The sequence below is a fragment of the Pyxicephalus adspersus genome, chromosome 10 (assembly GCF_032062135.1).
Source record: "Pyxicephalus adspersus chromosome 10, UCB_Pads_2.0, whole genome shotgun sequence".
Classification (NCBI taxonomy): Eukaryota; Metazoa; Chordata; class Amphibia; order Anura; family Pyxicephalidae; genus Pyxicephalus; species Pyxicephalus adspersus.
The window spans coordinates 20,354,149-20,426,237 of NC_092867.1; the positions used below are offsets into that span (position 1 = coordinate 20,354,149).

Genomic DNA, 72,089 nt, shown 5'->3' on the forward strand with positions numbered 1-72,089 from the left:
AAGACCCTGCTAGCGGGCACACCGGCCAGAGTTGCGGATCATTTCCCCCTTACGCAGGCTAAGGGCGGTGGGCAGGTTGGGACACATCCTGCCCACTCTCCCATCGCAGGTCCGAGCTGGTGAGTGAGCGGGTTCTGGCATCATGACATCACTCTGGGGGAAGTTTCCTCCCCTTTGAGTGGCACATGGCTCTCCCCGCATGCACGGTCCAGAATCTGTAAATTTATTGGTCGGTGAGGTTCAAAAGGTTGGCGACCACTTTATGACAAGCTACCTCTTATGAAAAGCTGAAAGAACTTATGTCATAACTATTTTGATCCTTTCAGCCAATCACAGGTGGCAGCTGATGACAGCTTGTCCTAAAGTGACCTGGCTGAACAAAACTGATAGGGAGATGTGCAGCCAGGTAGGATCGCCCAAGAAACTTAGCAATGTGCACAGTGCGGCAAGAGACAGCGAAAACAGTGATGAAGACACAGGAGGGACAGTTTACACATCACTGGATGCTGCATACATAAATATTAGTAAAGAAAAGATCAAAAAAGATATTCTTCTAAATCTCATTGGTGCTTTAGTGCCCCTGTACTCCGATATCTGGGGACACGTCACTAAAGGGGTTTCCAAATTCCATAGAACCCCCACCCACAGACAACAACTCACTTACAACAATCACTTACAAAATTGTGGGGAAGAGGCCCTCCCATCCATAGCTGGGACTTACCACTACAGGGAGCAGGCAGGTAGGTCGTTTTTTTAGCATCTGGAGGGTGGCTACACACATTTGGCTCCCTTCACTTTTGGGAAAAACAGATTTCAGAGGACAATTTATTGATAGGAGAGGGTGCATTTGCTTTCTGCCTGTTTTTCTATCAAGAATGGTCCCCTACCTATTTAAGGGTCAAGTTTTTTTTTAAATTAAGGGAGACCCCACCCTTTTTTTAATAAGCCACCCAAGAGCCCTAGATTACTAATAATGTGTTTTGTCCTTTTACCTAAAAAAAAGTATTGAACTAATGCACAGTACACAATGGGAAAGTATTAAAGTAACAACTGTCCTGATTCCACCTGAAATCTGCTTAAAATGATACAAAAAAAACATATTAATGAGAAAAATATACTTGTTCAACAATGCAAAAAAAAAATGTATAGCTACTGGAAATATCTACAGGCACAGGTCACCTCAGCACAGGTAACACAGTTCAGACTAATTACTTATTTGTATAAAATCTTCTATTAGTTTATATTAGCGAAGAAGAGAAATCTGCATGCGACACAGCTGATGCCTATACAGTATGCTATCATATTATCATTTGGATACTCATTTATGAATAGCTGTGTATGCAAGGCTTGTCGGTAAGATTGCATGCTAATGAATCAGACAGGCAAACATTTCAGCTGCCGATCTTACACGCATTTTTTTGTAAATCATCCCCAGTGAAGCACAGAAAGGACCTGTATTAAATGCCCATTTAAAGTAATTTATTGTTAATAAAATGATGTAATTTACCAAAAAAATGTTACTGTTGTAACCATGAGTACAAAATAACACGTGTGCATGTGCTCATTACTATGTACAGATTGCATTTTAAACCCAACTCTATCTTTTTGCTAAATTTAGTATTGTAACCCAGAACATGAAAACAATCAGTTTGTGATAAAATACTTATTATCTGTCTTGTTGCTTTATGCCTGTGTAATGTCTTGAAAGGTTCATTGTTGGGAAACGTGAAGTGTTTACATTTAGGTCTCACGGAACAACTTTATTTTACCCTTTTATAACAGTTTGTTGGCAAGAATTTACCAAAAGCATTAAACTGTTCCTGCTATTGTCTGCTCCCAAAATAGCCTACATTGTAATGGCCCCATCATAGTCAGTCCCAAGCTAGGGCTAGTAAAGGTAGAAGATAATTACCTACTACTGATAAGGGCAGACACCCAAGGCGGACAAGGGTGACAAAGGCATACCTGGTATAAGAGATACCTACATTCCGTCTTCATTGGTGGTCAATGAGTGTCCTATCATACAGGACATGAAGTTACACATATAGTCTGCGAAATTTATGTCTCACTGTAGGTCAATGTAGTGCCTCTGTATTATTATTAGTTAATGTAGTTACCTGGTTGCTGTCCTTGAAACAACTTTCGGTCTTCAGTGAGCCTCTGCTATAGGTATTGTATTCAGAGGTCACCGGTCATTAGCACAGTGGTTAGTATGAGGAATGTCTCTTACTTTGCTGATCCTTACATATAGCCAAAAACATCTTTGGTATTACTTAAACTGACCATAGAGACACACGTAGCTCATTGTTCAATGAACCTCATTGTTTCACAGGACCTGGTTGAGAAACACTGCACTAGAGGTTGGTATAGTGACCCAGTAATGTGTGTAGTGCCCTTCTCACCCTATCGGTTAATATTGTGCTCTTATATCACACTGGTAGCCCATGTAGTGCCTCTGTTTACCTTTGTGGTCAGTAAATTACCTTCCATTTTAATGGTGGCCAGTATTGTGTATGTAGTGCCCCCTGTTACATTGCCAGTCAGTTTTTCTCTGTTACAAAGACAGCTGGTGTGGCGTTCCCAGTTATACTGTCAGTCTAAACAGTGAATCTTGTAACACTGGTGGTTATTGGTGCCTCCCTTTAATTTGGCAGTCAGTGTAATGCTTCCCTCCAATGGGTGGTCAGTGCAAAGCCTCCCCTCAAATGGGTGGTTAGTGTATTGCCTCCCCTCCAATTGGCAGTCAGTGTAGTGTCTCCCCTCCAGTTGGCGGTCAGTGTAATGCCTCCCCTCCAATCGGTGGTCAGTGCAGTGCCTCCTCTCCAATTGACAGTCAATTTAGTGCCTCCCCTCCATTTTGCAGTCAATTTAGTGCCTCCCCCCATTTGGCGGTTAGTGTAGTGCCTCCCCTCCAATTAGCGGTCAGTGTAATGCCTCCCCTCCAATCGGTGGTCAGTGTAGTGCCTCCCCTCCATTTAGCGGTTAGTGTAGTGCCCCCCCTCCATTTGCCAGTTAGTGTATTGCCTCCCCTCCAGTTGGCAGTCAGTGTAACGCCTCCCCTACATTCGGCGGTTAGTGTTTTGCCTCACCTCCAACCGATGGTCAGTGCAGTGCCTCCCCTCCAATTGGCGGTTAGTGTAATGCCTCCCCTCCAATCGGTGGCCAGTGCAGTGCCTCCCCTCCAATTGGTGGTCAGTGTAATGACTCCCCTCCAATTGGTGGTCAGTGTAATCCCTCCCCTCCAATCGGTGGTCAGTGCAGTGCCTCCCCTCCAATCGGTGGTCAGTGCAGTGCCTCCCCTCCAATTTGCGGTTAGTGTAATGCCTCCCCTGCAATCAGTGGTCAGTGCAGTGCCTCCCCTCCAATTTGCGGTTAGTGTAATGCCTCCCCTGCAATATGCAGTCAGTGTAGTGCCTCCCCTCCATTTGGTGGTAAGTGCAGTGCCTCCCCTCAAATCGGTGGTCAGTGCAGTGCCTCCCCTCCAATCGGTGGTCAGTGCAGTGCCTCCCCTCCAATATGCAGTCAGTGTAGTGCCTCCCCTCCATTTGGTGGTCAGTGCAGTGCCTCCCCTCCATTTGGTGGTCAGTGCAGTGCCTCCCCTACAATCGGTGGTCAGTGCAGTGCCTCCCCTCCAATCGGTGGTCAGTGCAGTGCCTCCTCTCCAACTGGCGGTCAGTTAATGCCTTCCCTCCAATTGGCGGTCAGTGTAGTGCCTCCCCTTCAATTGGTGGTCAGTGCAGTGCCTCCATTTACATATAGCGGTCAGTGTAGTGCACACAAGTCTATTATCAGTTCATGTGGTGCCATTCAGTGCATTGGCATTCATTGTAGTGACTTTGTTACAGAGGGTGGTTAGTGTGCTGTTACAAGTGGCAGGCAGCGTAGTTCTGGTTTTGGGATACTACTCAGTGGTTTAGTGCCCCAAACCCTAGTAGTCAGTGGAAGCTGAGTGAATCATTGCTGTCAGAGGGTTGTTTACCTGAAAAGTTTTATTCCATACTACTGGCTTTAGCTTTGGTGGCAAAGCTGCCACAATGCCTTCATTACACCACTAAACGGCAAAAATCCAAACTCAGTAGATGGTATACTTGGTCTAAACTGAACCTGTGCATGCCTCCTTTTTTCATTGTAGATAATTGCAGGCTGGAAGGATACACTGCAAGCAAACTACTAGTAAAATGTTGGCATTATTTAAGTATAATCCTAAATGTCTGCCTGGGGTTGTTGGAAGGAGAAAGAAAATGAATTGTTGGATAGTGGATAATGTCATGCTCCATTAACTTCCATAAACAAAAGCTAGTTGTTGTAGAAAAACTAAATGGTCCAGTGTTTCTTAGAACAATCCTGACATCAGTTGGATCCATGTGGAACTGGAAATTATCACCAGGCTTTGATAGTATGACAGACCCTTTTCACATATTTATTATGCCACTTCAAGATAATGAAACGTTACGCAAACATTTTGCTACTTTTCAGTATTTTCTGGCTCCACCACAAACTTATTTTGTGAATGTATAATTTTCTCAGTAGAGAGCTTTCGGAAAAAGTTTTTTCATTTAATAACACTTTGTACGGCCAAGCAATCTGTGGAACACCGGCTCATAGAAAGGCATACAAGAATCGATTCAGTTTAAACATGTTATTTTTTTTCTGCAGAGACCTAGTACAGTGCAATGCAAATGCAAAACACACAGGAAAACAATGGTGAAAATGTTGTGATATAAAAGGAATGATCAAAAACAAAACTAAAAATAGAATATAGATCCTTACTTTCAAAAAAGTGAATTTTTTTTTTAATCTGCTAAATTCATTAAAATTTAAGAATTCAAGCCACATGACTGAAAAAAAATATCTTTATGTATAAGTTAAATATTTCAGTGATTGGATTTACATAAAACGTATATATTTAGCAAGCCGGTTTAAAGCTGAACTCCAACCCAAATTTTTTTTTTCTCTTGCAGTGGTCCCTGCAACCCGCTACAAGGGTTCTTGCTTGCTCTGTCTGCGGAGGGTTTTTTGGAGTAAAGCCTTACCTTATCCCTATCACATGCAGCTGTTGGGGCTCTTGGAATAATCCCACACAGCGAAAGGCTCATAGACTTGCTTCAGGGAGATTGGCATCAGCAGTCAGACTGACAGGGCATCCGGGCTTCTGCCATGGCTACATGGGATCTGTCTATCAGAGTGATGAATAAAGAGAATTTTACACTGAAAGCATCATCATGTAGACAAAACCACCTATTAACCCTTTCTGACTGGAACCTGCCGCAATGTAAATTAATAATTTTGACTTTATATTACATTTCAAGAGTTGGAGGCAAAAAAGAGGCTTCCACCCCCTTCCCCTGGTGCCCTAAGCACATGCTTATTTATTATACATATATTTTCGGAACTTGTTAAATGTTAAAAAGATTAATGGTAAAAAAATCAATAATTTCATATCTTTAGCTTTAATTATAGCAATACCTGGTGATTATACAATAAAAGTCATTGTCCAGGCACTTCCTGATATAGGGTAACAATGCTATCACCATGGCCCTGATTTATTAAAGTTCTCCAAGGCTGGAGGGAATACACTTTCATCAGCAAACCTGGAAGAGATCTGGTCCAGGATTGAAAACATTTGCTATCAAATAGCTAATGACTTTTAGGAAATCCATTCCAGGTTTGCTGTATTACCCAGCTTCATTGATGAAAGCGTATTCTCTCCAGCCTTAGAGAGCTTTAACAAATCAGGGACAATATCTCTGTTGTATACTTTATGAAGAATTGGGCATGCTTTTCTGCCAGCACCAGGAGCCAATCTTTTGACTACAGAGCTATGTATCTGTCTGGGAGTCTTGCCCCATTTTTTTCTGACATCTGACCCTGTCTACTTGACCTGTACAGTGTCTGCCCAGTCCAAATAGTGACAATTGGCTGTTGTCATTATCAGTACCCCTATCCTGAAAATTGAGGTGTAGCAGTTGCTGGAGTATAAAAAAGTATGGAAAATTTGTGAAAACAAATTATATTTACAAAATGACATATCTTTATGATAACGTCCTTTAAAGAACTAAATTCCATTTAGCTTTAAAGTTTTTTTTTTTTAACTAAAGTGAGCTCTGTCTGCAAACAGGTTTATTTACTATGGCAAAATGAATCATTATAGTGATGGAATTGAAATAAATCTTTCAAATAAAACAAGATGAAATGTACACTGATCAGGTTTTAGTATTTCATTGGGCTGGTTACATTCTGCTTTTTATTCCCTGTGCTGCCTGCACCATAGAATTCAGTGTGCGGATTAAGCTTAGTCTGGTGTTTTACACTATTGTATCATGTGAGACTACTCTTGTCATTCGCTGGCACTTTCCTAGCCGGAGCAGTTAAGAAAACTCAGTCTCAGTTAATCCCCTCCCTTCGCTGAAGAAGGCAGGGTCCCTTAACTCCTTTTCTACATTCTGTCAGGGAGGGATCCTAGTGTTGTGCTCTCCTACAAAACAGGAATATCTAGTGATGTTTTCAGCACTGCTGCTTGGAGTGTGATAGCCTACTAGGGAATGCTTCAAAAGCTCTTGGACATACAGGCATGCATGGATCAATGGCACATGCACTTGTATATATAGCAGAGTGCATGAAACACAAATTTCCCTGGAGTTTATTGATCCTGCTTATGACAATATTGTTCTGCACTCCGTCTGCATTTCTTAACTGACAATTTAAAAGCAAAAATGACTGGCAAGTTAACACTTAGAGGGCGAAAGATGAGCTTTAGCTGAAGCCGGTCAAAACCAAGTTTCCTAGCTTTTTCCTCTCTAAAAGGACTTTATCAAGAAGTTCATACGGTCAAGATGCCAACGAATGACTCCCTCCAGGCAAGCCCAGAGACCTCTACAGAGTGGAGTCCATTTCGAGGTCCCTTGAAATCCGTCGAGCCTTGGAACTTTCAACTTTTGACAGCGCTCATGTTCCTGATCACGACTTTTTCCATTGTTGAGAACTTCATTGTCATAATTGTCACCGTCAAGTTTAAACAGCTAAGACAGCCTTTAAACTATATCATTGTCAACTTGTCTGTGGCCGACTTCTTGGTGTCCATTGTTGGTGGCACAATCAGCATCGCCACTAATAGTAAAGGCTACTTTTACTTGGGACCTTGGGCTTGTGTTGTTGAAGGGTTTGCGGTGACCTTTTTTGGTAAGGTTTGGGATTTTTAATCACACCATTTCATTGACCTGTTCTGGGTCATTTTCAGAGTTTTGATAAAATATTAATACACCTGTCATAGAAAATTATGTAGGCTGCCATTGCTTCCCAAAATGTTTATGTTATCGCTCCCTTTGGCTTTAATACTTTGAGTTGCTTCCAAAAACAACCATACAGGTAAGGAATTCTGAAACGTATAATTTGCATGACCCAAGTTTGCAACTCTTAGGTATTAAAGCCAGACAACTGCAATTTCAGGAACAGGATGGCATTGGCAGACTCTATACATCTCTCATGATATGTCTACTTGTAACCTTTTAAAAAACTAAAAGGGGTTGAATTAAGGAAAGGAGTAAAGAATGTCACTTTATAAAGTGTTTAGAAATGTTCACTTATAGAATAAAGTAAAGCTGAGTTCACTTTTCATACCAAGTTATGTTTTTTTTTTGTTTGAATACACGTCAGTGAATAATTAAAGTAAATGCAGTTCATTTAGTAAAGTTAAAACTCACTTTGCAGAGTAAATGTTTTCTACTCTCTTATTCAACGCCCCCTTATTGTAACCAATCAGATATCTGTATTCTGCAATTTAGCACGTGGAAAAAATGCCCTTAGCTTGTAAAGTTAGGATTGTGAGTGATATTATTCTGAAAGCTACATTTCTTTTTTTTAACAGTGGTAGATGCTACTTATTGCTGTTTGCTATTTAAACTCAAAGTAAAATGATATTCATGTCTGCTGAAATGACACAATACATTGAAAGTGTTCAGTTGTAGATTGGGATCTCTACACACCCGAACACCCGAGTAATCTGCAATATCCCCTTCATATTAAAGATTTGCTAGGGCTTCCTTCTCAGGTCAGTTTAAGTAATACCAAAGATGTTTTTGGCTATATGTAAGGATCAGCAATGTAAGAGACATTCATCATACTGACCATTGTGCTGATATGCTGTGACCTCTGAATACAATATCTATAGCAGGGGCTCCCTAAAGATTGAAAGTTGTTTCAAGGGTAAAAAACTCTAGAGCAACCATTTGTGGTTTCATATATGAAAGATAGAAATGAGACAAAATATGAGACACCTTCATTGACAATACAGTTACTTCCAGATCTTTACTTTAAATACTGGCCAATAATAATACATACCAAACAAAAAAGTGTATTCATTGCCATTATTGCCAAACCACCACTTGGGTATTTATTCTATCAATCTGTCAATCATCCATTTGTGGAATTTACAGATAGCAGTTCAAGTATTTCTACAAACAATCTCCTCCTTGAATATTACCTCTAAAGGGTAACTCTGGCACTTTTCTGGCAAACTTGTTTTTTGAGACCACTGCAGCCAAATGATGAGCTGTGTAATGATTTCCATTGCTGTTTAGTTCTATTCCTCATGAAATGTTCCCTGTGATCAGTTCTTAGATTTTCATTGTAGCATTGTAGGAACTGTTGAAAAGGTATAATTTTTGATTTCATAGTTACATAATAATTGCAGGCTCTCATGATATCAATAAAATATTTTGTAGAGTTTGGAGGATACTTCAAAAGCCTGCCTGGCATTGCTGATATAAATTACATCTAAAAGTTTATTGCACTGCATGAATTGTATCACCAATGTAGTAACAATTTATTGTATTTATTTTTATTATTATAAATATAACATAATATATTTATTTTTGTTTATAAATGTAAATACTTTCTAAACTTTAACACATGGATAGTGTTGGGACATGTGTAGATGGTCACCTTTAGTTGCTTTCAGGTGCATTCAGATTGTATTTGAGATCACTTAAGGCTCTATTTATAAAACAGGGAATCTAACATTCCCTAGTGGGAATCACTTACTGCCATTGAAAGACATGGACCTGGAAGTTTCCCACCAGAGAATGTCAGAATGCCTGCTTTATAAATGGAGCCATTAGAGATACTTCTGGGATCCTCCAGTTGTGCTTAGGGGAACTTCTGATCTGCTTGTAGACTGTTTTTCTATTAACTTTGACTTTTACGAAATCACAAAAAAACAAAGTCTGTGTTCCCCTTACTGACCTTACTGACTGGCTACATGAAACGAATATCTCTTACTCTTCTTATTAGTAAAGGTTTGTTTGGCTTAAAGGGAAACTCTGAATTATTAGGAGGTATAGAGAGGGTACAGAGTTGTACCCAGCCTTTCTTGACCTTTTTAACACGAGGGGACTCTCAAAATGACTTTCAGGTCTAAGGGAACCCCTGCTACAATAAGTATATCCACAGCTCACAGGGGTCTGTGGAAGAATGTCTCTTACATTGCTGACCAGTGGGAAAAAAGTCAACCTTACAATACATTGGAGTCAGGTAAACTGAACTGAGAGACACAAATTGCTTCTTGTTTAAGGAACCTCCAGAAACCTCTACAGCAGTGTTTCCCAAACTTTTGTGGGAACCCTTAAAAAAAACTTTCAGGTCTTTAGGGAACCCCTGGTATAATTACTATATCTACCGCGCATATTATGATAGTGTGGTGGTCTGTGGGAATAATTCCCCTTACATTGCTGCCCAGTGGGAAGAATTTCACCCTTACAGATAGCCAAAAATGTTAGTTATCTGGCTGCAATGCTGACTTGCTGTAGTACTTTCCTGATCAAGAAGGCTGGAAAGTCAGCAATCCTCATCTCCATACTGTTGGGTCAGTGACTGAAGGCTTTGAATTCAGAGGACCAGCATGACAGCCATGCAACCAGCATTTCAGATTAATTCACCATTAATCACCTCCATGACCATTCCTAACAAATTATTGAGGGTTAGTACTTGTATGATTTCAGCTGCATGGCCAAAATTATTCCCAAATCAGAGAATTGATGACATTCTTTACTGCACATTATTGGTAAAACCAAAGAGGGGATATGTAGACACTTCTATCTGCAGTCATGGCATAACAAATCAAGAAATTCCTATTAAATACATTGGACACTTCAAGATCTCCAACACATTTAAAGAAACAAGTCATATAATATTATAAATAAGAATCCTTGTGCCATTATATCTCAGCAATTTCCTACATTACAAGACCAAGTATGCCCCAAACCTAAGGCCAACTTTTATTAATTTAAACTTGGTAAATGTTTGTAGGTTTTTACAAAAATAATTGTAGCATTGGCATTAGGTTTACACATTTTTCTTCACCTCTTTTATTGAATTAGAATGTTGAATTTTTAATGTTTTTACAAAAATCAATAACCCAAAGCCTAATATGAAGATTAAGTCAATAATTGATTGTGACTTCCCATAATATTTAGAAATCTTGTTTTTTTTCTCTTTCATTTCTAAGGCATTGTGGCTCTTTGGTCTTTGTCTATTCTGGCATTTGAGAGGTACGTAGTGATTTGCAGGCCGCTGGGAAATCTACGTCTGCGGGGGAAACATTCCGCTATTGGTATTCTGTTTGTCTGGGTTTTCTCTTTTATATGGACAATTCCTCCTACTATGGGATGGAGCAGTTACACAACAAGTAAGATTGGAACCACCTGTGAACCAAACTGGTAAGGCTTGGCTAAGATTTGCTGTATTCTTTAATAATCATGATAATCATCTCTAAATCTTGATAAACATATCATAATCATGTGTACTTGTTTCCAAGTTTGAGTCTGGGTTAGAAAGCTGAAAAGTTATATAGCGGGTCATATAGGGATGTTAACGTATAAATGTAGATTAGATAGAACTGTCCACCAAAAAAGCAACTTGCTAATTTATCATAACTTTGCCAAAGCAAAAGTAATGTTTTTTTTGCTAAACTGAACTTTTAATATAGGAATGGCCCGTCTTTTTAATTTGGATGTTAATTTGAGACATTCGAGGTGACATTAGAGGCTATGTGAGCACCCAGGTCCAACCCCATCAACCATTTAATACATATCCAGCTATACAAGGCTATGCAAGGTAAGTTTTTAGTATTTGTGAAGTTCAGATCAGGTAGAGAATATGTGAGAGAGATCAAAGTTTGGATTTGTATATAGGCAATAGGAACAATTGCTATAATTTTAGAAAAATAGTGGCTGTGTTGCAGTTTACTTCCATGTGGTTTCTGCTAGGCTTTTGTATCTAACTTTTACAAAGTCAGTTGTTCATCTTTTTTATTTTGGTTATTTGCATATTTTGTTTTACTTTCTTTTATTATAATTACTATGTCATGTTTTCTGGGACTCAATCATCAATAATTAATAAACTTTTCTCTTGGGTGTTCTTCCATGAGATATCTTCACACCTTATGCATACAATACCTTATAAAAAAGTAATCAAAATATGTTTTCTGAAGTTTGATCTATTCTCAACTACATTTTAGTTCTTTTTTACTTGCTGTATGGAGAAAGATATTTTGTAGTTATAATCAGAAATCATCCCAAATTTATTGGATTGGGGCCCATATAAATAAAGGTGTAAGTTAAAGTTCAATACAGACTTCCAATGAATGTAAGATGATTATCACTGGCAATGATCTTGAAAAGTGATGAATAAACGAGAGTTGTGCACACAAGGCTGTTCTGTTCTATGGAGTGGGGAGGGGGAAGCACAGCAGTTGGTCCCAATCGGTCGTTCGTCAGTCTGCCATGAACGATGTCAGAGGGCCGCTGTACAAATGTCAGATTTTCCCTCGAGACGAATTGTTATCTGATGTGTGTACATAGCTTAAGCTTGCAGTAAGAATAAATTAAGTAAACTTGGTCTCTTTTACACCACCACCACCTTGATTTGCACTGGTACTTTTATTTGGCAGAAGGATAATCCAGTATAACTGCAAGGACCTTCCCCAACTGTCATAAGCAATTTCAAGACAATTGCATTCTTAAAAAACCTTTAGAAGAAGGTTTTACCTTTCTATTTACTACAAAATATTCAGATTTTTTTTTAATTTGGGAAAAGTGGAATTGGCCAATATCTTACCATGGAGCAGAAGGGAGATATCATTCTTTGTTCTCTTGAATTTTCGGAATCTGACATACAGATGTATCTGTGTTGGATCCCTGTCCTCTAGGTGACAAGTCCTCCAATAACAGTATGAACAAGGACCTTCATTAAATGGTCAGCAGGAGTTATATTGTCCCAAACTGCAAATTTAAAAAGAACCTTGAAGTGTAATGAAATCTTAATCATTTTTGTGATTTTTCTCATTGGTATCATGCATTTAACTCTCACACTGCTACAGCTAACTTTTGACTTTCTTTTATGGCAAATTGTGGAAGCTGGATATGATATAATATTTATTTAAATTTTGTCTTACATGGGGAGGTTACAGAGTACAGATTTCCTCTAATGTTTGTATTTGCATTTTGCACTTTATACCAGTTTAAATATTTAAAATGAGTTAATTCTTTGCTTATATTGCCTATTAAAGTTACGTAGTTTGGTTTAGGGGCCAGTTTAGGATGGTTTAGGAAAACTGAATTTGCTATCTTTTAGTTTACCTTCAGCACTACTTGAGACTTATTGCCTTGTTAGTTCAGCGGTAGAAGGGCTCTATTTGAGGCATCAGTTGACCCTAATCTGGCCTTGTCAGAATGCCTTGCTGTGACATCCTATAAATGGCGGCCAAGGTATCACAGGACATAATGGTAGGACAAACAAGGACCCCATCTGCATAAATAAGGATACAGCCGTACTAATGTTTCTGCATATTTTTTTTTTTAAATATTACTTGCGTTATTAAAGTAATTTTTGAAAAACATATATATTTGTGTGGTTAAAGCTCCATTTTTAGTGAATAGTCTGCCTATTAGACTAATCTCAGTCACCTGTTGCTGATCCACTACTTTATTTCTAAGTAGTTTAAAATAACTAGTTGTGCTTTTCTTGGTATACAGGCCATCTGTTCTCAGCCCAGGGTTCAGTGGAACCCCAAGGTTCTCATACTTGATGACGCCAACATAGTTCTGGGGCCAAAGACACCTGGAAAGGCCAAATGCATCACACAATATGATTTTTTAATGTTGTATCTAGGGGTGGCATTCCAGCCACAACTGTAAAGGGACATTCTATCAACTGGTCACCAATGTAAAAGGCTTTTTTCTCACTGACCCCAAATAAATTGGTTCCATTAGGAATTCCCTGAAATCTAAACCTAATTTGCCCAGTGTTTCCTCCTGATGACCACCACATCACTATACAGTAGTGACATAGGTGTTGTCAGTATAAGCCATTAAGAAGCAATGGCCTCTGAAGAAACTTCTGTGTCCACTTTAAGCATCCCAGGCAAGCTCCTATTTACCAGGGATGTATCTCTGTCACACAAGTAATAAAATACCTCATGCTTTTGTGCCTCTTTGTAGCGCAATGGGAATAAATTTATCTACCTGTCATTACTTTAGCAAATCAGCCAAATATTAGCCTTTTAGAAAGGAAAGTGCTGTGTATCCCATAACTCTAAACACTATTTTTATAAAGGCAGAATTGGTTACTGATTCTAATCAGGAGATATAAACACAGAATACTGTTAACCTGTGATTGTTGCATACTAATTTTCAATTCCTAAAACACTCGATTAAGCTGATCTTCTACTACAAAGCTGTTGGCAAGTCTAAATTGGAATGTAAAATCAGGTTGTAACATCTGCTTAAATGCTGTTTCACAAAAAGATCTGTCATTTCTCTAAAACTGCCATGGGATTTTGTTAAGAAGAGAATTTAGATATAAATCTTGAAGTTCTTCTTTTGAACAGAGCAGATTTAAGATTTGTTGATGTATACAACTGGTCAAAAAAGTTATCTCAAACTTATCAATAACGACCAATTCTGTACTTTTATGTTTTGGTCTGCTGTAAATGGAAACTGGAATTGGTTTTGACGGCTAGTCCCTCCATTTTTCTACAATGGTTAGTATACATTTACCCATTTCATCTCAAGTCAACCTTTTCTGGTTTTATTAAATTCCAGGACCTGTACCTGTTAGTTTGGACAGACAGCTTTTTTTTAATAAAAAAGTGGGGACATATCAGTAAAAGTATGACCATTTATTGTATATAGGTTGAACTAAAAAAAACTCCAACTATCACAGTTATGTATTCAGTATTCAAATGTAATTTATTTTAAATGCAAATAGTGTTAGTACCGCAATTAGATTTAGTATCAATCCCCTGTAAAACTCTACATAAGGGGGGACAGCTAAAGAAAGTAAATTGGCGAAGCTACATGTACATGAGCTGGTCTTTTACTGGCTCATATATTTATCCTACCTACCTATCTAACGTCTATGTAAAAAAAAAAATCAATTTCCCTCCATTTCACAGTACAGGTAGTGCTGTATCAGCCGTTATGCATTAATAGGTAATATTCTATTCAGAGAGATGCACATGTGCAAAAATTTACATCTACATGTGCATTCTTTTACATGCCATAAGCGCAGATGTGCAGAAGCAGATGCTTCCTTCCTTTTTTACTTTGAATTCACAATCTTCTTATCTACTTATGTGTTCATTGCGGGGAAGGCTGAGTGCTGCATACTGGCACAGGTTCAGAGTAGTAATCATTTAAGTTTTATATTTTAAAACAAGATTCTGATTGGCGACTTAAAAAATGAATTACAAGTAAGTGAGAAGTCAACCATTTTTGTTAATATTATTATAAACTGTATTTATAAAATGCCAACATATAAAGTAGTACTATACATTAAATAGGTGTAGGGAATAAGAGGCAGATACAATGACACAAAAGGAGAAGAGGACTCTGCCCAAAAGAGCTTACAATCTAAACAACAATGTGGAAGTCACAAGCAACCTCTAGAGTGGTGTTTCCCAAAGAGGGTTCAGTGGAACTCTAGGATCCCTGCAGAGGTTGCTAGAGGTTCCTTAAGCAATGAGCAATGTGTGCCTCTTAGGGCAGTTTAAGTGACACCAATGATCTTCTTGGCTGTCTAGAAGGGTGACTTTCCTCCCAATGGCCAGCAATGTAAGAGGCTTTCTTCTTATTGACCACCACACTCAATGTACTGTGAGCTGTGGATATGATGAGTGTAGCAGGGGGTTTCTAAGATCTGAAAGTTATTTTAAGGGTTGCTCCATGTTAAAAACGGTTGAAAAACACCGACCCGGAGAAACCTTCGAGTTCCATTGAACCCTGGTTGAGAATGGCTGGTCTAAAAATCCTTTCACAGGTAAAATGACTCCCTCGATGTTCAACCATATTTAGCTGTTTATATTCATACAACTATCAATATCATACAACTATATTTTTTTCATTTTACTGGCTCTTTAACTGTGGACAAAAAAGCTGCTCCATCAAACAGCACTGACACAGCAGAGATTTTGGCTGTGCCTATGTTTTTTCCTACTGTGCGTTTTTTGTTATCATCAAATCATTTTAAAATGATCATTAAACGTTTAAAGATCATTAAACCTAAGATGAAAAAGTCCCATTATGCAAGAGAGCTGCTACTAACATTATCAAACATCTAAACAGAAAAGGAGACATTTGTCCCTTCCGTACCTGCATTGTGCGCCTTTTGTTCCGTGTTAGCAGGACTGCAGCTAAGACAGACAAAAAAAAGCAACAGTTGGAGGTTTCTTGCTGTGGGTATTCTGCACAGGAAGTTTTGCACCACAGTCCCAACTATACTACCTTCATTTTAAATAACTTCTGATAATCTTCTGAAACATTTACATATTCATGAACATTATTAAAACTCAATTTACATAAATCAGTTTTTTGAAAGCATGGGCTTTGGTCTACAGGTCTCCTAATAAATTTTGAATATGATTTTTTTCTGTCCTCTGAGTTTTGAAGTCATTTAAAACCAAGTTGAAAGTTGGATAAAAAAAGTGGTAATTACTTTTAGTCATGGAATACTAAAAGCTGCAAAGCCCCACTCAACCTTCTACCCCCAATGCAGATGTTTTCAAGTCTAAAGGGTCATGCAGAGGCTCTTTTAATTGTATGCTCTCTTTGACATGATGCAGATAGGGCTTTAGAAATTAATTAGGGGGAAAATAGGCTTTTGGATTTTATATTCCATGTGCATTAAAAGTAATCGTGATTCTTGCCCAAGTGTTTCGGCAGCCTCGATGTTCATTGAAGAATAAATGATTAACAAGACTCTGATGGGTATACACTGTTATCGTTTTTTACCCACTCGGGTCAATCTACACTTCTTCTCATGTTGCAATACATATTCATAAATGCATTTTATTTATTTCTAATGGGCTTCAATGCACATACATGCTAGAAGCCAAGTGCCTGGCCCTCAACATAGTACCAGGATACAACATTGAGAACCCTTCAAGTTGGTAGGAACAGGTACCACCAGCAACACATCAAGCAACATGTGTCAATATATTTTACAGCCTCAACATGAAATATTGTAAGCTTATAGTACCTTCAAAGAGGCAATTGTCCGTTTTGCATTTTAAATTGTGGTCTGACTATTTCTGTAATGTCAATTTTTATACCTTGGCAGATTTTCCATATACTATAAGCATGTGGCACCTAATGCACGCATAGAATAGTACAGGCCCGCAGATTCTGAATTTCTAAAAGTATTCCAATGAACGAGAGACATGGATGTGACTTGTTAATCCAAAGGGTTATCTAGCTTGTCTTTGTGTATGTAAATGTCCACCCAGCACAAGATGAGCAGTAGTAGCAAGTTTTATGTTTTATATAATAACTTCCTGGCTCGGGTTTCCAGTCCCATTGAGTAATGTGAAATCAGTTAAAGATCGGAGTCTCCCTTTGCATTCTGCATAATATATAGTAAAAGTAACAGGGATAAAGGGAACCCTTCACAATGGCCCAGCAGGTGTGCAAGTCTTGAAAAATCTAATCAGTAGAGTCCCAGAGAGATATAAAAATTATCAGGTAGTTCAACTCTCCAGCATCTACAAGAATGGACATCCCGGAGAGATGAAAGATAACAGACACTTCTTTGCTTTACTACAATTCATTGATTTCTATCTGGTGGATAGATCTTGATGGATCTTCTTACAGAAATACTTACAGATGGATCTTCTTACAGAAATACTAACTGGATTGCCTCTGTACTATAAAGAATATCTAACTTCCCATAAGAGTTCCATGACCATAGCAAAGCAGGAGTTCTTTGAGTACTATGATAAACATGCTGGAGCCTATGGAGACCTCGAGACCCCCTCCACAAAGAAACTACATTATATTTTATGCTTCACACTTTAGTTTGAAACAAAGATATTCCCTGTGTGGTTTGGCTGTTATGTCAAGAGATGTTAAAGCTTCACTGACAACTATGAATTCCATTATGGAACACTTTTAGAAGATGTACTTAATGCAACTGACAGGTTCTTTTCTGGGAGGAATTTAGTTTTCAGGAATATATTTTAGAGGACTTTTTACATCTATATACTCCAACATTACAATCTAAGGGTTTATTACATTCCAATAGTTTATTGTGATGAATAAGGTAAACAAGTCTGATTTCAGGTGTCGTGTTATTTTGGATTGTTTAGGTTGGTCCCTTGAATGTAAGATGACCCATGCACACAGGAAGACAGTCTTAAATGGTTAGTCTACCCAAATCTCAAATTTCAGTTTTTGATAGCTGCTGGAAAGGTAAATCATAACTGTACTTGTAAAAGGTAAGTACACATATGCATTGCCTCCCCTACCTGTAGTTAGGAAATGTAAATCTGAGGTGTTATTAGGTAGATCTATTGCGAATGTGTCTACTTTGGACTCAAAATTTGAATTTTTCCTTTTTAATGGACCTTAAGCCAGAAGCAGACCAGGCACCTTCCAAGTAGATCTATGTTCATTTGTTTATATAGGAGCATAAACTAGGAATGCAGAGCCATGGTAATCATAGCTACCCATGGGCACATCCTAGATGGCGAATGCAATTTACCTTTCTTACCTATAGTCGGGTATAGTTTTTTTTTTTGTAAGTGCAGATATCCTTTATTATATATGTCATAGACCGTTCACTTGTATTTCCAGGTTTTCATATATTTCATAGTATATAACACCCATAGACATAATAACACCTGCTTTGGACTCCAACCGGGAAAACCTAATCACGCTTTTCCAAACTAGGATAATGCATGCAAGTTTAATAATTTATTCTGCAACCTTTAACAAATTCCCAACCAGGAAATACTACACAGGAAGATGTAAACAAGATCAGGTGGTTGCAGGCAGACAAAAACAAAACCCAACATTATATCAAGCCGATTTTACTATCAGAGTCCTCGAGAAATACTATACCAAAAATATGCTTGTGTCCCTAGTGAAATGAAGAAGGTAAAGTGTATGTAAAGGCTTTTTTTTTTAGTTTTGGATAAAATATGGACGTGTTAGACCCTCTGTCAGTGTTCCTGCTGGGGAAATTCATTCCTTTTATTTGTCCAGGTTAAAACTGCCACAAAGACAGAAAATTAGGAAAACTCGGCATATGAGCTGTCATCAATGCGATAGTGATGGAAAGTCCTCCAATGGGGACACCTGTTTTGGGAACAACCCTCTGGGGTGATGATTTCCTTCTGTTTCTTGCCTCTTTAGAACAGGAAGTATCCTTCGCTATTAAAAGGGAGCCCCTATAAAGCACATAAAGACCCTTTTATAACTTTTATAGCTGAGATCTGGGAACTTTTTCAATTATGCTTTTTTTTTACACTCCAAAAAACAAAATTGCACCATAGTATGATAAATAATTAACACTACAGAAAATGCAGGTGCTTGAGTAAAAAAGCAGCAAAAACCTGTGGCATCTTTAAAAATATCCCCCCAGATCTGCTAAAAAAGTTGACCAGTCTGTGACCTCCTTTACTTTTGTGAGCCATTTTGTGAACTGAGCAAACCCGGCTGATTTATTACCGTAGTAATGCAGAATATCACTAAAGTTAGATTGAAATTGTGTTTACCAATGTATTTAAATAATCTATGAGGAATTATACATAAAGTTCCTCTATTTATGATGTTGTAGAAAAGTGTGCAAAATGATTGTTCAGCTGGAATAAATGATTCATCAAACCTGGTTGAGAAGGAGAAGTGTTGGAATGAGAGGTCACGCTCTGAAGCTGGAGGTGAGAGTCTCAAGGGAAGTGTACTGTGATGCTACTTCATGAAAATGGAAATAAGGTCAGGGGGAAAGAAAATGTTCCAAGTACAGCAAATAACAGCACGTCAATATGTTTCATGGAGAAAATGAACAGATTAGGAGAGCTGACTATAGAGATCTGCTGGGAAAATGCTTTTCTGAATTGAATTTGACTTTTCAACAGTCTCCAGCAACATCGAGTGTTCCTGTTTCCATTTCTAACTGCATAGAATAGAGTCAAAAAACTTGATAGGGCTTTTCTTTTGTCCTTAAGAGATATAAAGGTATTTGATCCATTTTATTGAAATAGTCTATTACATAGCTGGTCATCCAAATGCTCTTTTTTGTTTCAGGAAACACCCTCCTAATTTATGTATGTTTGAGTATAAGCCAAGTAAGGTGCAAATATGAAAACCTATTACCTGTGTACTTCCCTACAGGGACCACCTATTACCTCTATACTCTCCACAGGTACCATGTCAGCCCCTGTGTAATAGTGATAAAATATGGATAAAATATCATTGCATGCAGCAATAAAAATAAAACGAATATTAAGACCCCCAAACATGAATATACATAATTATTCATTCAGTTTGGTTGTACATACATAAACGAACAACTGTCAGGATTTTCTGACTTTTGGGACAAACTGCTTTGTGTATGGATTTAGGGGCCTAGGCTACTGGTTTGGAAGCCTCTCATAAAGCAAACCTAATTGTGGTCAAGCAGTACACGGTAGAGGTGGCTGACAGGATAGACAATATAGCTGGCAGAAACTTTGGCCCTGCATTAGGAATTCAGCACGTTAAACACATGGTCTATTCGCAATCCTCTGTGTAGACCCAAAAACTTAGATTACAAGGAAATCTCTTTTACTTTGTTGAGCCTCTTACAGGTTCTTGTACATTTAGGGCACTTCATGGAATAACATATTCCCTTCCTATTTGTTGGGCGACATTCTGACCTGTTGTATTGAACTGAACAGACTTGTGTAATATATCTGCAACTTATAGGAGGGGCAACTTACGGGCTCTGTATTCTGGCTTTACCTATATAGTTCACAGACTACCACCCTCAGCCCTATGCTTTTTAGGACAGACACTCATCAGTTAATTACTGCACTATATTGGGACCTGAAATGCTGTTCTCTTAGCAGGCTGAAGACTTTTTCTCTCACCAATTTCTGGTGTGGTTTACAGAAACTTGAGAAGCTAAAGACAGACTGATAGAATATCAGAAAACTCCTTCCGGAAACTTTCAAATGACTCTACTATACTGTTACTTTACTATACAACTTGGGGAATTTACTCACTTTTCCTCTGTTGTTCTTTGTGTTCATTGTTTATTTTTTCCTATTTACTCTGATTCATTTTAATGTCATGTTCTGTTGGAGTGTCTGTCTTGAATGTTTAAATGAAATGCTGTAGTATACTTATGGTTTGACGAGGGCATGATGTGACTCCCTAAATTGTGTAGAGCATGGTTTATTCTTCATTAGCAGATGTGATATAGATGTTCTTTTCTTTTCACTGCATCTTATTTTTCTTTCCTACTTATATTCTCCCTATTTTGCCTTCCCCCATTCAAGCTATTATCTTGACCTATCCTACCTAGGTTTACCTTACTCTCAATATTTGTTTTCCCCCTCCCCACCTCCCTTAAAATAAAATTAGTAAAGCAGTGAAGGATATTTTAAAATGTCATGTGAATAGGCTAGTACAAGCAGGAATGTGAATTTACAGATATATTCCTAGGTACATCTTGTGGGGGGATAGGTTGGTTTTGTAGAGATGGGGTGGGCTTTCTTTATTTGTTTTTAGGACAAGAATTTTGTCTATATAACAATTGTCCTCTTTGTTCATCCTTCTGGCATGCATGGTCTGTGGATCTTGAGTTGCTAGATCTCTGTTAAATATCTTCTGAAATTTTATGTCAAAACATTTCCTATTAACAAATATATACCAAAACATTTACAAAGTGTCTTACAGAAATATAATCAAGCATCCAATTACATGTAGGCAGCCTCCTCAAAAAATGATAGGATCGAATGCAAGTACAGGACAACAGAAGCAGATGCATACACCACCCACAGCATCCAAGGGCACTACAGTATACAAATAGGGATGATAAAAATATTGTTTCACTTATACAATATAATAACCAAAATTTCTAAAAAATGAACTCAAAAAATATGCGCAAAGCCAACTCCATACCAAATTATATTAATAAAATAAATAGATTGTTAGCCTACAAAGACTGCATCAAAAGTAGTAGTTTATGAATTAGCCTTATTTAGCCATATATAATATCCATATGTATTTTTACCACAATAGTTGTCTATAAACTTTATTATTGAGGGGAGAGGAAAGAACAATATTTTACTTACTATCATTTAATTAATGTAAATTTTTGTGTGTATAAGTCAAATATAAAAACCAAAGTGTCCTACAATATTTCTTAATTAGACAACCCAAATCAGCTACTTGTGGATAACCCGATATAATACATATAAAAATGTTTTCTTGCTTGATCTGTGTCATTCCCCTTTCCTAGTGCAAACAGTTGTTCAGTTGATGTGTTGACAATAAATCAGCTGATGCTGAGAAAAGAGATTGGAGTTGTGCTGGTTTCCCTTTCACTGCCCAGTTATAGGCGGGAGCGGGTCCAGGATGAACTGTTTTTAGAAGTTGGTTGAATGATGTTGACTAAAAGAAGGAATGCTGCAGGTGAAAATTCTGGATAGAAAGCTAAATATTGCAGCAAAATCTGGTTTTGTTATTGTATTTATAATGTGATATTGGTGGGGTTAAATTTGGCTGAAGTTTTACTTTAAAGTGACTCTGGTACTAAAAAAAAGACTACAGTGTTCACATCTGGAAGTGTGTCAGATGCTAAATATTCTGTGGCCCTACATGCCCAACTGCACTGATTGGCTGCCATGTGATTGTCTGATTAGATATTTGGTTTACCAAGCATAATAATGAAGTGGTCTTTGAGTGTATATATTCATATTAAATAGTTTCTCTCCCCAAAGTTTGATACTACATCCTCCCAAAGTTATAAAGAAGTATTCTAGGGTATGTTGATTTTAAATATTGTATTTGGTTCAACTGTGAAGTGTCATTCAATTTTCATTGCATCTTCAATTAGTGTTGTTATGGGTGACCCGTGTGACCCATAAGTAGGAACAATTGAATATCAAGTAATTTGGTGCATCCTTCAACACACTTCTGAATGAACTAGCTTCCACTTGTAATTAATAGAAACTGGCAGTATGTCAAGTGTCTTCATATACATGAAGCACAGCAATTTTTAAAATGGAAAGGTCAAAGACAAAGATGTATCACCTAATTCATACTAGTACAGGTAATGTCACCTATTCCAATGTTCATTCTCAAGGGTTGCAACCATCTCCCACCCTCAAAAAAAAAAGTCTAACAGTTGCAATGGCTTGTCTTTTTATGTGGAGGACTTTTGACATACTGACCACTGCAACATAGACCATTCCCTTCTACCTCCTAATGGCCATTCACTACTTTTTTCTTTAGTATCAAAGTTTAAATACCTTTTCTTTACTCCGTGGCCTGTCATGTGGCCCTACAATTTTATCTGTGGGAACTGTCCGAGAATAGGTGTATGTGCCCACTGCTAACCAATTCCCCCATCTCAATATCATCACGCCGGTGCAGTCATCTGGAGCTGGTGAGCCCCCAAACCAGTGGGAAATAACCACATTACCTAAGCAGCCACATGGATGTTCAAGTAAAACAGCTTGTAGATGTTTTTTTTTTTTTTTTACTAACCTGTTGATATGTTAGAGGTGGGATGAAGGGTGAATGGGAAGTCTGTGTGTCATGGGAACAATTTTAAAGCCAAATTCAAGTTGAATTTAATTTGCTGTCTTGTGTCCTACTGGATGTGGAGACTTTTGGCACACAAACTTATTCTGATTGATGGTATCTCAGCAGGTCATATCCATACCTGTAATTTATAAGTATAAGTATTTTCTAAATAAAGCTATTTTAACAGTGGAATTAAACAGTAAATGTGCATTAATGTAAAAAAATGTAATCAAGGTTAAAATGCTGAATGCCATAATCACAAACTAGGTTTTGTGCTGCCTAATTTCTAGGAAAAGACTTTCGTGGGCAAAGTTTTAATTTTATTGGTATGTAAAATTACATTTAAACCCTACTGAACACAATATATGGTACTTAAAGGAAACTATCACTGAGAGGGATATACCTGTACATCATTGACATCTCCCACTAAAACAAATATCATTGACTATCATATTCATCCATTGTGTTCTATGCTTTCTTTATTACTGGAACAAGTATGTAGATCAAAGGTTCTGACAGGTCAACAGTGGTAGCCCTGTATTTCTCATACATTGGTTTTCTCCAGACAAACAGGTAAATATATAAATATATATCTCACAAAGAATTTTAAATTCTTTCCGACCAATCTTGGAGCTTACATGGCAGGCAGCACAGCCTGTTTTGTGATCTGATGTTTCTTTACTGCAGTTAAAGAAGATTTAAACCCTAACATATATAACATTATTTGTTGAAATAATGCTACTGTTTTGTGTTATATATATCCTGTTCATTATCACTACATTTACATGGCTCTGTGGAAAGGGTTAATGAATACTGAGAGACTATTAGAAAAGCTGGTAATTTTCCACAGCTGCCATTGGGTTTAAAGAAGACTATGTTTTGGAGGGAAAAAAAGACGTTGTTTACCACCATGTTTTAGAGGGAAAAATCCAGACTTGTTTACCATGTTTTGGAGGGAAAAATCCGGATTTGTTTACCACCAATAAGCAGACAGTCTGACCTTTTAAATGTCTGGTTGTAGCTCTGTTGATATGTCTGGAAACTTGTTTTTGTCTGGAAAACCTGCTGTATCATTGCCATTGGGTATCAATGATGTTCTAAAGTAAATCTATACTAGACAGGAGCTGAAACAATGTATCTGTTTGTGCTGAGCTTCTCCACTCCACCCTTTAGAAGGTTCTAGTCTAGCAAAAACTGTATATAAGGAAAGCAGTCAGAGCCCCTAGTGTGTTGCAGTTAGGGACCAGTGCTTGGAAGAGGAGACTCTGCCAGACTACTAAGTGACCAGAAGAAGACGCCGAGACGGGGATACGCTGCCACAGACCCTGGATCACCAGCCTTGGACCAGGGTACCTGCCTTCTGAAGAGAGAGGGACAGCTAGCTCAGGCCTTTCCTCAGCATCAAACCCTTCTTCTGCCAGGGAGGAGACTGGAGAAGCCAGCCTAATGCCTGGCCTGTATTGTTTTGTACCTTAATTCCTCCAGTAAAAGAGCATCCTGGTTTACTGCAGACCCTGACTCTCTGGACTTATTTCCTGTTGGGGTGCACCACGCCTTACCATCCCTTCCGGAGAGCAGCAACACGTGGTGACACCTCGACGGTGTCCGGGGGACCCAGTTTAGCATTGGGGCACATCAAACCTGGCCACTGCAATAAGTTCTAAAGGAAGGAATTTGTTCATGTTGACAATGAAAAAAGCTAGCATATTTTTCTCTCTTCTTGAGTTAAAAACAAAGAATTGGGTTGCTTTGGGTACCCGGAATACAACCACATAAGATAGCCATACAATACCTTGCTATATGTCACACACAGGCACAGTGACCACACACTCTCTTGAAATTTTCAGCCTTAGGGTCCCAGGTGTGAATCTTGGTCAGACGCTATCTGCAGGGATTTTGTATGTTCTTCCTGTTTTGTGAAGGTCCACATCTTAAAAACTTGGCTGGTTTGTTAATTGGCTTTCCCCCCAAATTGACCGTGTTAATAATAATGAATTGGTAGGGACATTAGATTGTAGATAGAGTTCCTCTGAGTGACAGTTGGTGACATGACTGTGATCTTGTAATGCACTGTGTAATATGTTGCAACTATAATAGTACAAAGGAACCATAAAAATTGTTGGGATGCTCTATAAAATTTCTACTAGAGTTATTATTCTGTATCACTAGAGGAACTGCCCGTGAGGTTAGAAGGACGGCTCTTAATGCTTTTGCTATGGATCCTCGTCACATTTTCTCTGCCAGAACAAAGTGCAAAGGGGTTACAACACACCCAGGTGGAAGCTTTAGCGCAAACCTGGTGCATGGTCAGCATGACCGCATATATATTTTTATCGTTTATGTTCTTTTATAGTAATAATAATACTAAGTTTTTTTTCAAGCTATATATATGCCACAGAATATGTTTTCTTTTCTAGTTCTTGAGCTACAGTAGATTTGTAGAATTTTGATACTGTTACCGGTAGTCCCCGGGTTACATACAAGATAGGGACTGTAGGTTTGGTCTTAAGCTGAGTTTGTATGTAAGTTGGAACATGTACATTATTTTATTAAATGCAATTAGGACAGATGTTTGTCCATGTCTCAACATATTATTAGGCAGCGTGGTGTCAGTTACTGTATAAAATCCTCATTGTGAGTTAACCACAAACAAAGCAAACAAACAGCAAAAGAAAAATCTTTATGGAGACATTCATTAACTTCTGCAAGCTGTGCTTTGATATGCAAAAAGGAAGAACTGCAGAGTTTGTCTTGGTCATTAAAATGTTACAAGAGCTTTAAGAACAGCAAAAGACTTCTTCTGCAAGTCATGCAAACTGCCCTTCCACTTCATCAAGCCTCTGTCCTGTTCATGAACGAGCAGGGAAGCCCTGTTCGTATTTAGGAGTCGTCCGTAGGTCGGATGTCCTTAACTCGAGGACTACCTGTATACTGTTGGTTGAACTCTTCTCTTTTAGTACTATTGGAGTACTATGGCTCTGCATTGGAGGAAAATTGGTACAATAAAATTTGGCAGCAGTTGTTTGTTACATTATAGTATTGTTAACATTCACAACTCAATATATCATATTATTTCAATGATAGCAATACCACTAATATCAATAATAACCGTAATAAATAACGAATAACTTCAAACATTACATTGCAACCAATTAACTAACAAAAAATTGGATTAACCCTTACATTTCAGGTTGCAATGGCACTGCTCACACAATAACCCCGGGGGCTGAACACTTTAAGGTAGCACAAATCACCACAATCCTTTGGGAGATCTCCACACCTGAGATGATTCTATCCTACACAACCTCTTAAAAAGATGTTCTCCAAGGACCTCAACTGTTTACCCTAAAATACCCCCCCTTAAAGTTGTACTCAAACCACAGCGCGAGTGGCTGGGAAGCTCACACTCTTCTCAACTGTCCCCCACCTCCTTTTTACCCCCCCTTTATATCCTCTTTTTCCGTTTTAAATTCTACCTATCCTAAACTTTTCCCACAAATCTACCTAACTGTTCCTCCCAACTTTTTAATTCTTGAACGTTCCGGGCTCCCCCTAGCCCCTGGTCATGTTGGCCTTTCGCTGACCTCCCTTGTTCACCAGTTGGAGCAACCATCCCTGCTCTGCAACCACCTTCTGTAAGTGTGCATCATAACTTATTTTTTTAAATGACTAATTGTCTTTTTATTTTTATCACAGGTATTCAGGAAGAATTGAAGACCATACCTACATTATTACCTTCCTTATAACATGTTTTGTGCTACCTCTGATGCTCATATTTGTGTCTTATGGAAAATTAATGAGGAAGCTGAGAAAGGTGCGTTAATCTAAGAAACTGAAAGAGCAATGACATTATTTGTATTCTCTCTTTATGTTGGAGGATGGTCTATATTTGTTTTAGGTCAGTTTGTAAAAATGTTGATGCTCACTAAATCTAGGCACCTAGTACCGTATTTTTCGGCGTATAAGACGCTCCGGCATATAAGACGCACCCAATGGCTGCATTTTTCTTTCAGTCTTGCTTCCTTTTAAACTGAATCCAATACAAACAAAGCTCCAGTGGAAGGGGCGTACAAGTAAACCCTGAATACCAGTAATTTGTTCCCTTGTGTTTGCAAGGCTGCACTTGTCCCAGGCAAAGTTTAATTCAGGGAAATTCCTTAATATCTTCATATCTGATTGCATACTTAATGTCTGATTGCATTCAGTAAACCCACTGAGCTGGTTGTTTGTGCAGTGTATTTTATGAACAAAGGGATTTTTAAGTGTACTGCTGGCTTCAGTTAGAAATCATCATACTTTAGTTGGGCAACCGGTGAATGAGGTAACAGCATATATTATCCTTTAAAAAATATAAAGATTTTTTTCTTGACTTTTAACTGTCATCCAATTATGAGGGCGGTAGCTGCAGATTTCAGGCAGTTGATCTCTATGTAGTCCTCTATAAAATAATCTATAAACCAATATATTTTGAACTTCATGGTGGAAGCCAAAGTCAAAGGACACAAGTACTATTCTATGGCTCCAATAGGTAAAATCTAGACTCAAGGGGTCCCAGTACTATATGCTCGTTAGATAATGGTCAGGAAATCAATGGTTATTATTAATTAAGGTCTTTGAGCACAGGTATTACTTTTCAGCTAGGGATAACATGGTATTCCTTTAGAAAGGGGTCTGCTTTTTACCAGCCAATATGCCCTTTAGTTTTAGTCTGGCATACAGATTACATGTTCAAAATATAGTTCAATAATGTATATGGTTCAGAAAAGTGGCTCAGTATTACTCTAGGTTCAGTATTTTTTTTTCTATGTATGTCCCTGCAAAAGAGGCGAAGGGAAATGAGACCAGGGAAATAATGGTTAAGAAGTTAAATTGGTGGTTGGCAGAAAAGTTTAATCTCTGGATGGTTTCTTAATAGGCTCATCTACTTGTAGGCATACAGGGAGTCTTTTCACCAAATTTAGTCTAGGTTTCTGCCCTACATTTCTCACTGACCCAAGGTAAGTGCGGGGGTGGAGGAGCCTCTTGGATTAGGTTATGGCTCCCCATTTCATTGAAAAGTATCTTGCACATTTCCGTACAATGCAGTAACACATTACACAAGTTTTAATTTGCCCTAAAACCTCTGGTAGTCGTATATTAGGCTGAGTGACAGGATCTGTAAGTATTATCTGACTGCAACAGATAAAAAAAAGAATTGCATGGCAGGAGAAAATATAACAATTGGTGAAATCAGTATTTTTTTTTTTTTTGCAGGTATCGGACACTCAAGGCAGACTGGGTTCCACCAGAAAACCAGAGAAAGAAGTCACTCGAATGGTAGTAATAATGATCCTGGCCTTCCTTATCTGCTGGACACCATATGCTGCATTCTCTATTCTTGTCACTGCACACCCAACGATAGAGCTGGATCCAAGGCTATCTGCGATCCCAGCGTTCTTTGCAAAAACTGCTTCCATGTACAATCCTATTATCTATGTATTCATGAACAAACAGGTATTGTAGGCATTTTAATACACTAGTAGTAGCATATATTGGTGCCAAGGAGCCTCAGAAAAGCAATTTATATGTTGTTCATGAGAACTTGTGATTTTTTTTTTGCAGAACTATTGGGAAAATATTCTACAGATAAATATTTTTGATGGGCAGGTTCTAGTTTTGTCTCTGGAATGCCAGAAGGTTCACTTGACTTGTTTAAATTGCTGCAAATTCAGTTTGAAAAATTCTTAGATTTCTAAGTCATACAGAAACTTTTGATGATGGTTCATGGTTGGTGAACCCCTCTTGTACTCTCCAGAAGAATTTACACCCATGGACTTTTCCAAGGACCACCCCATTATTGGTCAACATACCTCCTCTATTATAGTTGGTGCAACTACCAAAGTAAATTTGCCCCAGTGCATATCTCACCAGGAAATCTATTTAAACACACCAACAATGTTCACAAGCCTTTAGCACCAAATATTATTGCATTTCAGGCCTTTATTAACCTTTGTGGTTAGTTGAAGCAACATCACTGCTATGGGTTTCCCACTAGCCAAACCGCACATGGTGTGGAACACTTCAGTAGCAAGCTGTGTGTAGTCTTTCCATTTAAAATATAATTCTAAATTCTTTATGAACATGTTCCCATGTGTAAATGCCTCAGCAGACATGAAATGCTAAAGAAGAAATATTTGAAATGGTGTTTGAAGGAAAGTTAAAAAAAAAAATCAAAGTATTGACTAACTCTTAGGTTTAGACTATTATGGATTTTAGACACTATTATGGATGATAATTAACCACTGTAGAAAATGAATGATTAACTTGTTCAAGTCATTGGCAGTTTTGTCTACAATTTGTGTATCTGAAACCTCTACTGAGTTAAGTAAGCAACTGAATTACTAGGATTAGGTGTTTTTCTTGTTCCTGCTAAGTTTCTCAAATAGCTGTGTATGCTAATAAAAAGTTAGCTAACACAAATTTAGTATGGACATTAAACACCATTTGTCCATACTACCTTTGTCCTATACTGTAGACTAACATTAGAAGATAAAATAACAAAAGCAATTCACAATATATTAATATCAGAGCCCTGTTGTAAAAATAATTAGGGGTACTCCAACTGTTAAATGATATACCATATGGAAATCTATTTTATCTTTCAGAAGGCTCCCCTCTGGTTTGATGGCATTATTACTCTAGGTCAGAAATATTCAACCCAGGTTCTGTGGAATCCCAATGTTCCCTAAAAGGTTTCTAAGGGTTCCTTGAACTGTGGCTTAATGACCTCCCATGATGCCTTCATACTTCTGGGAGAACTCACAACTTGAGTCAGCTGAATGACCCTAATGATGTTTTTAGTGGACAGGTGGGAATTCTATCCACTGGACACCAATGTATGAGGCTTTTTTTACCACTAATTTATTGGGGGGGGGTCAAGGCCCATTGGGTTAAAAGAGAAAGCCTGTATTAGATTATAGGAAAATTATGAAGGAATTATTTTTAAACCATAGGTACATCTAGCCCTAAATAATTATTCTTCAGTAAATTTCTTGCCCTTTATGCAACCATATAAAGATGCCACTGGATCCTTTGTCTAGGCTGTCTGTATTTTTTTTGGTTGCAGCAACATTTTTTAATAGGTTTATGGGTTGTATGCATGGTTTGATGTTTTTCAAATATGAATCCATTCAGATGCAATAAAGATGTCTTACTAGATCATAGGTCGCTAGGTCAACTGTAGTGGTCATTCTTGAGCCTTCACATTATGCTAGTTTTTATTCTGCACAGCACACTGCTCTGTGCATTGTAAATTTCCTATAGGGAGACAGAAGAGATCAAAACCTGCTTCTTTCAAAGCAAAGAAGTTTTTTAAAAATGTAGCGGCTCCTCATACCATTCACAATACACAATACACAAATTTTACCTTAATTTTTACTTTTCTTGCAAACTTTTTTTTTACAACCCTTTAAAGTAGAACTAAACCTTACCAACTCACCTGTTTGCATACCAATGCCAGGGGCTTCCTTCTCTTTTTTCTTTTCCGGATGATCTTTGGTCATCCTGATTGGCCGTGCTGGGATGACGTTACTCCCACTCAAGTGTATGGGAGTTAATGCTCAGCTCAGCTTTGATTTCAGAAACCCGGAGCAATCAGGCAGGTAAGACGCATTATTACAGAAGGGACATCGCTTGTTTTCTTTCTGTAATAATAACCTGCTTGATCATACAAACTTAAAGGTTGAGTCCCCTAAAAGAAAATGGAAGCATCTATGTTATGTTTAACTACTGACATTTAAAAGAACCCCATATTGAGAGGGATACAAGAGCTACCATTGCTGACCTACTTTTTGCAACCTAGTTCTCACCACTAAGTCAAGTTATATTACAGCTCGATATTTGTATACTAGTTGCCCATCCATGACCCAGTAAGTACCAAAGCCAATACTCAATTGATGGGAGTAAAAGACTAGCAGTTAATATTTTCAAAAGGAATAGTGGACTAGATAACAGGTGTCTCCAGAAAAAGCAGTAGAGGTGCAATCGCCAATACCTGTTCTGGTGACAACTGTCAAAGGTGGCATTTCACCTTGCTGTGGAGAGTTTCTCTTTGGAATTGGCAATGTCTGCAGCAGGGACGTAGACTGCCAGTAAAACCCCACAAGTGTTCTAACTGTTCCTCATTCTATCTTAAACCAATTAATCATTGTGAATAGATTGCCTCCTAAAATATTTGCTTTGTTCATAGTTTGTACAAAGATTGCATATTTATATGCTTTATAGTGGTTTATTTTTTCATATAGAGATGATCAGACTGCTCTTGTTTCCTCTTTCCACAGTTCAGAAGATGTCTGCTTCAGATGTTCCACTGCCATGACCTGGAACCTAAAGAATCCAATATGCCAACCTCAGAAAGAGCAGTGCTGAACCGCAATGTTGGAGAAATGCGGGCTATAGCGGCACACATCACATCCAACAGGAAGACCGAAGAGGAACAGAGCAGCTGCAATTCTTTTGCTCAGCTACCCATATCAGAAAACAAAGTATGCCCAATGTAACCTGCCTAGGGGTATGCCACATTCAAAGCATACCACACCTACAGAACGCAATGTATGCACCTACTTCAGGAAGGAAGGCTTGGTCAGGAGAGGACATAAGACAAAACAAGGTCTATACTGGTCAATCATGAACAAGATTTCTGGTGACATTTTGGCAGTTTGCATGCATACCTGTTGTGACTTGGATAATCAACTATGTATACAGCCAAATGAAAAAATACACAAAAAGTCAATTTTGCAGAAAATCCTGGAAAGACTTATTAGAAGAAATGTTACTGAAATGTTAACTCCCCTTTTTAGAAGTCAACTTTTTGACAATCACTTCTTTTTGTGTCAGGGGTGTCTATGGATGACTTCTGATTTTTAAATTGGCTTTCAGCAATCTCAATTAGTAACTTACTTTATTATTTGTTACATTGTATCTGCACAAAACTGAAGGGTTATGTAATGTCTGTGATAATGTTGCCAAAATTAATATCAATCGTCATGGTTTGTTTTGCTATTGTCACACATTTCTTAGCAAAGATTGATTATGCAACTCCCAATCTTCCGATTACTATTTCTGTAATGAGAAGTGATGTACATAGCTGAAAACTGGTATTGGCAACAGTAAATCATGAATGAGACTTGGACACCACTGAACAGTCCAAGCAGGTTTGTCTAGCTCTTTCTTTGCTGCCTTGCTGCCTTGCTAAACTATTCTATTTAAGAATAGTTTTGATGCAGGAGGTATTTGTGTAGCCAGGCTATAGCATAAAGCAAAGAGACAGGCATCCTCATAACTTTTAAATGCAATGTCAGCGTTTTCACCCACCAGCAAACTTTCAAAGCAGAGAGAAAGGAACAGTGCACAAGCATTGATACTAAACATTAAAAGTTATATAAGCACTTATGGAACTTGTCACAATGAGATTCAATGAGCAAAGTCTTTTCTCATTGATACTCCTTGTACAAAATCTCCTGAGTGATTGTGTCATCCTAACAAATTTATAGCAAAACAACCCAAGTGTAACCAGTTTTATAAATTACAAAGCCAGTATTTTAAATATATAAATGGTGGTTGGCATACATTAGAATTGTACAACACCATCAGTTATTACTTCCAGCATTAAGCAATTAAACCAACACCTATAAACACAACAAATATTGCCCATAACAATCAATCAGTGAAGTTTATTTACACACCAGTTAGTAAAAGAAATCTTTAATTGGTTGGTATCAGTTTCAGAAAGCCATAACATATAGATACATGACTGTGTATATTCAAAACACAAAAGACATTCTGGAAAATGCAATACCTCATAACTAATCAGAAGTGTTCAGGGAGCTATAAATAATAAGAAAGATGTGATTGCTGTGGGATTCCGTACTTTCTACCATTAATGTTTGTGTAGCCTTATAAAAAAGCCATCATTATGTAATATTCTGACTTGATCACAAAGAGCAAATATAGTACAAGTTGCAATTTATGAAAAGAGTATAAGAAAGCCTAATCAATTCACATTATGTTACTCAATAAGGGCTGTCATTAGGACATTGCTAAGGACAATCCAACAGATATTGGGCTTGTAGGGCTTCTCTAAGGTTGATTTCAAGCTTTTCTGACAATAGGACCCATCCCTGGCTGGTGGGCACCATTTTTTCACTTTGTAGTCTTTAATGTGTCAGCAATGTTTTATTACCCTCATCCATACTGCAAAGTGCTTTGGTTGGTTTAAAGCTCAACTAAACCCAAAATCGAACAAGGCAAATTCTAAGTGGAATACCTGTTGTATACACCCAAATAGTCCTTGCACACTGCACTTATTTCTTTTCCTCTCTCAGTCGGTGTTTGGGTTAATTAAATGTGACCTATATAGTAGGGAGAAAATAGATGTTAGAACAAATTAGCCAGCATCTCTGAATTAATTAAAATAAAACAAGTCTACATGAATAGGTGAGACTTGTAATTCATAAGAAGTATGTGGTAAGCACTTGTAAACCCTTAATCTAAAACTAAAAAGCACAAGATGTCAGGATGATTAGGAGTGTGCCTTGTTCAATTTTGTCTTTAGATAGGTGTCTAAACACCATCTGGCTGTTCTAAGAAAATAGAAAACGTGGTCAGTTTAGAAGCATTGTTACCTTTTACATAACCATAGCAGAAGTGAAGACAACCGAATCTTTGTTACAATATTCTGTAATCAATAAACTGTTATAGACAAATCAATACTCAATGTAAATTGTCATAATTACTTTGCATTCAACATGTTGGAATAATATTTTGAGAACCTGAAGGTGCTATTGGTGTGTGGAAATTACAGTCTGATGAATAGCAATTAGACTGATTTACTTTTTCACCCCCCCCCCCTTCCTTTCCATTATTCTCTTCTCATCTTCCTAAGGAACAATGGGCTTCATGCATAAAATTGTCCGAAGAAAAATTAAAAAAAAAAAAAGAAACAGAAGCTCTGTGTTTGTTACAAACACTTCTATGCATGAGCTCCAGTGCAAACTTCTACTTCTTACAGTCAGAAGTTACATCTCATTTTTATTACTGTTGAAAGTTAAAGTCATAGTTGCTATAGATTACTCTCTCTTAGCAATATGATATAGCATAGCCCCAAGTAATATCCGATTCTGTTTGTAAGTTTGGTCTGTCCTATTTACATAAAAGTCAACATCTTCAAAGATCATTCATCGGCTTTAAATGTTTAATTTGTTTATAAGCAAATACATTCCTAAAACATGTTTTTTATTTAATATTTTATGCTTCTTGGTGTTCTCACTTATGCACAATACAGCTCAGTGTATATGTAATGTTGTATGAACTTATTTGTCTCCAGATCACACTGTTGTGTCTTGTTTGTTATTGTGATGTACCTGTGTATCGTCCGTTAACAGATCAATACCAAAGTTCTTATACAAATGTATAATGCAGTGTCTTTTTCATTACAGTACTATGACAGAGCACCATTATCATTGTTTTGCAAGTACGTGACACCATTGTACACACTATTGTATGCAATTTCTTTAGTGAGTTTGGCTGTGTATCTCATACATTAATAAAAAGATACTGTCAAATGAAATTAGTTGTGGTGGATAATTAAACTATTAGATAAATGGATGCGATTTTAAGATTTAATCAATATTTATTATTATTGGCACCCTCATAAAAGTTTTATGGACGGATCAAGAGTCATCTTTTTTTCAGCAAGCCTCCCTGGGTGGTTTGGGAATACTAGAACTTGAAGTTCATTTTTCACAAAAGTGTAATACTTGTGTTAGTTGGAAGATGCCTTTCTCTAATTCCTGTGATACATACAGTACCAGTTTCAGGGCCATCAGTCTAAAGTCTATCAATCACAGCCATCAGAGTACTTACCCCATGGTCCTATTACAGGTTAGAGATGAAGGGGAGATTTAAATCCATGGCTTTTAGGGAGTTCCCTAAAACTACACTGTCTGGAGTACTCTGCATGCACGCTTCTATATGGCTGGACAGTGACCATTATCTTATGAGAATAGTTCATGTTTTGTAAGGTAATGTTTTCGGACACTCTGCTTTAATAAATGACAATATATCATGGAAGGCTTAATTTAAAACATATCAAACATATATTAAAATGTATTACAATTGATAATTACGGCAGCAAGTATTTTCACATATTCACTCATCTTCAAACAAGAGCCTCTCGGCCAACTCTTTTCACAGTGTTAGTTAAAAATGTTATATTCTTTTTTAGCAGCTTTGTACAACAAATTGCTACTTTTAAGGATCACATATAAACAACAAATGCAGAATTCATCCAAAGGTTTGACTTGAGGATTGTGTTTTTAGAGTAATATATGTTTCATCTGATGAAGCTAATGCAAAAACATAATTTGATCTCTGTTTAATGCTCTGTCAAATAAACTATACCATTGATTATCAAAAAAATGCAAAATGTATGATGACGTTATATAGTTTTACACAGTCATTTGACCTGAGGTTGACATCTAATATGTAGACGAAGAGTCCTATTGGATGGGCATTACTATCCTTAAAAACACCTAAACTACAAGCAATGGAACCTTTGCCAGTACATGACAATATAGGGATTGGAGTGAATACCTTTTTAGAAGAATTCTAACATACATACATTAGTCTTCCAAATATAGAACCTGAAAGATGTAGTCGTACATACCTTTCTTAGGTTCATAAATGTCCGCAATGGCGTGAGGTGTGTTTCATCAACTAGTGTGCAAAGTTTTTCCTTCACATAAAAGCAGTGGTAAGGAGTCCTTATGAGAAACGTTCACTGCTGCTCTCTGGTTTGCATCTTGGTGAATACATGAATTTGCTGTTTGTATTACTAAGTGATTTTACAACAGTGGTTATATATCAATAAGAAGTCACAATCCCCACACAAATAGTTGGGCTAAAGGTTAGGCTCTCAGATTATGGAGTCTAGCCTCTGTGATGGAATACCTTGGTTTGATCCTTGATGCATATTCAAGGTACTACTTACCCCACAGTGCTTGGCGATGAAAATGCAAAGACTGATAAATGCATTATCACACTTAAGTGTCAATAGTTTTCGATAAATCCCCTTTATATATAGGAGCCAGTAACTAACAGGCTGATCACTTCAGCAATACATTTATGTTAGTCCCATGGCTTCACTATCAGAGTACTTAACCTGCATGGTGTGGCCCCTTCACCAGTAACAGCCAACATAAGGATTAGAACCCATGTCTTTCAGGGAGACTCCCATAAGCTATGCTGGCCGACAGAGTACTTAACCTGTACGCTATGGCTGCTTTGCCATTATAATTTGTTTTTTGCTAAAAGGATATCAGTGAGTAGAGGTGCCTTTGGAGAGAATCCATGCTTCAAAAAATCTTGTGGAGTGTTACTCATCTGAAATGATAGTCAAGAGGTTAAAAAGCATGTCTCTTTAAAAGAAAAGCTCACTGTTGGTCTTTGGTTTGTATCCTGCTGAATTCATTAGTTTGCTCTTTTGTATATTACTAAGAAGTGATATAACAAATACAGTCATGTATAAGTAAGCATTCGCAGCTTCCATCCAAAGAGTTGGAATAGAGGTGAAGCTCTCGGATTATGGAGTGTGGCATTTGTGAGGGAAGACCTTGGTTCGATCCTTGATGTGTGCCTAATCCAAGGTAATAAGCACATTGGTTGCTTGCTTCGGTGGTGGAAAAGCATAAGGTGTGATAAATGTATTACGCGACATGTAATAATTAAACCTATAATAGTTTTGGATAAACAGCCACCCTATATATCTAGAATGGCTAATTTTATATATAAGTGTCTTAACTGACAGGCTGAACACATATTTCAGCAATAAACATTCACATTACTCTACAATCTAAGGATGGAAGGCTGGGACATAGTGTGATTAAGTGACTTGTCCAAAGTCACAAGGTGCCAATGTGAAGATACATCTCCACATTTTTAGGAAGTCTCCCATGGCTTCATTGGCCGTCAGAGTACTTAACCTGCAAGGTGTGGCCCCTTCACTGGTAAGAGCCAACATGAGGATTAGAACCCATGTCTTTCAGGAAGCCTCCCATGGCTACACTGGCCTTCAGAGTACTTAACCTGTACGCTATGGCTGCTTTACCGATTGCCTTAATCATTTTTTAACGTCAAAAGGATATTGGGGATAGCCGCCTTTGGTGTGCACTCATATTTCGAAAACTTGAATACAGCATTTGTCATCTGAAATGATAGTTAGGCGGTTAAAGCGTGAGCCTTTAAATAAAAACCTCCCGTTTGGTCTCCGGTTTGAATCCTGATGAATTCATTAGTGTGTCCTTATATTACTAAGTGATTTAAGAACAGCAGTCCTAAATAAATAAATAAGCATTCCCTTCACTTGTCCAAGCAGTTGGGTTAGAGGTAAAACTCTCAGATTATGGAGTGTAGCCCATGTGAGGGAAGACCTTGGTTTGATCCTTGATGTGTGCCTAACCCAAGGCAACATGCACTTGGGTGTTGGAAAAACATAAAGAGTGATAGATGTATTATGCATAGGTAATAAATAAATTATAATAGTTTTGGATAAAAAGCCACTCTTAAGTGGCCATTTCATATGTGATTGAAAGGCTGAACGCATATTCAGCAATACATTCATTTTATTCCTACAATCTAAGGATGGAAAGCTTAGACAAAGTGTGATAAAGTGACCTGTCCAAAGTCACAAGGTGCCGATGTGAGGGTACATCCTAACATTTTCAGGAAGACTTCCATGGCTTCATTGCCCATGAGGGTAGTTAACCTGCAAGGTGTGGCCCCTTCACTGGTAAGAGCCAACATATTAGAACCCATGTCTTTCAGGGAGACTCCCATGGCTACACTGCCCGTCAGAATACTTAACCTGTACTCTATGGCTGATTTACCAAGTGCCTTAATCATTTTTTACGCTAAAAGGATGTTGGTGATAGCTGCCTTTTGTGAGCATTCTTGCTTCCAAAACTAGTGTGCAGCATTTGTGATTTAACAACAGCAGTCCTATATCAATAAGCATTCACATCACTCATCCAAACAGCTGGGTTAGAAGATAATCTCTCAGATTATGGATCGTAGTCTCTGTGAGGGAAGACCTTGGTTCAATCCTTCATGTGTGCTTAACCCAAGGTAATGCACTTATTGGCGGTACAAAATATAATGAGAAATACATTTAATAATGAAAGTGAGGTTTTAGATAAACAACCACTAAAGTGGCCACTTTTAAATATAAGGGTCTCCACTGACAGGCTGAACACATATTCAGCAATCCATTTATGTTACTCCTACAATCTAAGGATGAAAGGCTGGGACATGGTGTGAAAAAGGGATTTGTCCAACACCCCCAGGTACCGATGTGAGGATATATCCCCACATCTCCAGGAAGTCCTAGAAGACTACAATGGCCGTCAAAGTACTTCAGATGCAGGGTTTGGCTGGTTTACCCTTTTTTTTGGTTAATAAAGTCAGGGGTCGCCGCCTTTTGCAAGAAATGCATGCTTCGTATGAAATTGAAAGAAGGCTAACAAGCACCTAAAGTGATTGCTTAATGAGTAAAACAAGAGCTTTTAGAAACAGATATTTGTGGATCACGGTTGGATACTCATCTGAGCAGCTACAAAAAGAAAAGCATAGGACCTATACCTCCTTCAGCATGGGCTTTTTTTTAAACCACAATAAAGTATCTCTCTAATAGCCAAAACATGATTTTTCTTTATCCACAATTAATAGGAAATAACTGAAGAAATGTCAAGAATCAGTAAATAGAAGTAAAATTCTTCCAAAAGTGGTGAAGCCCATCTCCGGGAAAATATTGACCACCTTACTTCTGCTCTAGCTCTGTTTCCTTGTGCATCACGATGGACTCCGCTAAATCTAACGTCCAGAACCAGTGCAAGCTGCATATGAGGCCATGCAGGACAGTGTCTGACAGTCTCATTAGGTGAATGTCACTGCTGTTAGGTTCTCTTCTAGATCCTGAGAGGACCACATCTGATGTACAACTCTATAAGTAGAGTCCACATCATACAGGTAATGATCAAGGATCTGAATAATGATTTATTTTATTCCCAGAAAATTAACAAATTAGTTTAGGAGAGAAATTAGACAAATTAAAAAAAATGGGAGCAGACAGGCTTCTGTATTGCAGAAGGAACAGGTTTTTCCATAGAAAACATCTTCAACCCCTATTTTTGGTACTGCGCAGTGTAAAAAAGTTTGTGCTGTATAAAAAAGAGCTTCATAATAATAATTATAATAAATAATACCAGTAATATTATTTCAACTTATCTCTGTGGTTCATCAATTTTAGGAGAGGCAGGGAAAAAAATGTTCCTGTTTGTAAGCATTTTTATTTCAACATAAAATTCTATTTTAACCAGCAAGTAGCAGCCCTGTCACTGGTAAGAGCTGATTTAAGGATAAAAGCTTCAGGTTAAGGCTTCAGCTTTATAACAGCAATAAGGGGATAAAAAGAATGTTTAAATTCCAGTTCCGATGAGTTCCAAAACTGCATATTTCTATTAAAACCGGTGAAATACATGAAAAAAGCAGAAATATTAAATGATAAAATATAAACTGATAAATATATATTGTTTTTTAAAATAAATATATAAGTGGTCAATTGCATGGGTAGACTAGTGATGGCACAATCTGCTTAGGTAAATTTGCGGAGGTACTGGTGAATCTTGATAAAAATTCAGTAAAATTGAGCTTTGAATCAATTTTTTTTTAAGTCATGTGGTGAGGAGATCTTATTAAATGTTGGTCATCTTAAGAGCCAACAGGCAAAAAACAAACTGGGCACTGCCATGGGGAGGATCTACCAAAAAGAAAATGTACAAATCTATTAAAAAAAAAAAACATATGTAGGATGCTATAGGGCATATAAAACAGGGAATCTGACATTCCCTCAAACATTCCCCGGTGGGAATCAATTACTGGCATTGAAACAAATAGACCATACAAGATTTTCACCAGGTAAGGTCTAATTCCCTGTTTTTTTTTAAAATAGAACCCTTAATGTTGTACTTTAGATTACAGAACTGTGAAGCAGTGAAGCTTTCTGTAAACCAACCTTTGCAATGACCCCTAGGGACAATCAACCGATAAATCTGAATGAAAGCATGTGTACTCGATATGTTTCTGACAAATGTCACAAGGCGCAATTAAACAGCATTTCCACAGAAATTCCCTACTGATGCAATAACATGATTCCATGTAAATCATGCTCATTCTGAAAGAAATGTGCACAGCAAGTTTTATCATAACTTTTTCTTTCGCCAAACTTCAAGAAATTTTGTTCAAACCTCAGTAATGGGATGTTTACCATATTAATGCAGCTAGCAGACTTTAGAAAGGTTTTACAAGCTTTAAATTGTGATAAAGAATTATAAATTCTGCTAGCAGCTAGTTTAAAGTTAAAGCACTTCCACTATTGGTTAAAGCTGAACTTCAGGAAGATATAACAATAATGAACACAGCTTTCTATTATTTATTACATTGTTACATTTATTTTTCTAGCACAAGAAATGTAAGCACATACATTTGACTTGGTATCAGAGTTTGAATCCAAGATTAAGAAATAGGAATATGTTGAGTGCTGAACTGTATAACTAGCAGTACAGAACAGAAAGAAATACAAAAGGTAAAACCGCTCCCTTATATGGCACACCGCCCATAGATTTAACTGATGATATAGGTGCAAACATGGCCACAGCTGAGATTTAATCATGCCATTGGAAAATTACTTAAAACAAGTATTTCCAAATAGCTGTCTTGCAGGTCAAATGCACAAATGTATACTGACTTCAGTGGCCTTCAGGTGCTTAAAATTTATATAGAATTGAGGAGAACTTAGGAAGGATGCAGGCTGCCAATGCCGATTTCTTCTAAAAATAATATTACCCCACCTGTTAAGTATACCTGTTGGCTTCAGTACTGTTAGGTCACTGCTAGGCAGAAGTCACTGCTAGGCAGAACTAGGCAGAAAAGAAGTAATTACAACAATCTACATGCTTGTTCCAGGTCAGTGTGTCTGTAAGTACTAGGAAAAAATGTTATTTTTAAAAGGAATTGAGAAATTGCAGCCTCCAAAAATAATGCTGTAATGAGTGCTGGTTTCCTTTAACCTGCTAAAGGACCTGGCAGGAATAGGTTATTTAATGTACAGCAGTGTAATATGATGGCGCTATATAAATCCTGGTTATTATTAATAATAATAATAATAATAATAATAATAATAGTAATCACGTTGGGTCCAAAATATATAGGAGTCTGTATTATATAATACAAAAGATAGAGAGCCTACACACAAAAATGCAATATTTTAAAAAGGCGTATATGGATTATGAGAACAAAACACCAACTTGTTATACAAAAAATATATACGATTGTATAGTAGACAATAGAGTAGGACTGCAAGCTAGACTAGATAAAGAAAACGTACCTATAATATAAAGGGGATCTGACTGTGTTCTGAACAGTATGACAGCATCCACCCAGCAAAGATAGTCATGGAGTCTTACAAACTCATCTACAAGAGAACATGAAAATGGACCAGGAAACCCAAGGCACATAGGAGGTGGAAACTCAGGGAAGTGTTTCGGGGAAATATAACCCCTTTCTTTTTAGTGCCACCAAAATTCTATCTTGGCCTCAGCATTTAGAAATGAAAATCAAAAAAATATTCAGTAAATTACCAGTTCTACAGGTACACTTTATGAAAAATATTGTTTATTTTTGGTATTGCTTTGTTAACTTGACAAAAAATATCTTTATGGAATACAATACTTTACCTTTCACAAACTTTAGGTGTCACTGTTGCAGTTGATATATAAAATATGCAGGAGTTATATCTCAGTTCTATACCAGAGATTTGTTTGTGGATTAAGGAACTAAGATAAAGGAGATCTGACTGTGTTTCTGAAGAACACCAAAGTTGTTTGTGAACACAATGTATATAAAAGCTATTCGAGGTACAGTAGCTGGACATTATATATTACACTGAGTTATATCCTGCTTGCACAAAGAGATCCTGATCACCTTGTTTTGATATGTATTTATATCTAATTTAGAATACTGTGTCTAGTTTTGGAGATCTCATTTACCTATTTATAAAATGGAACCAAGACTGGCAACAAAAATGGTAAAAGGGCTAAAACTTATCAGGAGAGGCTGCATGGCCCTATATACAAAGTCTTCAGGAGAGAAGATAAAGGGGGGCATGATAGAAGCACAAATAAGGGTATGAATATGGTTCAGGTGGGCAGTATTTGTATTTTGAAGCTAAGCGCATAAGCATTTGTACATGACCTCTAATTAACAGGAAGAAAGTTCCAAAGTAACCTGACAGTAATATTTTACAGAAAGAGTAGTTGATGCTGGAAACAGACTTCTAGAAAAAGTAAGGAGTCAGTCAACAGTAAGAGAAGTTAAACATGTTTCGGACAAACATAAATCTTTTGTCTGAAAAATAAATAAGAAGGGGCAGACTCAATGAACCACTTGGTCTTTTTCTGCTGTCACTCTTCCATATTTCATATATAATCCCGCTTCCCCTGTGCATGCCTGAAATGAATGATCTCTTGCTGTAGGAATTAAAAAAGAAGGAATATGGTGGATAGGTGAAAATCGCAGGTTTGGTTTTGCTTTTAACATGTGTTTTTTAAAAGTATATCTAAAGTTTTTTCAATGTTTAATAGAATAAGTTAAGGTATTGGTAAAACCTATATAAAGTTATTTTGTGTTTTAATGGGAAGAGGTTTCTTCACTTTCACTTCTTCACTCAGTCTTTAAGACTCAACCAAAAAATATCAATTCTTCATTGGTAGATTTTCCCTTTATCATGTTCTGAAGATAACTGAAATTGCCCTACATTCATCATAAGGACAAATAGAGAGGGTGAATCTCTCCAGCAGAGACAAAGACAACAATTAAAACTTAACAAGGGTTCCTACCTTTCCCTGCTTTACCAAAACAATAATTTACCCAGGCACTTCCTGTTATAGGGCGACAACATTCATCCCGTTTCCCCAGCTATTCCCCTGTATTGTCAGATTTATGCTCTACCAAAGGATACTTTAAGTGGCCACTACACAGATATAGTTCAGGGTTATCCTTAAAAACCCATGAGGTGAAGTCCTTCATGTACAAAGGTTTACTTTATGAATTTAGAAAGAGAAATATTAGGCTGTCTATCTAGCGTCAGCTTGAAAGCCAGTCAACTAACATTTTCAAGAGTCAGCAAAAGCAGTCTTCACTATTTCCCTCAGGAAAAGTTTCCTTTAATAGTTAAACTTCAATGGCTTTCATATTCCAATATTAAGAAAAAAGAACATTTTGGCAAGATAAAAAGACAGAGCACAGTGTAAAGGATTTTAGGGTTCTGTGTTCTTACCTAATCCTTTTTTTCTCTTAAATGAGCACAATTGGCAGCCACGCGATAATGCAGATTTGGAAGATATGCTGAGACAGTTTAAACAAGGGGATATGAAAAACAGGACAAGTCTTCAACTTCTGTGATTCTTCAAGCAATTCCTCTTATCTCCCAACACGTGACAACTGCACGCAGGTCTATATCCATGGAGGGAGTCAAAGGTCTGGATTTACCAGTGCTTAAAAAGCAATAACAACTTCTAAACATATTTATTGAATAAAGTAGAAGAAATGGACCACAAACTAACTTTATACACATAATTCTTTATGGCTTATGTATTGCACTACATTCATCCCAGTGCAGTGAGTAGCTGATAAGTCCAATTAGGCAATTACAAGCACAGGGACCAATTAGTTGAAATAAAGCTGAGCAAACATGCTGTCTAAAATACCTAATGAAATGAAAAAACCTGTTGGGCCAGGTTGCTTTATCTTTTGTTGCAGTATAAGAGTTCTTTGAGCAATTAGACCAGCCTTTTTCAAACTTTTTATTGAAGGAACCCTTGAAATAAATTTCAGATCTTCAGGAACACCTGGTACAATTCATAGTATATTAGCATGGTGGTCAATGGGAAGAATGCATCTTACATTACTAGCCAGTGTGAAGAGTTTCAGCCCTACAAGATAGCCAAAAAGATCACAAGATCCAAAATGTTGAATGCTCAAGGAATCCCTATCAACTTCCGGAGGAACTTTGGTTGAGAAACATTGCCTTAGACAATAACTTCAGGATTCTTACAAATATTGGTAGAATCTTTAAAAGCTATGACAGACGGTAAAATGGACCTCTGCAGACTGAGCAGGGGGTCTTTCAGCCGGTGCCTAAAACAAAAACAATTGTCACTAGAGCTGTTATACCTAACTTCCCTCCAGTGAGGTCCATCACAGTAAATAATTTTCCCTGCTAGAAGTCTTCAGTCCTACTAGTTGAATAACAGAGACCGAAGAAAATATCATAACTTTATGGCTTTATGGACCTGTCCTCTGAAAGGGTGTCACTATGGCAGCTGGACTCATATAGACTGATGCACAGTGCTGACACACAGTGCAGCTCTCAGCATCATCAGGGACTGCCTCGTGAGAAGAGTAAGAAAACTCTGCGCATCCCACAGACCACTTAAAGACATTTGGAAAAAAAGCAAGTAAAAAAAACACAACAGCAAAAAATACATGGGAGTATTTCTTGTGGAGACGGAAAGGCACTGAAGATGAAGAAGGTAAGCTCAGATCTGGACTTTATTTTCAGGTATTGTTTTAACTGAATCTGATTGCTTTTCTTCAGTACAACGTTTTACTTAAAGCATCAAGTTTGTTACAAAGTAAAACATTAAAACAGTAAAACAACAATATTCTGAAACAATAGAAGTCAGGGCAGGATTTCTAAGATGCCTGAATGATTGCTATGCCAGGCTTTGGGGCCACTCATAGAAATGAGATCCTCACACGAAGCAGCTGTTAACAGCCAAATCAGGGATCAGCCTCTGGCATTCTCGCTTATATAGTTCCTATAGTGTTTTCTGATGGTTTTGTGAAATTTTACTGAAAGGTGGATTATCGCGGCTGCATTCATAAATACAGCTGTGGGAATCCTCCAGTCAGTAAGTAATCGGCAGGCACTACAGGTCAGAATGAGGGAACTCTATCTAGGAACACATAGTACAGGACTGCAACAATCAGAGGAGCTGACAGCTCCGCTCCTGATTGGTCCTGCAGGTCCCAAAAATTCGGTCTCACAAGCCCACACTTTTTTGTCTTGCGAGCTACTTTAAAAATGATCAAGTCAAAATGATCTACCAACAATAAAATCTTGGACTGAACTACTGTGCGCAGTAGAGTTTTTTTTTTGAAAGGCAGGGCTCCATGATCTACTCACGTTGCCTTTCGATCTACCGGGAAATAGCGATCCACTTATTGGACACCCCTGCATTAAAGGGAAGATTTTACATATTTGTAAAATTAGAGCTAAACCTTGGACAGATTAAAAAAAAAAAACAATCAATCAATACAGTTACTATTGTAGTCATTAAGTAACTCAATGTAACTCAGGGTGTTAACAGGGTTTCAGAATTTGTTTTTCCATCAGCCTCTTGTAATTCCCTTTGCAGCAGCACACGGACTGCGAGAGAAAGGGACAGCGCTAATGACCAAAAAGACTCTGCTAAAGTGCACATATACTGACAGAGAACATGCTGACAGGATAAGAAAGAGTAAAAAGGGGGATTACTTTATTAGTGTACTGGGGATGTGTTTTCAACCAAGCTTTTTATTGCACCAAGGCCATAGCTGTGCTGTCTGTCAAGGGTGCCTGGATCACAAGATAAGTGTACAGAAATATAAATCCTTTGATAGCTAAAACAGAGACAAAGAAAGAAGAGTTAGGGGAGCAAAGGAGAGAAAAAGAAAGAAGCAGAAAAGTAGGAAAAACAGAGAGGAGAGGAAGAGAAGAAACGGAAAAGAATGAAAATGAGGAGAGAAACGGGAGGGACAAAAAATGAGAGAAAATACAGGAAAAGGGAAAACATGAAACTAGAGGGGATGAGTACAAACAGGAAAGGAAGTATAAAGGGGAGAAGCAAAAATGAAGGGGATAGAAGGAGGAGGAGCAAAAAAAAGGGAAAAAGAGAGGATACGAAATATGGAATAAAAAAGAGCACAAAAGAGAGAAAAGGAGCAGAGAAAATAGGGGAGCAAAGTGAGAAGTAAAAAGACAGAAAAGAAGTACTAAAGAAAGGAAAGGATAAAAAAAAATAAGGCACAGAGCAGGACAGGGGTGTAACTGTCCACCCTCCCTGTGTCTAGTAAATGCTGAATATAGAGAGGGAAGTAAAGGGTGAGAAAAGAAAAGGAAAGAGTAGTTAAAAAAAGAGTGGAGCTTAAAAGAAAGTGGAGCTTGGGGAGGAAAGAAAAGGAGTAGAGGAAATGAAAGAAGAGAGAATAAAATGGAGAGGAGAATACAGGGAAAGGAAAAGAACGGAAAAGAAAAGAGAAGATAATAGGGAAGAAGAGGGGAAACTGGCCCAAATCATAATACAGGGTGTCTACCATGACACTCCCACACTTCCAGTTTACACGTGTGATACCATTGGTGCAGTATACCAGGATATGCTTGAGATCTTTGCTGTACTACATAAAACAGTCATTAAGCTAGGCATCATTTTTCATCATTACCCCATCAGATGTATTTTTTTATGGGCATACTTGACAAAGTGTACATTACATGTTTCAAGAATAATGGATTTAAAATGAATACCAGATGTCATGAGTCCTGTCACAATAGACATGCTGCAATACACGCGTATTAAATTGCCTATATACTAGATTTTCTTTGTGGCAAAGTTGGCCATGTAACCTGAAAACTGTGCTTTTAACTTCCAAATGCTGAGTATTGGTTGTGTACTTATTTTCCTCCAAACTGATGGACAAAATACCTCTTTTTGTAGTTCCATAAAAGGATCATATTTTAATTTCTGAAAACATTAATTTTCCCATTAAAAAGTTTTCTGACATATTCCCTTTGATAAACATTAGCGGGAATTAGCGGTTTGTGGCTAATTTTACACAGATAAAACAGCCACAGATATTTGGCTTGAGGAAGCTACATTCTTCTTCAATTAATGCCCTATATATGGTACCGATGTAGCGTCACAAACAAATATTATTAGTTACAAGTTATTTAACATACCCAATGGTTGAAAATTACTTTGGACATCACACTGATAAAATTGGAGACATAGTTTTTATGTATTTGATGATTGCTTGAAGTTTAACATCAATGCAGGCAAGTATGAACCAACGTTAGTTTTTATTTGATTTTCATTGACAAAAGTCTCACATGACCACCATATTGGGCAGGCCATACAGAACATAGTTAAAAGAGGACTGGTCCGCAACAGGGGACGATGGACAACATGGACTGGCTAGCTTATTGTGTTCTTCCTCTGAGACCTCTCCATCTGTGAAAACATACAAAATGACATGCATGAACAAAGCACAGAGAAATGGCACATACTAAAGGTATACATGCAGAAAAGATGAAGACAAAAATCCTGAAGCCATAGAAAACCAGGCAACAAGGATTGTCATCAATCGCTTCGGATGAAATAGTCCTTTGTTGAATTCCATTGTCTGATTCAGAAGCTGTGTATTCTTTTTAAAGCTGTCATTTCACTTATAATAAACAGGCGCTTTATTGCCCTGATATTGCAAAAAGCTTTTAAGTCAGACAATGCCATCACAAAACTAATAGGGTTAAAACAGATTTCCTTTAAACTCAAAGTTAAACAGACAATCACAATAGAACACCCACACCCTCGAAGCAACACCTGCATTTCTTCATTTTTAAAATCTTATATATGAAGTTCTGTGGTCTTTTTTCTTCAGGGGCAGTAGATGCTGGTTCTTCATGATGTAGAGAATTATGGTCAAGTACTGACATTGGCACTGTTCTATGCATCATTCACTTGTGAACCCAGAGAGGCTTGATGATTTACTTTTAGAGGTCCCTGATGACCTGGCAATGCAAATTGGTGAGTAGAATGACTTGGGCTTTAATTCCAATCAAATGTAAAAACAAGGAAGCAAAAGGCATGAACATCATGTTTTGATGCAAAAGACAAATGTGCTTATTTTTCTTAGTGCATGTCATCTCTAGTTGTAAAATACTAGAAAACTAGTGCTAGTCTGCCATTACCTGGTGTAAGCACAGCAAAATTTAATTGAAACACTTGCCATAGCAAAGAACCAGGTGGGGTTTCTATCAGCTTGTTTTATTACAAGCAAAAGTTTTATTTTAGGCTTCTGGAATATCTGCAAATTTGGAAGGTACAGAACAATCACAAATTGAGGAGTTATTAGTATAAACACCATAAACGTGGCCTCACAGCTGTACCAAGTCGCCTCAACCATAGACATTCAACAACATTCAGTTTTATTCACATTAAAAACAAAAAATTCCAATATACTTAACACAGAGGTAGAGTGGATTGAAAGCATTAGTTCTTGGCAAAGTTCTTTAAGACCGAGGAAGTGAAAAAAAGAATTGATCACAGTAAATCCCCTTGACCCAAAGCTTTGAAGCTTGTGTAAAGTTTTTTTAATGCTACAGACCAGTTACATTTCCTTCATGAAACAGCTGTACATAATACATTAAAAAAACAAACATATACAATATGAATGAGTGAAGCTGTCCTGAAATGAACTCATATTGAAAATACATGTAGCAGAAAACCAGGCTTGATTCATAGAAGGACCTACCTTTCATGGTCGCCTGTGAGCAGCTCTTGAGTTTTCGCTGGCTGTGTACAGTCTGTCCAGTGGTCTTGCCAAGAGCTAGCAGATCTGTAATGTTACATAACAGAGCAAAACATATAAAATATGATTAACAACAATCTACATGACAGAAGCAATTATACATTTTGTTTCTTCCACTTGATTTCATTTCAGAAAGTGGTGGGAGAAAACACAGAATAGGCTGTGCTAGGTTTGGCATGCTGCAACATTCTCACATACACAGTTATTATCCCATGCTGACTTTCTGAGTCTAAGTTTTCAGACTGCTAATAAAGGATATTATCTAATTATTCTCAGAGTCAAAGTTACATAATAAATTTATAGGTGGATAACTGTAAATTCCAAAATGATAAATCCATGTAATAAATTCTATTGCACAGAATGACAAATAAAGTAAGTATATGACATTAAAGCTGACATTAAAGTAAGTATATGATGTAAAAACAAAAACAATAGAGAACAAAAAAAGGGACATACCAATGGGACTTTAACAACAGTTATTTTTCATAAAAGCCTAAACATTTTATTACAATTTATTAATTGCATGCATACATAAAAAACCATTGCTTAATTTGTTAAAATATATTGTGCTGACATAGTACATATACTGAAATTTGTCCTTTATCCAATGCGTTTTGTAGACAGAGTCCACTTCTTCAGGGATATGGTACAACACAACTAAGTATCTCAGCACCTTAAAACATAAATATTGCACCTTGTCCCCCAGTGCAGAGGCAAGCAATAGGAGAGTCAGCGGGGACCACAGCCCACAGATCAGGGGACCACTCTAGATATCTTCACAATCTCCATTCAGCGATTAATGTAGAAATATCAGTTTTGGTACTTTATATAGAGCATATTTCTCTAGCTGATGAAACTCAGGATCCGCTTTATGAACCTAGAGAAATATGTTCTATATAAGACCAAAGTACCAAAACGGATATTTCTACATTAATCGCTGAATGGATATCTAGAGTGGTCCTCTGATCTGTGGTCCCCGCTGACTCCACTCTGGCTTGCCTCTGCACTGGGGGACAAAGTGCATTATTTATGTTTTACTGTGCTGAGATACTTAGTTGTGTTGTACCATATCCCTGAAGAAGTGAAATTAAGCAATGTTTTTTTATGGATGGATGTGATTAATAAATTGTAATAAAATGTTTAGGCTTTTATGAAAAATAACTGTCATTATAGTCCCATTGGTATGTCCCTTTTTTTCTTCTCTATAAGTAGGGATGTTGACAGTATGTAAAAGAAATATGGGGGAGGATCTTATAAGATAAAACTTACAGGCACACATTTTGCCTTCACAGAGTGCTGAATCCCACGCATTCTGGGATTCCAGATATATGAGCATGGGAAAGGTAGCTATTCAATATTTTATTTTGCATGTGTAGTTTTTTTTTTAAGTCATAGATGGTCGACTCTTTTGGGCAAGGGTCCTCTTCTACTCACTGTTTGCATTTGTCTGTAATTTGTGACACCAATAATAAATGTGCAGAGCTAAATAATAAGTTGATGCTTTATTAAAAGTGTTTATTAATAATACTAAACACATAGGTAGAAGATGGCAAAGTAAAGCTAGTTATATACTTTAGAGGGTGACCTTTAGGACCCATTATTGTCAAAGCACAGTTTAGCAAACAGCAAACTTATTCTGGAAAGAAAGGTCTAAGGTTCTTACTCAATTAACTACCAGTTTGACACAGTCTCTTTCTTTGTGGTAGATAAATCTCCTAAGGGACCACCCACCAATAGAGTGTAATTTATTACCAGACTGGGCAAGTGACATCTCATGTCTATGAACAGTCCAATGCATGAAAAGCACTGTGGATATCCTATGAAGTCTATTTCACTGGCTTGGGATTTTGATTGAAATTTTTTTCAGAAGATACAAAGCACAAAAGCTGTCATCTGGATTTGTCAAGAACTTTACATTTACTCTGAAGTTTGATAAGTTACATCAGCATAATAAAAAATAACACTGTGGTTACTGTAATTCCGCACAGCTACTCACACTCTGAGAGAAAGTCCAAGTTTTTGGCATTCTGATCCACACTTGTCTGCCACTGGTTGAGCATTACAGAGCGGACGCCTACCACACTTAGCAGGAGGGCTGTTTCCACTGGTCTTTCCAGTAACAACTGACTTTTACTAAACAGGCAAAAAATGATTTTGTGAGTTCAGAGAAAGTAATTATTGCTAGTAATAATTAAAAAAGTCAGGGTTTCAAACAGTAAAATGAAAACACACAACACTTTTCTTAACACATTGAACAGCATGTCGGAAGGATAACCTTTTCATCAAAGGTACTTTTTTCAGGTCATCCTTGCGACTAAGATGCTGTAAATTTCCTTTTCCTTCAGAGTGATCCGAATGACGGTGATCATCATCACCCAGAACAAGTATGCATTCTGCTCTGTTGTAGTTACATATTGCCTACTAAAAGTTTAAACTTATTTTGTTTTGCCAGTAAGAAAACTTTGTAAGGAAAAAATGTGTTCAATTCCTCCAGGTATAGGCAAAATCTTACAATTCATCTATAAAGCACATCTGGGACAATCCAGTTCTCACAATCACAACAAGACATGCATACAGAGATGGTTTGGTGCACTGAAGCTTGGAGAAGGTTTAAAAATGGCCCATTTTTTAAAACATTAGGAGGTATCTACAATACTACAATAAAGGAAACTTTTAGATACACCAAAAGCTATCTAAAGTGTTTTGCCCATCATACACATTCCTCCATCACACACTACCTCTTTTGTACATCAATTGTTGATTGCCTCGAAAAACTCTGATTTGTTCGCATCTGATCTATCAGAATCATCAGTTGACAATCTGAAACAGAATTACATTAATTAACAATATATATTTATGCAAGAACAGGAATTGCAATAAAAAGTGATTGTGATATTGATTTTAATGGGACGGCAGATCAGAATACATATTGGAATACAACCTAATAGGAATTCTTTACAACTCTTTTTAGAATTCCCTGCAGACTCTATCAAACCAATTGGAAACATTCCTTTTAGACAGTACTTATGTCTGGTCTGGCAGGATTTATCCTCAGATAGCACTACTAAAAATTAACAAATCTAGATTGTATGTTTGACCTATTATTAAAAGAAAGTAAGGGACATATGTCCACAAGTGCAAAAGATGCTTACACAGCCTTAATGTTGTCACCCTTTGAGGATTCTACAACGTGACATTGTATTAACCTTAGAATTCCTGCCATCCCACAGATCCCCAGAAAGAGCAACAATTCTGCTGAATTGCTGAATTACTTCTATTTGTTGATCTGCCTATTACTGAAAACCATTTAGAAGGACAAAAATTGACAGTTTCAACAAGTTCTTGAAGTCAATCATTGCTGACCACCCACCTACAGATATTGAATTATACCTTCACTTTGGCTTTCTAACTTGCATTTTTGTTCAATGTAAGGGACTTTGAAGAAATGTCAGCCACAAAGGCAACTAACATTTTTCAGGCGTGACAACTAGCATCTTCTGTAGATGAGTTCAGCAATGGCAGCCTTTATATACAAAATAGCTTAAATGTGGCCTGGATCACTAGATCACTAAAACAAGCTCAAAATTGCCTTGTGTGGATTGTCTTTATTTCTTTTTTCCTAGACCTAATGTGTTAATGGCTCCTCAAAAACATTTTCTCTTAATTTTAACAGTTTACATCCCTTTTCTCAAAACTAAAAAATATGCAAAACTTAGAAATTGGATGAAATATGTAACAGGATAAAAGCTAACAGGCAAATCAGTAAAATTAACACATCATCCCGTTAATTACTGGCACACATGAATTACTAAAGTGCTGAGATAACTCACTGACCAATCCTAATTACTCATATGACTTAGATATATCAGCAAATAAAAGGATGTGTGTCCAGTGATAGCCCTGCAAAGAAGAAGCTTGCATTTTACATTTAGCTATCCCTTTCAAAAATGCATCACCACTGCTGCTATATGTCCAACAAAGGATAATGGATCTCATCTTGTAAGTGAAGGACATCTCGGTGAAGACTAGAATGATTAATAATTTAAATACAAGATGTATTTTGATCATCCAATCAGCTTCTGTCATTTGATGTTAAACATAAAACAAGGACAACAGGAAATATTCCTGTTAGCGCACACTTCACAAATTACCCCTTTTTTGTTTCAAAGTATCTTTCAATCTTCTTTTAATGGGCCCATTTTGTTAGTGGTGGAGCTTTACATGTTTACTTTATTAGAAACCTCCACAGACATATGCACATCCCCCCTAATATTTGCGGCTCCCAGAAATGAAAGAAAAGCCTTCTTACTAGTTACACAGGGCTATGGACTTCCTGCAAAAAGCACTGCTTGGCTCAGCACTGCAGCATTTTGTAAAATTGTATTAAAAAGGAATTTATTTTCAGCATCATTTATTGTAACCTAGTAAATTCACTAATGATACTGAAGTATACATTTCAAAGCACAAATGCTAAATAGCTTTTTGTGTATTTAGAGATGTACAGTGTATGTGGTTTCCTTAACAATCCTTTGTGTAAAGATTGGAAAGTTATTTTATGCTCACCTGTGAAATCCATGGCAAGGATTTTATCCAGCATTACATGAGACAGAAGCTTCTCTGCGCCATAGAAAATGAAGGCACTGCAACTGGTCATCAGATTTTCCCACTCTGCATGGCTGGAACAAAGAGAGTCTATGTTTTATTTCATATTTTATTACAGAGGTAGAATTTCTTATTTTTGAAAGAATTACTTAGACTTTGAGTATGTATATAGGAATTTCCATAACTATCCAAAAGAGATAGAGATTAAGGTTGACTTACTAAAATATTTCACAATGCTCACAAAATGAGATGTGTAACCATTTTCCTAAATTATCCAAAAATGTAAATAGAAAATCCCAAATTTTTTAACATCCAACCTGCACATGGTTAGATAACAGAGGTAAACGTTAATGTATGTTATGTGAACATCCTTGCATAGTTCACAATTTTCACAAACACTCTTTGCAACAAATGGATAAGACCCTTTTGCAACAAGACTGCCCTATGCAGAAAGTCAGCTTCACAAAGATGTGGCTTGATGGACTTGGTGTGAAGAAACTCATATGGCTGGCACAGAGCCCTGACCCTCAATACTATTGAAAAATGTAGAATGAACAGCAATACAGTTTACAAGACAGGCGTCCGCATTCAGTATCAATGCTTGACCTTACAAATGTTTCCTTAATAAAAACTCCAACAGACACATCCCAATTCTACTGCAAAACCTTCTCATAACCTTATCTCTAATAATGTCTATGTTTTTTTGGAATGGATGCTCTAACAAGTAATTATACAGCAGGGACTAAGGGAGGGTATAAGGACTGAACATGTCAATGTTTTTTTTCAGTAAATATATATTTAATGGGGCTATTGATATGACTTTCACACCAGATGTTGGTAAAAACCCAAGTTTTTGACATATACAAAGAAATCAGAACAAATATGTCCATAAATTATGTGTAATAAAGTTGAATGTCACAGGGAATAAGTATTGAAGACACTTATTGAAATGTATTTAAAACTTAGCAGAAAAGTCTTTGTTGGTAATAACAGCTTCAAGATGCCCATGTGCCCTCAAAACTAGTAAAAAAGGAGACTCTCAGACTTACCAACAGTCTAGGAAAAATGTCAGTTCAAATGTAACAAAACACTTATATTTATTGAACACAGATATTTTATTTTCTGAAAACAGTAGAGAAGTATTAAAAGCACCAACAGTAATTGTCGCACTCTGTGTCAGCAAATTAAAACCCAACCTTATCAACAATGCATTCAAGCATCAAACAGTGGCATGGGAGATCAAGCTTTTGCAACAGCAAACTTATATTTTGTTTTTATTATTATACTGGACATTGTGTTAGGATGCATAAAACATAGACACTATTTTAATTGAATAAAGAATGCTTAGTTGCCCTTTTAAAAATGTCTCTGGCGTGTGTTTTTATTGGGACCAAGGATTCTACCTCTTCCCTACTCTAAACAATATGAGAAAGAAAAGAAAATTGACTGGACATCCACTTTAAATTTTGTAATCTCTACTGCAGCTTTTAAAATTAAAATGAGTATATCTAGGTCCTCTATGTGTCACCTTTCATTGCAGGGAAGCATATACAATATTGACTGTAAAAACATCAATACAACAGTTGCTTAAAAACAATTAAAAGATAACAATGAAATACATTGGCTTTTATTGACGCTAAAAGCAAATTGCTGTATCCTACATGGAGAACAAACCTGGGCACACGTGTATTGCCTATAATTCCTTCCCAATGAGCTGTAAATTGCTGTCCGTATTTTACAAGAACCTCATTTATTCTGTAGGTCGGGCTGAGAGTTTCTGTAAAAAGACATGATAAATAGAAAATTGAGCGCTTCATCTCTTATACAGACCATTTACTTTGCTTTTATCTAGCATGTGTGAAACAATAATAATAAACAGATAACGAAGGTCTCTTTGTATTTACCAAAATTAGACCTTAACAAATCTATATGTAATAACTCCAGCATCATTTGTATTATTTTACTACACTAACAAAGACAGAATGGTCACACAAAGACATTGACAAAAACAGAATAGGTATAGAGAGACAATAATTATTAAGTCAACTTTATGAAACAAATAAGCTGGTCATATGTTAGCTATAGAATAGTTCTAGACTAAAACTTAGGGTAATACTGTTAAAAGGACCTGTGCTTTGCTCTGGCTATGAAGACATTTGGTGCAACCAAAATTGACCCCTCATCCTGATTTTTTTGTACTGTTGAATACAATGGTATTTCCAGTTAGTGGTACAATGTGACTATCTCTACTTTACCTTACAACTTTACCCCAGCCTAAACAGCTATTTGCCAGTCCCAACCAATGTTGCAGTCCTTAACCCTCTCTAACCTCTAATCACACAGGCAAGCTATACAAAACTTTTTCTTTTCACTCCAGTGGGGTAGCAAATAAAATGTTATTTGTTTTAATAAACACTGTATAAAAAGGGAACACCTTTTTTACACAAGAGCTCTAATATTGTACATCATTACCTGGTTCTAGTACGTCATTGTATGGATCCACAATATCTGATACAAGTTATTAAAGAAATAAAACATATTAATGGGATATGATTAGGGGGTAGTCACTCCAAAAGTTAATATGTGCTCTACGTTTGGGATAGTGGATGAAATCATGAGATAACTGTAACTGTGTATTGGATCAAGTATGCCATCCTTCATTTTACAATACAAGCTGATTTTATACTAGGGTATAGTGAAGTAAAAATAATTGCTTTAATACAATTAATTGTTTTAAAAATGACTGATCTGTATGATACGAGTAATTATAAAAACTTTCTTTTGCACTTTCCCAGGTACAGAATATTTTTGACTACTTAACTTCATTTAATTCCTTATCAACATGTATAAGGCTTATTACACAGTGCCTGATTTATTAAAGCCCCCTAAGGCTGGAGAGGATACACTTTCAACATTGAAGCTGGGTGATCCAGCAAACCTGGAATAGATCTGGTCCTGGATTCAAAACATTTGCTCGCAAAAAGTAACTAACTTTAAAGAAATCCATTCCAGGTTTGCTGGATCACCCAACTTCACTGTTTAAAGTGTATCTTCTCCACCCTTAGAGAGGTTTATTAAATCAGGCCCACAGTAACTATAAATTGCACAACCATTTCAGTCCTGTTCCCACACTGACACTAACAGCCACACATTTCAAGCATTAAACTGCAAATATCATATTGTACAACATTAAGGATACACTTAAAACGGTGGGTTTCCACTGGCATGCAGTTAGCTGGCAGAACTCGATTAATGGGTACCTATAAACAAAAAGTTTAGTATAAAAATGAAAAAAACAGCAAACAAGTGTGCTAAATTGATTAAAAAGTACTATTTTTAGGGGAAACAAATTGAGTGAAAAGTAGAGGTGAAATAATGACTAGCTATGATGGAGGACCAAGTGTAAGTCTGAATGCATTACACAGAATATTCAACTCTAATATATATGATATATTAGTACAGATCTCCTGGAACAATGAAACATGGCTGGCTATCTCCTTATATATTGTGCTAGATGTATGAAGAAATGTATGACCAAGTAAACTCTAAGTAAGACTTGAGCTGAAGCTGATTGCTTTATTTCAATTGAATGTGATCCTTATGCTCCTTCTACATTTACTACAAAGGTACCCCAAGATTTGTCCTAACAAGCATTTATAATCCTAACCCCATTAGCACCAGGATTGGTTACATAGTCGACTTGACTAAAAGTTACTATCTTTTTGAATGTAGAGGTGGAGGGGGGAAGGAGGAGGCAATGGTGGTACACATTTTTGGTATCATGTAACATTTGAAAGGGTCTTCCAGTGATATGGCTATAAGCAGCCATGTCAATTGACTATTATCTAATATGCACAGTGTTAGTGTGGTGCACTTTATGTCCCTATAATGGTGACAAGAATGTGCTTTTTTAAGCACAAAAAGACATACCATATTTAGGTAGAGCTTCTGCTGCGAACTTGGTGAGCTTTGCGAATATAAAGACCTGGTATTCTCAATCTCTATCTACTACAGGATACTTACCATTTCTTACATTTAGTGAAAAGAGGATACACTATAACACAGGGGTGCCAAACTCTGGCCTGAGGGCCAAATATGGCCCTCAACGTCTTTTTTTTGGCCCCCAAAGGAATCCTAAATATGAACTGCAGCTGGCCCTTAGCTGCATTGAAATAGCGCCGCTACTACAATTCCCGGCATCACTTGCGTCTATAGACCAGCGGGCTCTCTGCTTATGCGTGGCCCCGCATTGGACTGTTTTATAGATGCAAGTAATGCCAGGAACTGTAGTAGCAGTGCTATTTCAATGAAGAGGAAGTTACAGCAGCGGGCCAATCAAAAGATTTAACCCATCTCAATTTTTTCAATATTCTTCAAGGTTGGCCCGCTACTTTGTCAAAGTTTTTAATTTTGGACCACTGTGTATTTCAGTTTGACACCCCTGCTATAATACCAAGTTTTCTGACCAGAATCTACCACCCAACAGTACATATGAGGATCTAAAGAAGGCCGCAAAAAGCAATGCAAGTACTTCTATTTACTCTATCACTTTTGTAAATTTCCCCTGTGGAAGCGATGATGTTTTTTTTATGATGAAGGGTCTAAAAAAATTTCAAGAACAAAGATGTCAGATTCTACATCAATCAAAATCAAATTAGTAGAAGAACCTGTCCATAAACAATAGATGTAACAAAAATCTAGCATACTTACAGCCTTTATGTTCTTTTTCTGTTTAGATTCTTTTGCACTCTTCACCTCTCGCTTTCCCACTCCATCTTCTATTAGATCACAAAGAATAACTCAGAAATATATTTTTTCTTGTCAAAATATCAGCTGTAATTAATAATTAATAAAGTCCACAACATAGATTCTTGCAAGAAAAGTGTTTTGTTCCCAAACATGCTGAGATGACAAGATTTGGGACACTCCTGGGGTTTCATGAGGCATGCACAACAGGTAAACACTGATGTATACAGAGCAGTAAGATGAATATTTAACCTAAAATGATGATTTGTTAGGGCATCACTATCAAAAAATCGCCTTTCCATTGAAATAGGTATATATTATAACATACTTGCTTTCTCCCTTCTTGTTGCATACTTGTTCTACACCAGTCAAAGTAATTATGCCAGAGTATACATTTGGTAATTGGTAAAAGCAAACTGGATATTCCAAAGATTTTCACAGGGATGGATGACGGAACGCCGAGTGCTGTACACATGCCAGATTTCCGTCCGGTATCAGCCCTGAGGCGATTATCGGACGAGAATCATCTTATGTGTTTATGTAGCCTTAGACTAATAGGTCTTAGATTTACACCTGTATTTAACATAGATGGACACCCTAGCAGGATGCCAGTTAGAGTACACTGTGTATTATGAACAACTACCATCTTTTTTTTAGAAAATATAGTTTGTTGCATATCAGGGCTGATTTCTTGCAGGCTTCTTGCAGCCATATTCTGACTACATGGATGTACTTTAGCAGAAACCAGCATTCTCACGTAGGGCCTTCATTTAATAAAGCTTTCAAAGACTGGATAAGACAGACAATCATGAGAGATCATGGGTGATCCAGCAAACCTGGAATGAATTTCCTAAAATATATTTGCTATTATTTTGTCTGAAATGCTTTCAGTCCTGGACCAGATCCATTCCTTGCTTGTTGATTCTTGGAGAGCATTAGTAAATCAGGCTTATAGTCTCTGTTGGAACAGCTTGTGAAAGGGTGACAATGCAAGAGAGGGATTAGGAGCGAGAGGCAGGACTTTGTTATCCAATAAAAGAAGGTCCTGAACAAGCATCTTCATGGAATAAACATTTGACATTATGCTTCATAAAATCTTTAGACTTAAAGGTTAGAAAATGAAAACTCCATTAACATTAACGGGATTATATGATATTTTAGTGATTGGGTTTACATCGACTTTAGGCTGAGCTAGTTTTAACTTTGAAGTTAATAGTATCACTTTTCAAACAAGTAAAAGGTGCTTCATGCCCGCTGTGACCGGCATAAAAAATACATTTAAAGCCAGCTCTAGAGTTCAAAAATTCACTTCATGATTTATAAAAACAATTCAGTTTTATAAAAAAAAAGAAACTTGCAGAGAATGTGAGCCTAAGTGCAATATAAATAATATTCTGTATATTTTGAGTTCAGACAATGATTATGTTGCCTTCATCCAGTACAGACAACATCTATGGTAATCACTGGTGTCCTTGACATTTTTTTGAACCTTAGTGAAATATACATAATTTTAAATAAGTTACCCATCTGTAAGAAGAAGTCAGACATACAACATAATGTAAGCAGAAGGTTAAATGTGTGTGTATATATCTCTAACAATATGTATATTGTGACAGAGTGTCCCAAAAGAGGTTAGAAATAGTGTTGAAATGGCAGGGAAAGTGTTAAAGGCTACAGGTAAAGAGTGTGTTAATGTGTTTGTATACCTTGTTCTTTAGGGCCCTGGAGCCAGCCAAGGGAAGTGAAGGGTGGGTTGTTTGGCCCAACCCTGACTTGGGATATATCCTCCTGCACTCAAGTGCAAAAGAGAGGAAATTGATCATCAAGAGGCTGAGGGAAGAGGATCAGACACTGTGTTGCAGGCTGATGTGTGCTGAGAAGGCAGCCAGAGGGTTCCAGGCTGAGAAGGCAGCCAGGGGGTTCCAGGCTGAGAAGGCAGCCAGAGGGTTCCAGGCTGAGAAGGCAGCCAGAGGGTTCCAGGCTGAGAAGGCAGCCAGAGGGTTCCAGGCTGAATGCAGTAAAGTGAATAAGAGTTGGGTTGATTACCTACAGTAAAAACTGTTTGTCAAAATGATCTGCAGATATAGGCAGCTAAAATTATTTTCAAATTTTAATATTTACTAAAAAGTCAATTTTGGTCCCGGACCCTGCTGCTCCTTGGTGCATCTTTAATGTGACGGATGGCCTCCCTGACCAACAGGGAGACTCAAATATGGGAAGGGATGAAGTCAACTTTGACTGTGATAGAAAAATATGGGATTTTCATAAAACTTTAGCTGCCTATCCAGAATTACTAATCCTTTTGACATAATGTTTTATCTAAAGTAACCTCAGATTACATGTTTATTAAATGTTTCTTTAATATTGCCTGGGTTACTAAAAAAATGACAGTAAATGTATCATGAAGGACCTTACATGATATTAAAGCTAACACAATTTAGAAGGATATTAAAATAAAATGAGGTCATGCTACCCATTTTGTAGGAAGTACATGTTGTCTTATAATATGGTGATATTCCCATGCAATCAAGAATACTGTGTTCTCTTTTACACTAAGAAACTCTTCCATACAGAGAGCAAGCTGTTATAATTTATGGCCTCCACTGTGACATACACATTACCTGTCTGCTCTGTATGGATCCTGTTATAGAGTAATTGAAGAGAAAAGTCTCTAGAAACGGAGTTAACACCATCATCTTTGAAAACTGCAAGAGCTTCCAGGGGCATCTGCTGAAGCGATCTGTCTGCCAATACTATAATGAAATCTCCAACTTCCACTGAGGCATCTATGGTAATGGAGGGAATGGATAGTATTGCAAAAGGCACAAACCAGTTAACAAACACACAAGTCCTCAGGAGAATATTAAAACATGTGAAATAAGACATGCCCAATAAAGCACATACAAAAACAGCGGCATTCTGAGCTTAGCTAACATCTATCAGTTCCTAAGCACCTAGAACAGTACTGCATAGCCTGATAGCCTAAATGCTCAGTCCAGCAAGCAAAATGGCTGACTTAGATCTGAGGGTAATAGGAATGCTACTTTGTAATATGGGGTTCAGACAATTTCTTAAGTTTAGATTAATATAAAAAACCCACCACTATATGTAAAAGGTTAACAAACAGGAAAAGAAATTCTAAAACATGCTACATTGCTAAAAGAGCAGATATTATTGCAAAGCTGTCAGGGCATAGTTTGCAGACCATTCAGCCTAATCTGCTATCTTGGACACCTGTCAAATATATTGTCACATGTCCTGACCTCCAAGATGTTCTGGCCCCAGTGTACACTAAAGTAATGATGTTGGTCACCTGCTCTCCATTTCCAACTATCTACATTTAATGGATTCACATGAACTTACCGTCTAACCATCCATTTTAATACCCCAACAAGGAAAAAGAACTGTTATTAACCTGCATTTCAAGCATTCTACCTGATTTATAATTTAGAAATACTTGCTCATAGCACCAAGACAAATTCCAGATAGTGGGTACGTACTGGATGCTGGCTTCTCTTCCTTTTCCCTGGACTTTGCTCGCAATGATCCGCTGGATGAAAGTGGTGGAGATGGCTGTCTGACAATCAGAATTTATAAAACCTTGTTAAATATCTTAACTAAGTAAAAGCAATATCAGCGTAGTTTTTAAAACCGTCAATTTTTTTTTGTGAAAGCTTTCCTAACCTACCTAGCGGTAATCATGAGTGTGACTCGGGGTGGATTTTACCTGCAAATAGCAGTAATTCCGAGTCACACTCAGGCTTTAACTTAAAAACCCCCCACTTACTTTTTTTTTTTATTTACAGGTTTTTTTTATTTAAAGTTTATTAATATTATGGCATATTACGGTGAGTTATGCCTAAGAATTATAGCCTACAATGTAAAATAAATTTCCATGCAAAAAATGTAATGCTTTTTGCATGGAAATTTGGACGGAATTAAAACGCTAGGGGGGTTAAACATAAACATGTACATATGTTTGTTAAAAGCCAATATGAGAGGTAAATTCATTGTAAAAAAATAAAGTGACTTGCATATACCTGAAAAACAAACTCCTGATGAGTTAAGTGAGGAGTTTAAGAGTTAAGTGACGGGGATCACTCCTTTCAATTTTTTTTTTTAATCAGACTAAAGGTGGCCAAAAATATAAGAGAGATGTTAAAACATGTGTTTAAAAAAGTTGAGTAAGATGTAATTTCTTTACTCACAGTAAAATCCAAGTCCAAAGTACAAATCCAAAATTAAGGAACCTACACTAAAATTAGATATTGGCAAACAAAAAAGGCTATAAACAAGCCCAGGTTAGTGTAAGGCTATAAACAAGCCCCTTACACTATCTGGAGGCCTCAATTTTGTAGCAGTACTAAGTACTAAAGCAGTACTAAGAGCAGGCTATAAAACGAATACTATCACTATACTATATATATATATATATATATATATATATATGTTTCATGGCTAAAGCAAAACCCCCCACTTCTTTGTTTAATGAATTTAGTCTATGCGATTGTACTAGAGATTGGCCACATATTACCATTCCAACATAGCAAGGCTATAAACACAGGATGTGTGAGACATCTTAACATTAGTAATAAGGGCTGTCCCGAAAAGATGTTGTTCTTTGAAGGCAATAAATGTCAAATTTTACTTAGACATTGGGTCCTCAGACCAGCATTTTAAACAGGATGCTGTTTGCACGTGTATACTGTACTGTATATTGTATGCGAAAGATAAGCCTTAAGTTTTCCAGCAAGAAAATATAGTTTAAGTATAAAGTTCCAGTCATTTTCTTAACATGCCTTTTCAATAAAGGATCCACTGCCAGTAGAAAGATTTGTAAGGCATTTTAACAATTGTGCAATGGTCTAACAAAATCACAGAATAAGGCAAAGGGCAGGGCCAGCCAGATAGTTCTAAAACAGGGTTTAACCCTACAAAAAGTCTCCTTGTTAAGATGTCTATATTGAGGGTAGACCCCCAAATCCATTACAAACCAGAACAACTCTGGTTGATTTTTGGGGGGTGTTAAAGGTAGAGTAAGATTTCAAAAAGCAGGTGGAATGGAAAGGTCTTCGGGTCTCAGGGAAGACCCAAGACTAAAATCAGCAGGCTAATCCTCTAGTTGGAGTAGTACACATTAGGCCTGATTTATTAAAGCTCTGCAAGGCTTGAGAGCATACATTTTCATCAGTTAGGCAACAAATGATTTTTTGGAAATCCATTCCAGATTCACTGATGAAAGTGTATCCGCTCCAGCCTTAGGGAGCTTTATTAAATCAGGACCAATGACCAATTCTGCTTGTTATCTTTATTTGTTATCTATGCATGATCATGACTGCTGTATAACAACATCTTATTGAAACTATAATAATATAACTATAACGATACATACATATTGGACAGATATGAAACCCCAATATATACTTTAAAAGTATATAAAAAAAAAAAAAAAAAAGATTATGTTGAATGAATAGATCAGCTTGTGTAAAAATAAGAGTAACACATGTTTTTTAGACAGTAACTGTATTAACTACCAACTCAGAAGAGAGCCATACCTCGGCAGAGAGACCTCCAGTTGTAGCAAAACAGGGCTTAGGTACATGTTCAAGGCTTCTACTATCTCATTAAACTGTGCACTGTATTTCTTCTCATTCTCGTCTTCTTGATTACTAGGCTCGTTCTATAAAATATAAGTAATTATTATAACTGGATTTTACTGATCATAATAATTATAATCTCCTATATATATTTTTTTCTAATTAGTTGGTATACTTTACTTCTTTTTGCTTGTCCTTGGACACTACCTGATCAATTTCATAAATAAAAAAAATCTTTCTGGAAATTCCTGGTTTTACTTTACTGACTCCTTACACTTGGATAAACTTGGTATAGCTTGAGTAACTGCATCCCAGAGCATTTATAATAAACATCCAAACTACCTCAACAGACTTTTATTTCAGAGTACCAGCACAGTGACAAAAAAGTGAAAAGGCCTGGCAAGGATAGTGAATCACTTTATAAATGCATTTTCTTTGTCTTTGAGCACATATTCACTAGCATCTAACACAGAGGAAGGCCGGATATGGCCTAGTCAGTATTCCAGTCCGGCCTAACGCCCTCCTAGTTATTTATTGTTGAATCTGGCCTAATTGAACTGTCATGTTATCACAAGTTCCCGCGATATCATCGAGTTCCCGAATTACTATGCCTAAAGAGAATAAGCAACGCGCAGCTACCAGTCTCCAGGAGGTTGACCTCGAACGTCGTGTCTTCAACCCCGAATGGACTGATGAATTATTCTTCGTCCAACGTGGCAACAAAGTCCTGTGTTTAGTGTGCAATGACACCAACAGCATTTTCAAGCAATCGAATCTCAAGGGGCATTTCGATGCCAAGCTTGTGCACACAAACAGAGACTACAACGCGGATAAGCAGAAGACTGAGGCTGCTCGCTTGCAGTCACGGTTGGAAAAATCCTTTCCCTGGACACCTTGTTTCTTCTGGTCTAGTGTGCCTTCTTGACCTCCTGAAAATGGCCTAGTAGTCCAAAAAGTTTGCTAACCCCTGATCTAACATATGCTTTTCTGCATTTCCTGTTCCTGAACAAAGTTTGTTGATACTTTTAGGTGGAGATGACCCCTCTCCATGGCAGCTGTCAGCAATTAGTATAATTTTGGTGCAAGTACAAGTACAACATGTACAGACAATAGTGTACAATGTAGAAAGGATTGTCTTTGTGATAAGCACATTTACACAGAAACTTTTTCTTATTTTAATAAAAATGTAATAAACTTGGATAGAAAGCCTCTGTGCATATCTCAGCTTTTGGTCAAAAGCCAGTCAACATTCCCTAATTTTCCTAGGCTCCCCTTTAGACCTTGCTGTAGTCCATCAAGCTGGAGAGCCATGAAGAATCTAGAGAAGGTGAGAAAACAGCAGGCATAACATTTTCTTAGAGAAGGTGGAGATTTGCATTATAAAGTTTTCAAGAATACAAATTAATTTTTTATACACTCTACCAGGAACTTTTTTTGTTGTGCACTGTTTATATTACCACTTACATGAAGGCTGGTCACACACTAAAGATTGCAATATTGCACTTAAGTTCAAGCTGTAATCAAGTCATTTCTGATCTTCTGGTGACTTAACAACAATTTTAGAATATCTCATTATTGCACAGATTGATCATCTTCCTAAAAACATATTACTGTAAGTCACTATTCTTTATAGAAGATGGAAGAAACATAGCGGAAGCTATTACCCATCATCACCATCAGATAAAAGTAATGGCGGGTCCTAGCCTTACAACAATGTCAAATTGTCTTTCACACCTTCTTGTATCCCTAGAAATACAGGTCTGTCATAGTTCATCTCCTTCCTTTTTCACCCCCTTTCATTTATCACGATACCCATGAAACATCATCATGTGCAATAATAACTGGAAGGGTAATGGACACTGCAACTCACAACAGTCTCAGGATAAAAGTATGCATGGAATTGCTCAAGGTGATTTTGTATGTCAATCCCCATTTATATAACACTACAGGGTAACATACTTGAGATATATATGCATGTCCTAATAAAATGTATGAGCTTGTTCACTATACAGAAAGGCACACGAGAAACAGAAACTGAGTAATGTCAACCAGGGACAATCATTTTACAGATTCATCAAGACATTTTTGAGCGGCAAACATTACCATTGCTGGGTTGTTAATTTTTTCAAATGCATTCTTCTGCCTTGTGAAGCTTAGATGCTGTTCCCTTTTGAGGAGATTCTGCATGGTATCTTGTTTGAACAGCTCCATCTTCTCCAACAAGCTGGAAAACATCTGACGATTGACAGAACATCGTCCCACTTTGGCTCGCACTGATGAAAAAAAAAGAGAAACTAACTAATGCAGTAACAAGAACAGTTCTAATTAACAAATAGCAAACAGATACTTCTCAGAACAATGTTTCTTCCAATGAACATTGCCATGAACAAACTTACTGGTTCTTTGTTGTTGGTTTAACTTTCCCTTCTGTGTTGAGATAACTTTTGGCTTTTCAAGTAGAGCTCCGTACAAGAAAGATCTATTGAAAACATTAAAGCAGATTTAAACACAATGTAATTACTGAAATACAGATCATTTGGATTCAGATTGTCAAAACTCAGTAATGAACATTAAAATGCTATGAGTTTGATAAACTGAATATTAATTATATATATTTTTGTCTCGAAAAATTCTAACAAGAAATGTAAGACATTTTAAAATTCTGGTATCTAATGTAGATAAACGAGGAAATGTCTCAAAAGCCACCTTATTTATATGTCTCCCATTGCACATATGCATGCAGACCAAGCTTTCCAGCAAAGTAGATAGAAGGTTGGAACACACAATTCAACACTCCCAGGGAATGCCTGTAATTTATGTGTGCTAAGCCATTTGGAGCACTGTTAGCTAAAAGACAAAAAAGTTGGTGAGGGTGGGAAACACCTGCCAAATGCCCACCTTCTGTAGTATAATTTAGCAATTTTTTCTACTTCCGCAAAGCAAATATACAGGAAGTAAATACAGAAATCTAACATTTCCAAAAGAAGACAAATTGAAACTTTGACCAACAGGAGATCCTTTAGAAAAGTTTAGAAACACAACACAAAACTATACAAAATAACAATATGTCTTACATTTAAAAAGCAAAAAGAAATTAGGAAAGCAGTCCAAGGTCCTGATAATCTGGAAGAGGTTCAGATTAACAGAATAGAGGGATAACAGGATATGCTGTTTACCTGTCTTCTGAATGTTGTAAAATAATAACATTGAAGTTTGATGGCAACTCATTGAACATACTGAAATGCTGCATTGAGATGTTAAGATTCCCCCAAATCTAAAAGATATAAATGAGAAACCATTACACTGCACTGCTATGCAGGGTTTATACACCACTAAGAAAGATCCATTTTGTATGACAGATATCATGCTCTATGAAACATTTTCATTTAATTTAAAGAAAGTCCTTATTACATGTTTTTTTTAAATAGACATTGTGGTAATATGGTGTGGTATCTTAAATTTTGTGAAATTTTCATTGGGTGCACATCTAAAAAAACACTAGGCCTAACTTAAGTGAACAAGGAGTTAAGTTAATCCAATCATCTTCTACTTATTAAACGTTATTGAAAACACCTGCATTTACTGTGAGGATGTACAACCAAAATATGTATTTAGTGGAAGACCCATACCATTACTCCTAGCATACCAGATTATACTCACCTCACTCCATTCCATTGTTCATTTAATCTTGGCAGTTGGAGAGGTAGCCATGATGTGCTGGATATCACATGCACAGCTCAGAAATTGTGACAGTTAAAGGGAGCACTCAGACAGGTGAGATTGCTTATTGCAGAAGGGACCTTGCTATTCCCTTTCTACAATAAAGCCCTGCCTGACTGCAAATTTTTAAACAAAGCTTTTTAATGCTAGTGAACTTGTCCATGTAAAGTAAGCCATATTTATGAATTAGAGATAAACTGAATTTCATGTATATTATTATTGTCAGTACTTTAATAGTGCTCTGTGAAGAGATTCTCACATTTGAGGTAGCAGCCAGTTGTTGCTCGACTTGTTTCCGCAGAGACCCTTCATCGCCTTTCGCTTGTAGATAATGCAAGAGGTTCAGCAAAGCTGCAAACTGAGAGCTGCCTGTATTGCGTGCTGCTGATAGCACTATGTCTTCAGTCATTTCACAGGAAGTACAGCTCTATGGATACAAATGAAAAACAGCCTAATGATTATATAAAGGTCAGCTTTGACAAAATCTTACTTTGCATACAAGTCTTACCCACTCCGTTTTATATATTATCCTTCCCAATATTAAAAATACAATAAGATTTTAAAGCCATATTTCCCTTTCAAATACATATTATATGTGTGTGTGTGTGTGTGTGTGTGTATACATATTTATCACAAAACCACATCAGCCATGTAGCAGTGCTGTCTTCCAACAATCTGACCTTATTATCAAAAACAACAGTCTATCATTACTATACCTGATGAAGAGCCAGAAAAGTTCCTGATGTTATAGAGTCAAACTGTCCAATACATGAACATATCTCAAGACTTGCTGCTGACAAAGTGTCAATCAGCTTGTTTTCTATTGCAGTATTAATGGATTGAAGTAAAATCTCATTGGATTGTGCAAGGTAGGTCTCCGCCAAAGTCCGTCTGGTCTGAGAAAAACAAAATAGAAACAATTAGTAGGAAACAACTAATTAGTTGTAACTAATGTAAGGAATGTATGTAAAAGGTGTGCAAGTGTAATGTGCTTTTGGAGAATGTTTTCTGGAAACACATTACTGGGAAACAGCTTTAGAGAAAGTACTGGAGACAAAGTGCTTTTAGGAAACCTACTTTTAGGAGAAGTGTTTGGGAGGAAGTAGATCAGAAAACTTGCTTGGAAACAGTGTGACTGTTAGGCAAGTAAAATCACAGCAATTGTTGCTAGTTAAACACAGGCACTTTTTGCTGATTGTTGCAAAAAAAAAAAAAAATTCTTACGTTTTCTCGAAGGCATTATTACATTATTACAGGCCACAAATTTGTAAAAGTCCAAAAAATGTATGTAAAAATATAAACTGTCACTGAGCAATACATACATACATACATACATACATGCAAATATACCTCTGACATATACCACAGCGCTGTACAAAGATCAGTGGTGCACTCACATGAGTCTCAGTCATATGTCTAGCATGTAGAGATGAGCGAGAATGCCTCTGACATTCTCACAAAAAATTTCCTTGAACTTCCGATGGGTCCGTGAAATTGGATGTTTGGCTACATTTATTAGAGTACTAGATGATTGCCCTGGTATTTATTTATTGCAATCTTATAGTCAATATAGTCAAAAAAAGTACGTAAAAACAAAGGCAAAAGACAGACTGTGCTGAGCAATACATACACACATACATACATACATACATAGATACATACATAGATGCAAGTATACCTCCGACATACACAAAGATCAGCAGTGCACTCACATGAGTTTCAGAGTCATATGTGTAGCAAGTTTGGTTGAAATGTCTCCATGTGTTTCCTAGTGATGTTGGAACATACATACACACATACACACATACATACATACATAAACACATACAAATATAGCTCTGACATATAGCACAGCACTCTACAAAGATGCCTGGTGCTCTCACATGAGTCTCAGTCATATGTCTAGCAAGTCTGGTTGAAATGTGTCTATGCATTTCATCCAAATATAGCTCTGTCATAAAGCACAGCGCTGTACAAAGATGACTGGTGCACTCACATGAGTCTCAGTGATATGTATAGCAAGTTTGGTTGAAATGTCTCGTTTTCGAGTGATGGTGGAACATACATACATACATACATACGATTTTATATAAATAGATTACAGATAGCAATGTGTCTCCAACAATAAGTCTCTGAACATGAATAGGTACAGGGTATTTGGATCTCTGTGCCCCTGACTGTACAAAATATACAGCACAAAACACATTTAGTGTCAGACAGTCATATGACAGCGTCAACCAGCTATGTACACAAGTCGAAAAACAAAGAGAGAAACATAAAGAAGAAGATAAGAAGAATAGGATAATAGAAAAAAAGAGGGGAGAAAGAGGTGGGAACAAGGGGGTAGGTAGGGAGGGGTGGGGGATATGGAAGGTAGGTGCAGGAAATGACCCAAAAGCATTGTATCATTAGTTAGATGGGAAAAGCAACTGTCTAGACTCAGCAGAACTCTTGAAATCATCACAGTAAAACCAGGTACGTACAGGTCTCTCTGATGGCTGATCCACTGGTCTTGAGTTAAAAAATAATTTAGAATAAATATAAAGGTTATTTCACAAGTGCAATTTTGACTAGCTCCTTTTACAGAGGTTCTATAATGACATACTGGCTAGTAGTCAAGACCATAGTAAATGCCAATCTGATCTCTTGATAAATAGGATTTTCTGTTATCTGATTCCCCACAAGGAAAATATCAAGCCTGGCTTCATTTCACTACTAGACAAGTGAGCTGTTACCATATACAGGTAATTCAGCTAAACTTTGATGTATGTCTGGATCAAGCCAAGAGTATGGATTACCCACAGAATGAATACACATGCACAGTAGGAAGAGGGGCTGGATTGTTTTTCCTGCATAGTTATGTAATGTCATAGCTGTGAACAAGTAGTAAGTTACCTATTGTATTAGGCAGACTGCACTCCGAGAGGCTGGGTTTTTAATTTGAGGACAACCGTACTAAAGACACAGAGGTGTCCCTTAAAGAGATTCTATCATCGGATTGTTCATTTTTACAAAAATATTACTATGTGTAGACATCCCAAAGCCCAAAGACTGCTGCTGGGTAAGACCATCCTGGATGTGATGTCAGAAGTCAAAGAAATGCTACTTAAAGCATTCCTAAACTCAGAATTTTCTCTTTACATAAAATGGTAGTCAGCCCTTTTATTTAAAGTAAAGTGAGTGAGATTGGCAATTTTTTTCCCCCCAATCTACGTCACCTGATCTCAGAACACAGAATAAGAGAGGAGATAATGGCACACCTGGTGGTCGCTCTGCGCCAGCCTGATGAGGGATACTGGGACAATGCGGGACGCGATGGAAGAAAACTCCCGATAGATAAAGGTAAGTCTGTGGTGTGGGTTTTTTTTTGTTTTAGGTAGTTTTGTGTTTACTTCCTCTAAGTTACACACAATGGTATTGCTTTTTGTTTTTTACCCAAGAACTACAAAAAAATGTATCAAGGGGGATGAGGCAAGTGACGGAGTAGCTAGGCCAGCACAAAGGGTAATCAAACACCCCCAGAAAAGGAGAAGGCTATGTCATGCAAGCTTGCTGAGGTAATTGAAGTTTCCTGGAGTAGTGGTATTCCAAGTTCAAAAGCACATTGCAAGTGAACAGAAAATACCAGGTACACATTAAAAATAAAATATTATATATTTTAACAGAAAGTTGGTGACAGGGTCTTTAACATTTAAATCTTTATACATAAAGAGACAGGAGAAATGTCTAAATTTTTTCATTTTCTTTATTTCTGTATGGTAGCATATATATTTCTCCAAGATTGTGAACAGTCTCTAATATTTATGCAAGGATCAAATAGAAACATAATACAGTTTCCATATGCAAAATAAAAATAAAATGCTTACCTTTAAAGCAGAAACTTTCTTTGTCAGCTGATCAAGCCGTTTACCAGTTGACTGTTCACTGGACTCAGGCCATTCAGTTTCACTATCTTCGTTGGTTACAGCAGTTTTCCTTTCATCCTAGAAAAAGCAATTAACAATTTAAGAACTGCTTTAGGTTTAAAAATATGTGCAACTTTATATTATATCAAACAAAATGTGAAGATATGGCTGTATACAGAACTTTAACAAGCAGAAGTGCTTTGTCAGGTATATTATATATATTAGAACATGTATACTTTAAAGTAATTTTTGAACAGCTGTGGCAAGTGAAAGTTGAATCTCTTTATATGTGTATCTATTTTCTTTAATACCAGCAAACAAAAAAAACACAAGAAATAACCATACCAAATAATGTTCGTTCCAGTATATATCTGCATCAAGCGGATCGACTCTAAAGGACTGCAACAGGAGGCATCTTCCAGTTAGATACAAACACCGTGCCTTCAGATCATTACAACCACCTGCTAGAGTCAAAGCATTCGCCAACTGAGACAGCACAGTGGAAAATATTGTGCGGCTAAGCGTTTTCCACTCCTGTACCAAAAAAAGAATAAAGACAGGGGAGCTGATCACCAAACACAGTAACATAAATAACATAGATGGAAAACAAATTAGGTCCTACATTGTACTATATAAAAAAACATTATCTATAAAGTAAGGCCACACGGGGTAACTGCATGATA

At 37.1% G+C, this 72,089-nt stretch overlaps 2 protein-coding genes across 4 annotated transcripts in view; one reads left to right on the forward strand and one right to left on the reverse strand.

Moving 5' to 3' along the window:
• The first annotated feature begins 6,462 nt into the window (after positions 1 to 6,462).
• Positions 6,463 to 34,668, forward strand: LOC140339384 (opsin-VA-like). 3 transcript variants are annotated; one of them, XM_072424085.1, is made up of 6 exons: positions 6,463 to 7,179; positions 10,502 to 10,544; positions 10,671 to 10,712; positions 26,760 to 26,877; positions 28,317 to 28,556; positions 31,382 to 34,668. In XM_072424085.1, the coding sequence occupies exons 1-6, from the start codon at positions 6,834 to 6,836 to the stop codon at positions 31,598 to 31,600; spliced, it is 1,008 nt and encodes a 335-aa protein (XP_072280186.1). In that variant the 5' UTR covers positions 6,463 to 6,833; the 3' UTR covers positions 31,601 to 34,668. The 3 variants fall into 3 exon arrangements, with proteins under 3 accessions (XP_072280186.1, XP_072280187.1, XP_072280185.1); XM_072424086.1 differs by lacking the exon at positions 10,671 to 10,712; XM_072424084.1 differs by having other exon boundaries at positions 6,464 to 7,179; positions 10,502 to 10,712.
• A 12,413-nt stretch (positions 34,669 to 47,081) lies between these two features.
• Positions 47,082 to 72,089, reverse strand: part of CFAP46 (cilia and flagella associated protein 46) — a 99,505-nt gene continuing 74,497 nt past the window's right edge. The window contains exons 41-59 of the mRNA XM_072424249.1: positions 71,752 to 71,940; positions 71,368 to 71,484; positions 68,218 to 68,397; positions 67,761 to 67,928; positions 66,958 to 67,055; positions 66,178 to 66,260; positions 65,885 to 66,054; positions 63,740 to 63,864; positions 61,685 to 61,761; positions 60,806 to 60,970; positions 58,149 to 58,216; positions 56,638 to 56,698; positions 55,911 to 55,946; positions 55,113 to 55,215; positions 53,400 to 53,512; positions 51,575 to 51,656; positions 50,833 to 50,969; positions 48,780 to 48,863; positions 47,082 to 47,479 (exon numbers count right to left, since the gene is read on the reverse strand). Coding sequence (XP_072280350.1) covers positions 47,355 to 47,479; positions 48,780 to 48,863; positions 50,833 to 50,969; positions 51,575 to 51,656; positions 53,400 to 53,512; positions 55,113 to 55,215; positions 55,911 to 55,946; positions 56,638 to 56,698; positions 58,149 to 58,216; positions 60,806 to 60,970; positions 61,685 to 61,761; positions 63,740 to 63,864; positions 65,885 to 66,054; positions 66,178 to 66,260; positions 66,958 to 67,055; positions 67,761 to 67,928; positions 68,218 to 68,397; positions 71,368 to 71,484; positions 71,752 to 71,940 — 2,181 coding nt within the window. The 3' untranslated portion in view covers positions 47,082 to 47,354. The remainder of the gene's footprint in view (positions 47,480 to 48,779; positions 48,864 to 50,832; positions 50,970 to 51,574; positions 51,657 to 53,399; positions 53,513 to 55,112; positions 55,216 to 55,910; positions 55,947 to 56,637; positions 56,699 to 58,148; positions 58,217 to 60,805; positions 60,971 to 61,684; positions 61,762 to 63,739; positions 63,865 to 65,884; positions 66,055 to 66,177; positions 66,261 to 66,957; positions 67,056 to 67,760; positions 67,929 to 68,217; positions 68,398 to 71,367; positions 71,485 to 71,751; positions 71,941 to 72,089) is intronic.

Bases quoted from the DNA above. Each gene is read 5' to 3' on its own strand.
- LOC140339384 (XM_072424084.1), top strand. From the start codon at position 6,834: ATGCCAACGAATGACTCCCTCCAGGCAAGCCCAGAGACCTCTACAGAG. The intron at 7,180-10,501 runs GTAAGGTTTGGG...TTCATTTCTAAG, and splicing joins GTTTGCGGTGACCTTTTTTG to GCATTGTGGCTCTTTGGTCT. The intron at 28,557-31,381 runs GTATTGTAGGCA...CTCTTTCCACAG, and splicing joins ATGTATTCATGAACAAACAG to TTCAGAAGATGTCTGCTTCA.